Source organism: Juglans regia, chromosome 9, assembly GCF_001411555.2.
Source record: "Juglans regia cultivar Chandler chromosome 9, Walnut 2.0, whole genome shotgun sequence".
Classification (NCBI taxonomy): domain Eukaryota; kingdom Viridiplantae; phylum Streptophyta; class Magnoliopsida; order Fagales; family Juglandaceae; genus Juglans; species Juglans regia.
This window is the reverse complement of record NC_049909.1, coordinates 1,306,514-1,378,602: the sequence shown is the minus strand read 5'-3', so window position 1 is coordinate 1,378,602 and position 72,089 is coordinate 1,306,514. Positions and strand designations below refer to the sequence as shown.

The following is a 72,089-nucleotide window of genomic DNA, read 5'->3' as shown; positions in this document are numbered from 1 at the left end:
CAAGATGATAGAGACTAAAAGGCAGGGCAAGGCATGCATGTTCCTGCAACCTACCTCGAGTCCAATCTGTTGTCTCTCCTCGAGAGAGGGTCTCTCACATGGAGCTAGAGCATACCTCTAGTTTCAAGCAATATGATCTACAGAGTCGTAATATTATTTCGTAGACTCACTCTCGATGTGAGCTTATAGATGGAGTGTCAGTTTCTGCATATGATATTATAGCCTTCTAAGCATTTTCATGTTATCACAAAAGCTCATGCATCCATATCAGTCTTGTCCTTGACTTTTTCTGACCTTAGGCAGGTAACTCTCCTTTCAGTACGAGCCTTTCTTGCCTTCGTACGGCTGGCACATTTTCTCGCTTGATCAGTTTTGGGTGTAAATCTTTTGTTACACCCAACACTAGATGTGTCAGACCTGCTTTCTACATAGCTTTGCTCGCCCTCAAGTTGGACTAGCTGCATTTTGTAGATTTCTACTACCTCATTTTTCACCAAATCGATGGAAGGCTTTCTTCTTTATTTCCACTGGCCATCAACTGGTGGTATATCCCCATGGTCCTCACAATAAGGGCCAAAGAACACAAGTGATTTAACAAACTATAATAAATGCCAAACAATACTATGGAATTATTAGAGGACGTTTCATTAGTGATGCAATAATGTTGTTAAATGTTATTTTTGAGAAAGTGGAAAATTTATTAAGATTTATTCTACTAAAGTTTCATTTTACTTATAGGAGCCTATGTATGTTTTCCTTGGAATAACATCTTTTTTAGACAGTAAAGATATATTATTGAGATTTTATTTTGTTTGGTGTTTACGATGATATTTGATGATTGATTTTTGTGACAGGGACTCACACCGAACCCCTGAGTCTTAGCATGATAATTGGCATACGAGCCAAGCTTCAAGCTCTGCAAGCTTTAAAAATAAGTGAGATACAACTAGGATGGGGTCCAATACGGCTTCAAATTATTTTTAGTTATATTCAAATGTGTATTGATATTTGTGTTTAGTTGTATAAGGTACTGTGTTGAAATTTTTAATCGAGACTAACCTTTAAACCTGCCTCATTCGCATTCATAAAATTGCAAATCTAAATAGACTATACAATGACAGGGAAGCCAATCCAAATACTTGAATAGTTATTTGAGCAATGGCATAGCATGTCGTGGAAGAGATTAATTAGAACCATGGGTTACCTTAGCAACACCAATGTGGAGAGTGGCATTGTCCAAAAGTTTAATTGGATGCATCATCCCTCCTTTGATGGAAAAGGAGGCCCAACTTGAAGATTGGATTTAGGATGTTGAGGAGATTCTTGAGGTCCTCAAAGGCACATATGAACAGAAGGTGTTGTAATCTACCTTCAAGTTGGCCAACAAAACTATTGGTTGGTGGGCTACTGAGAGGATCATCATGTAAGAAGATGGAAGAGAAGTTGCTCTTGGGCCCATTTCAAGCAAATATTCTTTGAGTGTTTCTTCCTGAAGTCAATAAAAGATGTCGAAACCAAGGAACTTTGCTAACCTGGTCTAGAGAAATATGATTGTGCATCAATATGTAGCAAGACTTTTTAAACTATCATACTTCGTCAAGTATGTAATTTCAAACAAGGAAAAGAAGGCCTAAAAGTTTTGTGGAGGGCCTAAACAACATGATTTAGGAGCCAATGGTGGGTTTTTAGATTTAGAACTTATAAAAGTTGGTTGGCAAGGACACTCTGTTTGAGTAGAGCCTAAAGAAAAAAGCCTGTCCCATAGGTGTTTCACTTTGACAAGGATCAAAGACCATGGAAGAAAATGAACAAAGGAAGCCACTCAGGCCAAAGGCAAGTGTAAAGAGATAAGACCAATAAGGGCAATCAATAGAAATGGCATCTTCAATATATGCAACCGAGTGCACCTTGGAGAATGCATGAAGGTTGACTATATTTTCAATTTAGTAGATCATGTCACTTTATCAAAGATCGTCCAATGCAGCCACATAACAACATGAATTTTTACCCATCACTAAGGATTCTCCAGGCCATTCCTATGATATGTTGCCATGAGTTTCATATAGGTGAGAGTGATTCCCCACGATGATCAGGTGGAATGCTTTCATATTGGCCTCACTTGATAGACAGGTTGAGAGATTCCTGAGCATATCCTTTGTGGTGTCTTTGAGTTGGTTGGCCAGGTAGACATTCATTGATATAACATGTATGCTTCGGTGTGTATTGAATGATTTGAAACAGGCAAATCAGCTTGCAGGTTGGCTGGGTGGGAGTGATTCCAAGTGATTTTCCCTGTTTGGCTTTTTATGCATTGAGATTTAGTGATGAGATTCTATATGATGACATATGATAAGTTCTACCTTCTTGAGAAGAAGTTGATTCCTCGCCTCGGTGATTTGTATATATATATATATGTGTGTGTGTGCGTGCGTGCGTGCGTGTGTGTATGTATATTTAAGATCTGCAAAGAAGTTAATTCCTTATTGGGTGATTTCTCGCCATACTGATATATTTGTGTTTTAATCAGAGGGTGACTCCATGCATGACTATGAATGCACATGTTTTGCTTTTCCAGGTGATTCCTCACCATGCACAAATGTGTTCATCGATTCTTTTACATTAAACTGTACATTACATCTTTATAGGCATTGTCTCTCATTAGTGATTTTATCATAGTTATTTAACCTATCTATGATTTCGTTTATCCCAAGCATAATTACATACCAACATTAGTTCATCACCCACATCAAAATATGAAACACCATAAATTGTTTGTTGCCTAAGTATAATAAAAATCTTCAAATTTATAAAGATATTAAACTCAATGGGGATAAGCCCCTGCGTCTATTCCCCATGATGGACTAGTCCTTCTTTCTCAAGATAACCCTCTTGAGCTACATCCGCAGTAAAGTCTATGGTTCCATGGAGTGGAATCGTAGTGGGACTACTACGGTGAGATTTCAATGAAATCTCAATAAGTTAAAATCTATAACAGCACTAACCATAAGAGACAATGTCAATGAATATGAATATGCACAAGTTTCATGTAAATAAGAGTGAAGCCACATATTATAGGTAAGGTGAGAAATCACCCTATGAATGAAACACATAGATCATAAGTATGGCGATGAATCACCTTCTAAGAAAAATATTATAATCATTAATCATCATACATATCACCAAGTACGAGGAATCACTCCAATTCGAATCGAGGAATCTCTTTACCCATTTATCATGTGGAACACCTCTACCAAAATAATATAGGGAATCGCTCCACGTAGTTGGCATGGGAAATCTTTGTACCTGGCCAACAGGTGAAATACTTCCATCAAATGATATGGAGAATCACTCTACCAATTCGACACTAGGAATCTCTCTATCCGGTTAACACGTGAAATACTTCCGCCAGAATAGTAAGGAAACGCTCTACTTGATCAACACAGGGACTCTCTCTACCTATGATATTATGTGGAATAGTACGAAAATACCACATCCCAATCAGCACATGGAATCACCCTACCCAAGCGAAACATGTGGCAACACGCCTCTAGGAATGGTATGGGGAATCATTCAACCCAATTCCACGAGTACTAAGCACTTTGAAATCACATTAGTTTGAGATCACATAATCAAAGTAGTCAATAACCATAATGAGAAAACATGCACTTTCATGAGCGAAAAAGTAGGTGCGATGTAGAATATGAAATCATGAACATAACCATATATATTTATCCAACATTACTAGTGTACTTGTAGGAGTGAACCTACATGAAGCGACTAAATACTAAGGGTTACTTTGGAGTTGTTGGTCTCTTTGTTGACGAAGACTCTGAGCTCTTAACCTCCTGAGAATCTCGAACAAAAGAAGAAGGAAAAAAGTGAATTAAATACTCAACGATCTCGAAGTGAGATGAAGACTAGTGTCCAAATGTATTTTATATGGCAGGACTATTAGTCATGATTATGATAGTTATGACCTTTAGTTGGTTGAAAGAGTGGTCTTGAATCTTGGTTGTCCACATGTACATTGGATTGAAGAATGATAGAGACTAAGTGGATTGATGGGACATGACATGCATGGCTCGGTAGCTTGCCTTGGAGCTAAGCGTGTAGTTTACCTCCTTATGAATATTGCCCACATGCCGTTAGACCTTACTTCTGTGCTTAGACGTATCACCTGTAGGATCATATTCCTCTTTTTCCAAGTAGTAACTATTTTTGACACAGACACAAAATAATGGAATTTGACAGTTCCAAATGCAGGAAAAACTTTTTTATGGAGAGCTAGCCTTCATGCACTTTCCCCCAAGTTAAATATGTTCAAGAAGAAGGTAGTTAACAATCCAAACTACCCTTTTTGTTTACATGAACCTTAAAAAGTTGAGCATGCCTGATAGGAATGTATTTCAGCTAGAGATGCTTGGGGGCAATGCTAAAAAAAACATGATAATTGTTAAGGATAGTTCATCTGATATGGACACATTCAGCAAATCACGTAAAGAATCCTCAATTTAATGCGGCAAGGCTAATGAAAAAGGAAACCAATATTAAATCAATATCTTTGTATATGCCTTTTTGTTTACTTTAGAATATTCTATCATAAAGCCTCTTGATTGTAATCTGTACAACCTATAATATAAATAGTGCTTCGACCCTACAGCCAAACCACGTTGGGGAGAATTTCATCTCGTGTTATTACTTTTATGTACACACCAAGGTCTGCAAACATTGTCATGGTATCGGAGAATACCTAGGACTTGCGTCCTTTTCTTTCTCTCTCCTCACGGACTCCCACCCTTCTCCACTCTCTTTCCCCTTAACATGATAGTTCATATGTTAACCATCAATTTCACTAGTCAATTTCTATTGGGGTTTGTTGATGGTTCTCTCCCTGCTCTGCCATCCACTGTTCTTGATGGCAACGATAAATCCATCCCAAACCCTCAGTATCTTCTTTGGCATCAAACTGATCAACTTATCCTTAGTTTGATTTTTTCATCTCATACTGAACAAGCCATGACTAAAGTCTTAGGTTTAACCTTTGCTTTTGATGTCTGGCAAACGCTTTAAGCTTCATTCTTTGATAAGTCCAAAACTCAAGAGATTCAAATAAAGGATGAACTCCAATTGATAAAGAAAGGCACCCGCAATGTTGGTGAATATTCACAAGCCTTCAAAACTCTATGCAATCAACTTCATGCCATGGGTCAACCCATTGATGATACTGACAAGCTGCACCAATTTCTTCGTTATTTAGGGCCTGACTTCTCTTCATTTTCAACCACCATGATGTCTCAAACACCACTGCCTACGTTCAAGGATCTTGTGCAGAAAGATCAAAGCCATGATTTATTTGTTAAGTCTCTTGAATCTCAAGCAGGACAACTAACTGCTTTCATTGCTCTACGAGGAAGCAAGCACTCCTCTGGTGGTGCTTGATGCGGTCGCAATGATGGCCTCTATAGAGTGGTTGTTGTAACGCCTGTCCATGTGGTGAAATTTTAGAAAATAATTATAGAAAACGAGACAGGAATTACTGAACCTTTTTATAACTTTTTCCTTTCCTCCATAGGATATTAAAGATTCCATAATTAAAACTTAAAACATGTTTTATAAATCTATAGAGAGTTTACAGCGGAATTCATTTAATTAAAATACAAAGTCCTTTTACAAAATGATTTCATATATTACATAAAATGCCTAAGCTTCTATCACCTTCTCCTTGGGTCATGTCCTTTCTGACGCTTCTTAGTTCTCATTTCATTCTTGGGTGAGGCACACATAAAAACAAAATGAGTCGAAATTCTCAATAATCATTACTTCATATTGTAAAAATATATTAACATAGGTTTCATTCATACATTTCTCATTCATCTACATACTTTACATAAAATATTTTCTTTTTTTGAAAACATTAAAATGTGGATTTTGTCTTTAAAAATATTTTCATCTCTCATAAAAACATTTCCCACCTTATATATTCTTTCGTAATGAACTAAAACGTTTCATACATCCAATTACTCTTATCTTCTTTTTTTTTATCGGTACACACTGTTATGCCCCGTGTGTTGGGGTTAGTGGTCTTTTGGACCCTATACCGCCCATGGCCATGGGTTGAGAATCCCTCAGTCAACAGGTAGTAATGGGTGCACTATCAATACTACTTACCCAACATTACAATATACTCCTTATTTGGTACCATCATTCATTCAGTCATGGCCGTTACGTAGTTTCATAAATTAGAACATTCATTCCTTTCAATCTTCTCATTTTCATTCTTTTCATTCATCAGTTCATTTCATTTCATAAAACATCATTTAATAACACAAAGCATAAAAGCTCATCATTTTATTTCATGGAATATAAATACAATAAGTACTACATGTAACATCCCTTCACATTCATACAACTATTCTTTAGGTGCATAAAAAGGGCTTGCCAAAAAAGGCCATTACATATATATACTTTAAAATATTAATACCTTAGTGTGCTTTCATAAAATATCGTTTCATTTCTAAGAAAATATTTTCATTTTGTTTCATTGCACAAGGAGAACATTTTTCTTATAAAATCATTTCATTTCAATTTCAAAAGAAAAACATTTAATTTTCATTTTCATAACATTTAGAAAACTCTAGAAGAGTATGAACATGATACTTACATGGACTCCATGCCATTTTCATTTCATTCAGTCCATCTATGTGTGTGGCATATGGCAACCTACAGTCATACATAACCTTACGTCTTTACATTTTCATTTACATATGAAACTTAAATTTAGAACTTGCATAAAACTACTATTTACTTAAACTTCCTTCACTTACACATATTCTATTATCCAAATCCGTCCTCCATAGTTTCCTTTCATTTCACTTGTACAAGTCACCATTCAATTCTTGAAGCATAACCATTTTCATAAATGTTAAGTCTAACTGTGAACCTAAAAACCTAACTTCATTTCTAACTAATAAAGTGAGCTCCTATGCTTCACTTTAATCTCCAAACCATCACTCAACATGCCTTGCAAAGTAGTCTCACCTCATGAGATCCAAACTACAAACACAATACCCTCACTCCATATCAATCCAACATCAACTCAAGTTCCATTTATTTCCTTACATCTCAATGCATAATACAAACCAACCAAGCATACTGTGACGCCAGCAGATTCCGCTTGGGATCGGACGGACATTTGAAGCGTCGGGACATGCAACACAAGATTACCTGTCCCCGTTCATGACATATAAGATGCAATGTTCCTAACATGCATCTAGCATTATGCAATATTCGCAGCGGATAATTTTTTTTTTTTTTTAAAGCAATACTATGCACCAAACTTATGATATCCCAAATACTTACAACATACTTCATACATAAAGACATACTAAACAACTGAGATTACAACACTAGTCTAAAATGGTTGTGAACAAAAGAGTGCTGGAGATTGAACTCCACAAAATACAATTAGTAACCTATGGCAACTACATCTAAGTCACACCGTCGCTTAGTCGACCGTTTCCAGTTGGTCGTTTTCTGGTGCTCCTTCCGATCCTATAACAAAATCTACCATTCGGGGGGAATGGTAGTTGGGACTACCACAGTGAGATTTGATTACAAATCTCAGCAAGTTAACAAAAAACTTCACATAGGTTAATGATGCATGCATGACAATAAATACATGAATGCACAATCAAGTCAATAGTAAACATAACATAACTTGACATAACATGGCATGAAATAATAAGCATAACATGACTTGACATAACATGGCATGGTATAATAAGCATAACGTGACTTGACATAACATGGCATGAGCTGACATAACTTGAACTGGAACTGAAACTTAGCTTGACGTGACATAAACGTGAAACTTGACATGAACGTAAACTTGAACATAACATAACGTGAAACATGACTTGAACGTGAAATACATGAACTTGGAATCTTTCTCAGTAGACTTAATTAAGTGACCATATGGGTGCTACACAGGTCCCCTTGAGCCGTGTGTCCCTGCCGATTACCGCATCACAACACAGGTGTCTATACCAGCTGTGAGTGCGTTAATACGTACTCCACAGTTGTTGTGGCCCCACGTATCCTACGTGTCACAATTGCTGTGTCTCACGTAGTGTATGCTCCACAGTTGTTGTGGCCCCATACTTCATGCTCCACAGTTGTTGTGGCCCCATGACTTATTTGTTTGTGCCACACTTGTTGTGGACACACGTAACATAATGTGTGGCACCATCGGCGTTAGTGCCTGGCGCTCCGGTGACCAGCTAATTAGGCCCCATTCGCAACCTGTTGACTGTACTTCGTCAACCCAGGGAATTTCACACCTATTTAGACACTCCAGCGTGAACAAAGGAGTTCCACTAGGATATTACCCCATCCTAGCGCTTAGGGTCGTGATTGACATGAATGACTTAACTGGCATACATGACATTTCGTAACGTGACGTAACATGAACGTGACATAAAAGACAAAAGTCCTGACGTAGCATAACATGACATGAACATAAGATGACAGACATGACATACTTCAAGACATAAATGTAACAGAATACATTTCATAACATGGCATACATGTAACATGCAACATTTCGTAACATGGCATACCATATAACAGACAACATTTCTTAACATGGTGTAACATGTGACAGTGAATATTACGTGACATGAAATACATGTAACAGATGGCATACTTAACTTAACATGACATACTTGCAATGTATAGGAATACGTGACAGAATATCTTTTGTAACAGATGAATAATTCATGACAGAATAAATTTGTGTAACAGATAAATATGTAATGACTTGGCATGGCACATATGATAACATGCATACATACAATTTAGTTCCCTTACTTATCACTCATACACATTAAACTGATAGTAAGTTAAAAGCTAACTTACCTCGATCGTCGCGTTCTACTATAATAAAGCGCGAAACACGAGGAACTGTAAAAGGTTATTCTAAAAGTTAGAAATTAATTACTAACAATTAGAAATGTGAAAAGAGACAACTTAGAGTAAAATTACTATTTTACCCTCTACATGTGGGCAAATGACCATTTTACCCCTAACTTAAGGATTTAATATCCTAATTCCAAAAATTACCAAAATTTACATTCCTCATGTAAATTTTGTCCCAAACTCAAATATCAACTCAGAAAAATTTAAGACCAATCACAACTATGAAAAACTTACTATGGCCGAAACCTACATAGGCCATTTGTCTTGATTTTGGTTGCAATTCTTTCAAGTTCTCAAAACTCATGAATAAACCAAAATCTTGTAACAAAGATCTTCCTATCCTAAGTTTAAAAACACCCTTAAAAATATCCATTAAGAAAAAGCTAATTATCAACACCAAACTTTTTGTAAAAAGACCCAAACTTTTTAACAAAAAGTAAACCTTAAATCACAAGTTTTGACCTTAATAAAAACATCTCCAAGAATTCCAAAAAATCAAATCTTACTTCTAACATATTCATAACATCATCCTAAGATCAAACATGCTTTAAATCATCAAACAAAACTCACCAAAAATCACAAAACAACACTTGGAGTTTTTGGTTTTAAACTTAGTCCAAAACAGAAACTGTTTTTCCCAACTAACTATGATCAATCTCTTGATCCATGGCTTAAAGACATGTGATCTTCAAACTAACACATCACATGGTTTAAAAATGTGTCCTAAAGAAGATCCAACCATCAAACTTAAAATCACATGGCTAAAATTTAATAAAACATGGATCTAACTCAAAAACATCAAAGTTTAGGCCTAACCGAAATCCTCTTGCATAGGAAATCATATCTTTAAAAACTAATACTAGATATCTTCGAAATAACATCCTAACATGTATATAAGAGGCTAAGGATCATCATATAAAAATATCAAAGCCTTTGGAATAAGATTAAACCACGAAATATCCAAACTTTCACAAAACAGAAACTGTTTTTCCACTTCCAGTTTTCAAGTCTCTAACTCTAAGAAAATCTATCATCAAAAGCTTTATTCAAGCAACAAAACCTCAATGAACATTCATAAACACATGTTAACAACACTCCATAAAATTTTCGGACCAAGATATGTCCATTAGCTTGGTCAAAACTTCCAAAACATAACATACTCTCCAGTTTCAGGCCCAGAATGACCTTTCCATGGTTAAAAATACGTTTGACCGATCAAATGAGCATGTAATGAGACTAATAAGATATCCACGGAAACTAGACTCAAATACGAACAACTTATATGAAGGAGTAATCGTGAGATAATACTTACAAGGGTTCAAAAACAGCCACGCAAAAAGACCCAGAAATCTGCCCGAGATAGCTCTTTTGGGTTTCTCTCTAAGAACGGAGGAAAGAAGTGATAAAATGGAGAGAAGTGTGTCTTGCACGACTTTAGACTTATGGAGGGGGAAGTTATGGGCTTGAATGACCCTTGATTGGAGGTGGCTATGTGACATAAAGTGGAGAATAGAGAGGGGCAGAGACTGCCTGCAGCAGCTGTGAAAGATGGAAGTTGATGGAGTGGATTTCTCCTTCACATCAAGGCACTATTGGATGCAGCCAATGGCAGTGGATGGTCTGCCATGTGGGGGAGGAAACTTCTCCAAGAAGCTTTGCCAAGGTGGCCAATTTCGTGGGCCTTGGTGGGCCCCACCAAGTGGGCTTCAATTTGGGGTTTAAATGGGGTTTGGTTAGGGTTTGAGATGCTATCAAGCCCAAAATCAATTTTTCTTGGCCCAATCAAATTCCCAAGGTTTAAAAGGTTGAATAATGATGTCATAACAAGGATTTGATTAATTAATAGCATGTGGAAGTGATTTAATCAAGTGATTAAACACAATGCTAGAAATCGGATTAAAAAGGGTTTGGAGGCCAACTTTAGGGTTTGGGAAAACCATTTAGGGTTTTGGTTTCAACCAAGTTTTTGGGGTTTCAATTGGATTCCAACCATTTAGGGTTTTGCTAGGGTTGAAACCCTCTTTGGTCTGGCACAATTTGGTTGAACAGATGAAACACAGCTTTGCTTAGGTGGCATAATCTCACACCTTGATTCCTTCACAAATCTATCTAATGGATCTTCTTTGTACCAAGTGTCTAATACCATTTACTATGTGTGGCTAAGATCTTGCCAAGTGTCCAAATAAAACTTCTCTAACCTAATTTGGACATTCCACACTGTGATTTTGAAAACATTGCAATGGGTGCGCTTATCGAGGTTACCATTCACTCTAAAAAGAAACATAATAAACTTAGGACTAAAAATTTCTAAATATTCATATTAACCTATAGTGAAAATCGTTCACCGAAATTCAACCCCGAAGTGCCCCTAAAAAATAATTGCACAATTTCCAACAGACATTTCGTCCGAAATTATGAAAATAGGCTATTGGGCCATAAAATCCTAAATAATGCACTAAGTCTAATGGCGCAGACCATAACTCATTCGGACACTTCTAACTATCTCAAATAATTAAACCCATAAATCTAGCACCATAAAGAGTGATAACACTGATCATGATGACAGACTAAAACCTAAGCGATTGGTCGATTCGTAAAAACTTATGGGTTTTCACGAGATTCCTAAAATCAATAGAAATTCCACCAACGAATTTCTAGTGGGCTATTACACATACAAATACAACCCACCCAAATACACCTAGATATGGTTTCCCAAATTTCATTCCTACACAATACTTTGAAAGTATACAAATCTGTCTAATACATAAAACCAATCAGCTTACACATGCATCCTATCCTTTTTATCACCTAATATCAACATACAATTCATCCAAAGCATCCACTTGTAAATTACAAGCTTCATGCTCAATACATTTAATATAGGAATTGGTCCAATTAAAAACTAACATCATTATCATGCTTTTCAAACTTCAACTCCGTTATTTAATCACAACACTTGAAGACACATCATCTCAATCCAAACTCTATATATTCATATCCAACATTTCAATACAATTCAATCATGTAGCATAGTCCAAAGTCAAGGATAATTATGCAATTACAAACCATTTACATACTCAAGCATTAAGAACAAGTGAAGCCAAAGATTAAACTAAAAATCTGTCCATTGCATACAATAAACTCCATTGCAATCCCAACTAACACATCCAATATGTAAAATCTGTCCAATATTTAGAAATCAACAAATCACCATTCTTCACCACCATTGTTTGTGCATAATAAACCCAACATATTCAAATTTGTCAAATTCTTGGACCTCAAGTTCCTCATATAATTTCTAGTCCATAATCCATTGTTTTTAAATAAAATCTAACCAGCTCTTAAACTAAGTCAATATACACACATAAACTAAATCCATTATCCATTTAAAGTCAATATACAACAAACTCAAATTATCACATAGCTTCAAAAATCTCAAACCGATATAATCATCAACATATACATGGCTAATCTTCACTAGTTGTTTCAATACATGACACACTTCAATACTTTGCACCCATTCAAATCACTCCACTTCACAGTCTCATATACATTACTCAATTTATAAGGCATATCAACATGCTTGCTGCCCATGTAATCCAATCCAACATAAATATACATATTCTATCCATCTAACACTTGAGTTCAACACAATCCACTAGACAAAATATAATCATATAAACCTCATATTACATTCAATATGCATAAAATCTGTCAAATCAACATTTACAAACACTTAATTGATAAGCCTCTTGACAAAACATACATATTTCCACATTACCATCCAACACAAACGTACATAATCGATAACAAACTCCTAAACAATATATCACTTCCTCATTGTTCATCATAACCAACATATTCAATACAACAAATCTTTCCAAGAGTATCATTGTACAATTTTTTATGTCACTTAATAGCATTCATACATCTCCAAAATGTTACTATATTGCAACTATACATCATATATATCTCAAATAACATAAAATGCAAGAAAACCAATTCAAACAATCTATCCAACCACTTAATCCAACATACAATCGGTCTTTCCAACTTCATACACACACCAACAACAATCCTAATCAACATATCACTTCAACATCTAGTAACAATTTACATTATTCCACTCCATCCTTCCATATACACAACTCAATTTATGAAACATATTACTAACATAATTGTTGTCCATGTACATCAATCCAACGCAATTACAATCCACAAAGATTAATAAGTTTCGTTAATAGCTCCACACAAACTCAACCTTCACAATGACTATATTCAATTAATAAGCTTCTTAACAACACATAAAATCCACATAATCAAATGTCCAGTTAAATTCCACATAGAACAAAACAACACAAACCCATACTTCATTGTCTCCATGCCTCACTTACAACCCCATTTCAATCCCAACCACACCTCACTCCTTCTCAGTCTAACACAATCATTACATTCAATATATACAAACATATCCATATATTCAAACAAAACACCATTTAATCAAGTAAGCTTTTTAAATCTAGGAGCTATGGAAATAGAGGTTACACCAAAATTGAAGGGATAACCAGTGGCGCATGGAGGAGAGGACAACATGTTGTGAATGGGAGTTGCTTGGACGATCTGCAATGCACAAGCAAGAGGGTGGAGGTCCCAGATTACCATGGCTGGAGGAGTTGACAGAGGGGTTGGGTGGTTTTCGATTGAAAGGGGCTTGGTTGTGGTGATGTGTGATGGTGGTTGACTGTGGACGACGTGCTCATGGTGGCTAATGGTGTGGTTGGTGGCTGAGAGATGGGAGAAATAGAGAAACTGAGAAGGAAAGGTGTTGGGGGCTGGCTTCGGTGTTCGGGTCTCGTGGTGTCAAGAACAAGACTACGGTTGTGCTTGTCTTCTTGGCAACTCCATGCCTATTCAGATGTGGATTAAGCTGAATGCCCTAATACTAGATGTTCTACATTTGGCTATGTCATAAACCTAAGTAGGAATTTAATCTCTTGGAGTTTTGAGAAACAACCTACTATCACTCGTAGTGGTTCGGAGTTCGAGTATCACTCTCTTGCTCAGGCTGCCGCTGAAGTCACTTAGCTTACACATTTGCTTCTGTAATACCCGAGTCCTACTACGTAGGTCCTTACGTCATTTTATTAATTCTTTAAGTTAAATATTTTTAGATAAAGATTTTTTTTATTACTTTTAATTATTTTATTTTAAGATGAGTGCTTTATTTTAAAATATGATTTATTAAAATAAATCAAGGGTATGATTTTAAGATTTTGAAATATTTTCCCTTAAACCTTTTAATTTTATTTATTTAAGAAATGGTCCAATTATTCTCTACCATTAGATTGGTAGGTGAAAAGTATCCTTGAGGTGGATAGATCTCCAACATTCATCTCCCAAGCTTATGTGATAAGCTTTGACTAAAGCAATTAAACCTTTTATCCCTTTTCACCCGTAGGATTCTAAGGCAAGCCATTAAGCGCTTTGCACCCATAAGCTTCCTAAGGAAATTATTGAATTCACTTTCTCCTTGCACCCGTCGGTCAAAGCAACACAAAAAGGGGAAAAGTTAAAATTAATTCCCTTTAGTCCCCTTAACCCGTCGGCTACACTTAGGAAAAGAAAGAAAAAGTTTCACCTTCTCCTCCAAGCTAAAGCCAACCCTCTCTTCTTCTCCTCTCTTTTGTTCTTCAAGAAACCAAACTTCTCTCATCTCCTTCAAGCCAAGAATCCATTTTTCCTATTCTCTAGTGGAAAATAGCAAGGTAAGAGTACCCTTAATCCTCCTCCTTTGTGTATTTCAAATTTAGCCATGGTTGATCAAGTGGATTTTCTTTTGATGATTTTTTATGTTCGGTTTTGGGGTTTAAACAGTGATATCGTGTTGCTCTTCATCCACACAGGTATACCTCTATTTGGTCTTCCACTTGTGTATTGAAAAGAGCTAAGAGCTTAAGGTAAAATTCCTAATTTGACTTATTTATTTTTAATGTGATTTTGGAAGCTTACTAAGTTGTTTTAGATTGTGTTTGATGTAGCTAATTTCCTATATTACAAATAAATATGTATGTCCTGTTTTTGGCCCAAACCAAATGGTATTATAGTTGTTTTGCTATATATTTTCCTATATTTTGAAAATACTATGTCATTATTAAAAATACTATGTCGTTATTTCGAAAATACTGTGTTATTATTTTGAAAATACTATGTCGTTATTGGAATAGGACCTATATTGAAGTTGGAAGTATCAAGGAGCATAGAGTAAGTAGCTATGACCATGCTCCTTACACCAAGTTCTCTTTATGAAATAATGTCAAATGTTCTTCTAAAGAAAGAGTAAATATATATAGTATGTACAAGCCCTTTCTTGATAGCCCCTGTTAAGCCCCCTATCAATTATAATTGTGTGTATTTGTATAAGGTAATGCATGTATGTAGGTTCTAAGTCATGAGATTTCCATACATGCTCTCTCAATAAACTTATTGGTAATTCCTATATGTAGTATAGCATGAAAATGTATCCTTTCAATAAAAATGCATCTGTATCGGATTAAGAAAGATGATGAAAATGTTATGATTTCAAAGGTGTTGGTAATGGATAAATCCCATGACCAAGTGGTGTCCACATGGGTGGGAAGTTACTTGTTAACTCTCCACTACTATCACAACTCAAGGGAAGTTATTTAACTCCCACATATTTTGGGAAGTTAATTAACTTCCAGGCATGTCTCTTTTAAGATAAGAGGACGTACATCATTTGGTAGGGTGTGAAAAAGAGTCCTACAAGAAGACAAAAACTCTCCTCTCTCTCTCTTCAATTTTTCCTAGAGAAACTATCTAAATCTCTTGATCTTGAAGCGTTGAATTTTCTAGGAGACTCTAGTAGCCTCCTAAACGACATAGAAGTGCAAACAACGAAGTGACGTGGGCTATAAGACGAGCAAAGATTCGACCTTGTGGAAATTTCGCTCCTTGAGATAATTCAATTTACCCTTATTTAACATTGGTATCAGAGCCTATGTTGCTTGTTTTCATTCATGTGAATAAGATTACATGTTGTTTGATGCTTTGGAATGAGTTTAAAAGCATATTATTATTGATATGCCATGGTCTATTGTGTTTCTGATTTTTCATTAGAGGCTATTGTATGACATGTTTAAGATTGAAGTATTTATAGGAAAATGATCCTTATAATGTCAGAAACATGTCTATTAAATTTGGTGAACTTTCATTGCATATAGAAGAAGAAATCCAGAACTCTAGTTTTAAAACTTCTTGTTTGGATTGTGATTTCGAACCAAGTTTTAGCCAACCTAATCTATGTTTTGGTAATAATTTTTACATGGTTGGAAAGCTGGGTTTATTAGCTTTAATTTGACATATCATATGCTTAATTTGGACTCTGTATGAGTAAGTTATGATCGATTGAACATGGCTGCTTGAAATTGGAAAAAAACCAGTTTTTTGGCTTGAGAAATAAGATGATGAACAGTATTTTATTTTCCAGTCCCACTCTCGATAAGAGAGAGTGTAGTCCACCCTTCTACTTGGCTCCGTTTTTAATCACTTTACTGACACATATACACATTAATATGACTGAATTTTGAGCGTAGAATTCTCAAAACACCATGAGCGGAGGAGGTGATATTCACTCACCATTGCGGCAAGTGAAACAGAGGCAAAACAACCTCTAGAGTAAAAATGAATCCCACACGCGTTGGCGGCACATGTGGGCCCATGCAGAGGATTCCAATGTCATTTTTTGACACTTCCGGTATGTGTAATCATGTGTTGGTGTCTAAAGTTGATTGCTAATTTTTTTTTTATTGAAATAGAGAGCCGAAAATATTATTTTTTTTTTTTAAATATTGATTTGGGACTTTTTTTTTTTTTTGTCATGCTTCCTCAAGCCATATTTTTTTGTGTTGTGTGATATTTATATACATTAGTTGGGGATTCTCTATCCATTAAACCATCATGCACACCAGTATGATTGATTTTTTTTTTTTTTATAAGGGATAGAGTTGACATTGGTAATTTGTTGGGATCATGTATAATGCTTGTATGTATTTTTATGTGAATGGATAAGGTGTAACTTATAAGTATATCGATGATGTGGCATCGCTATTTATTTATTGTTTTTCCTAGAAAATTTGTAGTAGGATTTTCTTTGAAACTGTAATATTGAGAATGTAATTTTATTATTGAGGCCATGTAAAGGGATGTGTTTTACATCTATCGATATACTTTAAGATCACCTTAACATGATGTACCAAATTACCAATATGGCTTCGGATGAAGCCTATGTGCTATGTGTTTAGTGCAATTGTTGTTTTTTTCATATTTGATGAATGGGCTGGGCTATATGTGCATGAATTTTGAGGTTTTAAAAAAAATAAAAAATAAAAAATATCCATAAATTTTATTCAAAATTAATTAGATATGGCATTTGGACTTATATAGTGGGAGATGATTATTAGTTTTTTGCGAAATTTTTCGATCTCACTATATAGGAAGGAATTCCATGGTCTAGTTAGATTTTGGAATAAAATTAAATGTGTGCTAATGTCAATCTCGCACAATGAATGTAGTGATGGCCACTAAGAACGTAGTTTCTGACCTTACTAAAGGGGAGAAATTGGATGGAACCAACTATGACATGTGGTATAGAAAAATTCAATATCTTCTTAATGAACAAGAGGTCCTTGAAAATCTGTCTCACTTGATGATACAACTTGATGAAGGAAATACTTCCCAATATCGTCGTGATATGGAAGCCTATCAGGTTAGGGCAAAGAAAGATCGGTGCGCGCTTTTTACCATGCTTAGCAGCATGCACAATGATCTTATTGAAGAGTTTGAGAACTGCCCAACTGCCCAAGATATATGGAACCAGCTGAAAATCACCTATGAGGGGACATCAGCTACTAGGCTCCATGCTCTCACCTTGAGGTTTGAGTAATATGTCATGGACCCTAAACATACCATGATTGAGCATTTGAGGCCGATGTCTGCCTTGATTCGTGATCTAAAGATTGCTGGCAATAATTTCACTGATGAACAACAAGTTACCGCTGTGATACGATCTTTGCCCGAGTCAACTTGCGGGCAAATGAAGCTTGTTTTGACACACAGTGAGAATATTAATACTTTTGCTGATATATCTCGCCATTTGGAGCTAGAGGTGGAGCGCATAGATGCGCACCGTAATATTCTACTTGTTGCCCAAGCTGGGAAGCACAAGACATTCAGGCCTAAGCGCAAGCAACATGGGAGATCTGCTAGACTGGCAAATAGTCTTGGGCCAAGGGATGGAAAAGTAGCACAGCACCATAGAGGCAAGCGTGCTGGCAAGGACAAGTCCAAAATGAAGTGCTATAACTGTGGAAAAGTGGGACACTATGCTCGTGAGTGCACTAAAGCAAATAAGGTATCCCCTAAACACAACACTCTCATTACTTATGTTTGTTCACATATTTTTGTTGCTCATTCAATCCATGAATGGATTGTAGACACAGGAACAACTAAACATATAGCTCGAGATCAAGTTGGGTTCATAGATTATAGAAGAATACTAGTTGGCAGACAGTACATTATATTGGGTAACGGAACTCAGGAAGAAGTGCTTGAAGTTGGCACCTACCAACTCAAGATGCGTCTAGGGCGCTTATTACTTCTTCATGATGTGATACATGTACCTGGTGTTCAATGTAATCTATTTTCAGTTATTTCTATGTTGGAATTAACTTGGTTTTACTTTTTATTTTGATGGCCCTTAGTTGGACTTTTATTTGGATAAGGCTTTGTATGGACATAGATTTATTTCGAATGGTTTCTTTATATTAGATATAGATAATTCCTCATTTTCTTTTATGGCTTCAAATGATGATGATGTTGTTTCTGATTCATTGAAATGGCATGCTAGACTAGGCCACATAGGAAAAAATAGAATGGCTAGATTAGCTAAAGAAGGTCTTTTGGGGGTCTCTCGCTAATGTCAACCTACCTATATGTGAGCCTTGTTTAGCTGGTAAGGCTTGTAGGAAGCCTTTTTGAAAGGCTTCTAGAGCATCTTATCATTTAGAGCTAGTCCATTCTGATATTTGTGGACCTATGAATGTGAAGGCGCGCCATGGCGCCTCTTATTTTCTCACATTTATAGAAGACTACTCACGTTTCAGTTATGTCTATATGATCTCTCATCGCTTTGAAACATTAGATTGTTTCAAGCGCTTTGTGGCTATGGTTGAGAATCAGAAAGAAAGAAATTTAAGAACTCTACGAATTGATCATGGTCGAGAGTACTTGTTTAAAGAGTTCTAGGGATTATGTGAGAAAAAAGGGATACGCAGGCAATTAACGATTCCTGGCACACCACAACAAAATGGTGTTGCAGAAAGGAGAAATCGTACCTTATTAGAAATGGTTCGATCAATGATGGCATAAGCTAACCTGCCAATATCTTTTTGGGGGGATGTCCTTCAAGCTGCTGCCTACATTTTGATCCATGTGCCTTCTAAATCCGTTCCTTCAACCCCATATGAATTATGGAGTGGTGCAAAACCAAATTTGGAACATTTGCGGCCTTGGGGTTCTACAGGTTATGTTCACACCACTTCCTATAAATGTGGAGAACTTGGCCCTAGAGCAAATAAACATATCTTCATAAGATATTCAGAGACCTCAATGGGTTATGTGATGTTTGGTGAACATCCAAATAGAGGGATGACAGAAATAGAGTTACGTGATGTCACATTTTTCGAGAATTATTTTCCCAATATTGGTGAAGCAAAGAATAATCTTGAACTTTTTGAGTTGTAAGAACTTGAGGGAGTTACAAAATCTTTAGGTGAGGTTGGAGAATTATCACATCCTAGAATCGCAAAAGATAATGGGAGTGACTTGCCTCCAAGTGGGAGTATACCACTAGAATGCAACTCACAAGAGTCTCAGTTACGCCACTTGGAGGCAAGTCACAAGAGTCTCAGTTACGTAGAAGTGAATGTGGAACCATTCCTTGTCGTCTTTTTGAGATTGAAGGGGAATCTTTCATGTGTGCTTTGTGTGACTTTGATGAAACTTCTTCTTATGAGAAAGCACTAAGTTCACCTGTTTCAAATAAATGGCTGGCTGCTATGAGAGATGAGATGAGTTTTATGGCAAATAACCAAGTTTGGGAGTTAGTTGATCTTCCACTTGGGCTCAAATCTATTGGAAACAAATGGGTTTTAAAAATTAAGCGTCGGGCAAATGGATCAATTGACATGTATAAGGCCCGACTCGTGGCGAAGGGCTATACTCAAAGAGATGGTATAGATTATGAAGAAACATTCTCCCCTGTGGTGAGGTTTGCTTCCATTCACCTTATTCTAGCTATAGTTGCACATCTAGATTTGAAACTTTTCGAAATGGATGCGAAAACTGCATTTCTCAATGGAGAACTAGACGAGGAGATCTATATGGATCAACCTGTTGGTTTTGAGGTTGAGGGACAAGAGCGCAAAGTATGTCAGCTGAAACGTTCCATTTATGGCCTTAAACAATCGTCTAGATAATGGTACTTCGAATTTCATGAGGCCATTACTTCAATTAGCTTTGAAATGCTAGAAGAAGATCAAACGTACAGGAAAAAGTTTTTTAATTTTGTCTTTGTACGTGGATGACATCTTATTAGCTGAAAATGATATGGAGATAATTGTCGCCACAAAAGAGTGGCTGTCCTCTACTTTTGAGATGAAGGACATGGGTGAAGCAAATTATGTGCTGGGAGTTAAACTTTCAAGGGATCGATCTAGGAAGCTTCTTAGTTTGTCTCAAGAGGCTTACATTAAGAAAATTCTAGAACAATTTCGTATGCACAACTCCAAACCCATAGACACTCCAATTGAGAAGGGTTATAATTTGAGCCTAGAACATTATCCTAAGAATGATGAGGAAAAGAAAGGAATGACCAGAGTTCCTTATGCAAGTGAAATTGAAAGTCTGATATATGCTATATTGTGTACACGACCTGACATTTGCTTTGCGGTTGGATTGGTTAGTCATTATCAGAGTAACCTAGGACCTATTCATTGGCAAGCAATTAAGAGGATTTTTCGATATCTTCGTGGGACAACAGACCTTGTTCTTTAACTTCCACATTGGAGACATGAGATTGAAGGGTAATAGCGATGCTGATTGGGCTAGTGACAAAGATGAACGAAAATCCACGATGGGTTATGCATTTATGCTTAGTGGGGGAGCTATTTTTTGGTGTAGCAAGAAACAATCATGCATTGCTTTGTCCACAATGGAGTCAGAGTACGTTGTTTGTTCAACAGCTGTATAAGAGGCTGTTTGATCGAGGAGATTTTTCCAGCGCCTAGAGGTTACGGCTCTTGCAGATGAAGCCATTAAGATATACGATGATAGTATGGCAGCTTTGGCATATGCCAAGGATCCCAAATACTATGAATGAACCAAACACATAGATATTCATTTTCATTACATTCGAGATATTGTTGCGCGAGGTGAGGTGATCCTACAACATATCTCTACTAGCAAGGTGGTTGCTGATCCTCTCACTAAGGCTACTAGTAGAAATGTTTTCCAAACTCATGTTAGGAGTTTGAGACTTCATCGGATTTGATATATGTTGTATTAAGGATACCTTAGACTTTATTGTATATTTAACACTATTAGTATCTATTGCAATGAGATTATTGTGTTTATCTCATATTATTAAATAATTGATATTAAGTGAAAAGCACATATTATAAATAAGTCACCAGGCAAAGATCAGTCCACTCACATGGATGATCACCTTGGCGCTTGAGTAGTGAGCAAGATGAGACAAGTTGATTACTTTGGCACTTGGAAAGCGAGCTAGTAAATATCTTAATGCTTTGGAGTATTTAAGATAAATTTAAAGAATGTCGCCTTAGCTTGGCTAAGATGAGACTTACAAGAGTCGTATATGAAGTATTTGCACAAATACAAAAAGCCTGATTAAAGCGGAATATGAGATCTTAAATAGGCACTAGATGAGTGACTGTGCTAAGAAACTCAAGTCAGAGCGCCTTTGTGGTGACTAGACTAAGATTCCTACGACGTTTGAATGTGACAAGCCCAATTAAGTGGGAGTTTCGTCGTAACATATATTTCATATTGTATGTGCTGTAGACGACAATATGAGGGAGTGATTGGATGGGTCCCTACTCCATCACTATGTGAACCCTAATGGATCATTAAATGATCTATTCATATGCCCTTGAACCTGGAACTATGTCATGAAATGAAAACTTGATGTTGCTACTTTAGTATGTTTTTTTAGGGCCATGAATAATATGGTCTCGCGGAACATGTCTAGGAAAGCAGTCAAGGTTAATTGAAATGACATGAGTGCCTAGGGAAGATTGTTTAGATTCTTACTTGTTATTTTATGTCTCATAGCCCGGACGATTGTGTCGTTTTGACTCGATATAATCGTGAGCATATTATATATGTGAGATCAAGAATTACTTTGAGTTATAAACTTGTGAGGGATTATGGACACTTGATCTAGTGAGATCAAATAATCTGGATCATAGACGAGATATAATGAGTGATGTACTATGTTAGTATGATGGTGACTTAATATAGTACTCCTACCCTATGTCTTCTCGTCAGGTCGCACGCTTCATTTTCTGTATGAGGGAAAATTGATTGAGAGAACATGAGGAGATTTTTAATGGACATAGGACCCATAGTGGACAAGTGGGAGATGTTGGTAATGGGTAAATCCCATGACCAAATGGTGTCCACATGGGTGAGGAAGTTATTTTTTAACTCCCCACCACTATCACAACTCAAGGGAAGTTATTTAACTTCCACATATTTAGGGAAGTTAATTAACTTTCAGGCATGTCTCTTTTAAGATAAGAAGACGTGCATCATTTGGTAGGGTGTGAAAAAGAGTCCTACAAGAAGACAAAAACTCTCCTCTCTCTCTCTTCATTTTTTCCTAGAGAAACCATCTAAAACTCTTGATCTTGAAGCGTGAAATTTTCTAAGAGACTCTAGTAGCATCCTAAACGATGTAGAAGTGCAAACAACGAAGTGACGTGGGCTGTAAGACCAGCAAAGATCCGACCTTGTGGAAATTTCACTCCTTGAGGTAATTCGAATTAACCTTATTTACCAAAAGGAAAGATAATGAATGTCTCATGCCTTATGCTTCAAGTGATGCTTTAAATGAGTTTTAAAATGTCCCTATGAACTGATGCTTTAAATGACACGAAGAAAATGTTTTAAAATGTCCCTATGAACTGATGCTTTAAATGACGCGAAGAAAACGTTTTAAGATATCCCTATGAACTGATGTTAAATTGTCCTTAGGAACTGACATTTTATTGATGCCATGAAAAATTATGTTTAAGCTCATGCTTTTAAATGACGTTTCCCATGAATGAACTGTTAAATAAAAAGATGATGTTTAAGTTCATGCTTTTAAATGACGTTTTCTGTGAATGAACTGTTAAATGAAAAGATGATGTTTACGTTCATGCTTTTAAATGACCTTTTCCATGAATGAACTGTTAAATGAAAAGGACTTAAATGACTGAAATGAATTAAAGAAATGACTAAATGAATGAATGTCTTATTGTATAAAAATACGTAACAGCCATATGAATGAAAAGGGTACCAAATGAATGGGCAGATTGCAATGCCGGGTAAGTAGTACTGGTAGTGCACCCAGTGCTGCCCTGACTAAAAGGGATTCCCAAACTGTGGCCACGGGCCGAATCCAGGTCCAAAGGAAGACCGCTAACCCCTACACACGGGGCGTAATAGTGTGTACATGCCAAAGAAAGTGAAACATGAAAAGCATGGTTATTTCTTAAACTGTTATACATGAAGCATAGTATTTCTTAAGATATTTATGCATGAAAGTATGGCTTATTCTTTTAATTGTTATGCATGAAATCATTGTCATGATTAGCAAACGCTTATGTATGCATGTTTTCAAAAGAAAAATAAAATATATGCCTAGTATGTTCACTGCATGGTGTACTACTTACTTAGTATTCGACTCACTTTTATTTTAAATGTTTTAAACATCCAGGTAATGATAAAAAGGTTGGGGAGTAAGGCATTACTACAGAGGGAGAGGCAGAAGCTCATGATCTTCCATAACTAGAACAGTTATGTTTATGGATGATGGGTTATGTTTTTATGAACGTATGGACTCTGAGAGTCTTTTATGGATGTATATTCGAATAGAATGTCTATCAGGTGTTCTCTTTACTAGATCAGAAATTTAGAGTACACATGTGTCATGTTCATGCCGATCGCATGTTACTAGAGAGAAAAGAAAAGAAAATGACAGGTATGTACGTCGTGATCCCACCCTTCCCGGGGCGAGGTTGTGACAACTTCGTGATCTTCGAGTTCCTCTCTAGGCTACCCCTACAGTTCTCTGTGACAATTGCAATGCAATTTCCATGTCTGCCAATCTAGTCTCCCATGCTCGCTCCAAGCACATTGATTTGGATTATCATTTTGTACGTGGGAAGGTGACCGCTGGCCTCCTTTGCATTCAATTTGTTCCCTCTAATCTTCAAATTGTTGATTCTTCACAAAAAGTGTATTTCGGCCTCAATTTCTCTTCTTCCACTCCAAGCTTTCTGTCTCATCTCCCCCCACGGTCAACTTGAGGGGGGAGGTGTTAAGGATAGTTTCATCTGATATGGACACATTCAGCAAATCAAGTAAAGGATCCTCAAGTCAATGCAACAAGGCTAATAAAGAAGGAAATCAATATTGAATCAATATCTTTGTATATGCCTTTTTGGTTACTTTAGAATATTATGTCGAAAAGCCTCTTGATTGTAGTCTTTACAACCTACAATATAAATAATGCATTGACCCTACAGCTAAAGCACGCTGGTGAGAATCCCATCTCTTGTGTTATTACTTTTCTGCACACACCAAGGTCTGCAAACATTGTCAATAATGAATTAGTCTTTTAAGGACACCCTGGGATCTATGGCTTTGAAGCTTGACAAGGATGAATTGGAAGAGATGGTTGTGGTTTTATAGAAGATTTGGAGACATTTTAGACATTAAGCGTTTTACACTTAATAAACGTTTTAGATTTATTAAAGGTTTTACACTTATTAAACATTTTAGACTTATCATTTTAAACTAATTAAACGTTTTAGACTTAAAAATGAGCAGGACGATGATAAGTTATCAACTTATTAGACGTTTTAGACTTATTAAAGTCTAAAACGTTTTAAGTTAATAAGTCTAAAACGTTTAATAAGTAATTGGTAACTTATCATCGTTGTTATAGACGTGTTTTACCACCACCACCTCACGATCACCTGCAACCAAAGAGTAGAGGGCTTGGGGGTTCAAGGGAACGCCTACGATACCTAAGTCAGTGACTGAAGATAATAATAATAATACCAATAAATCTGATCCTTTTTGCGTATCTGGTTTCTCCTCTTATAATGAACTTTTGAACCATTCTATTGCTTAAGTGATAATAGACATATCTATTATTCAAATTCAAACTTGGGGATGAGGGTTCTTGCTTTAATGGATTGCTATAATAATTGTCCTTCCTTTATTGTTGCTAGGTGGTTACTTAGTCGACAATGGGAAGTGGGTTGGGCCCTTCTCGACTTTAATGAGCCCCTTTGGTATTGGGACTCAAACACGAGAAGGTGAAGGTCCAGGCCCGTACTGTATGGGCGAGAGGAATGTCCTCTCCAATCGTCATGCTCGTTTACAGGTAACCTAACTTCAAATGCAAATTCAGTGGATAGGTAGATGTTATCTCAGGCTCGTCAAGGTAAATATGGGCATAAGCGTTTAATAAATGTATTAAATTTATTAAATGTTTTAAAGAATTTTGTGTCTCATCTCACCTCTCAAACCTGCCCTACTTTTAAAAGTTTTAGACTTATTAAACGTTTTACATATATTAAACATTTTAAACTTATCAAACGTTTTAGACTTATTAAACGTACTAGACTTGTTAAACACATGATGAGACAACGCGTGCACGTTCGTGGAACTTTTGTTGGGTCCACTCTCGTAGTCCTTCCCCTAATTAGGATTTAATAATTAATTCAGTCTCTACCATTCTTCAAGTCCAAAGGGCAAATGGATTGTTGATGTAACACCCCGTATTTTAGTGTATTTTTAATTGAAGGATTATTTTTATTCAATTCAAAAATTTCTTGTTTTAAAGTTGTCGGATTTTTAGTTGGTTTATTTTTATGATCTTTTAATTTTATGAAAATGATTTTGATGTGCTTTCTTAATATTAATTATTGTTATGCATTTAAATTGCTTTTCATTTTAAATTAATTTATTGTTGGATTTAATTATTTTATTTTCATTTAATCACTACGTTTGAATTATTTTGTTTAACTCGCTGTTTTGAAATCTTTTTCGTTGGATCATCTTTGTGATCCGAGATGTAAGGATTGGACCTCATTTTTTTCACTTTCTTTTTCTTTTCCCTTTTTCTTTCTTCTCCTTTTCTTTTTCCCCATTTCTTTTTCTTCTTCCTCTCTCCCCGCGCGGCGACCTGCTCTCTCTTCTCCAGTCTGTTTTTCTTCTCCACCCAGCGCCGTGGTGCGCCACCCATTGCCATCACCACCCCTCCCATTCGCTTCCCCACCGGCCGGCGACCCCACCTCCCAAATTCCAGCTCCTCTCGTTCCACCGTTCTCCTCCACACACGACATCAAGCGCGGTACCTCTTGTGTTCGCGCGCTGCCGTCGCACCACCTCCGGCCACCATTTCTTCACCACATCTTCCTCGACCTCTTAGCAACCTAATGCACCCATTCCCAACTCCGATCCGCCATCGGTGAAGCTCCACCAACTCCATTTCCGTTTTGAACATTTTGGCATTCAACCGCACTCTACACCGCCACCCACGGCCAACCACCACCACCATTAGCTTCACCGACATCCCTAAGCCCTTCCCTTGTAATCTTAAGTCTTCGTTTGTCCCCATTCAAAATCTTGCATTTTGAGACCCACGGCCATAGTGCATTTTGCACTGTTACGTTGTTGTACTGCCACCTTTTGCACCTTCGTGATCTTTCGAAAACTATATTATAGCACTATAAGTATTTTTCTAAATAAAATTTGAGATTTAAATGTATTTTTACGCTAACGCATTTATTTACTATGATTAGTTCATTATACTGGATTGAGTCCGAGGTGCAAGGGGGGGTCGGTTGGATTGGAGGATGGAGTTGTTTGTGTGATTGGTTTATATTGGGATTTGTTGGTTGTTGGATATTGATGTCGTGTTTTGTACATTGCATATTTGCACGCATGTTCATGTTTGTAAATGAAAACTGTGTTTTCGTGTAATTGCATTCATGTTCATGTATTTATTGAAAACTAGGTTTTCATGTGAGAAATGATTTGTGGGTGCGTGTGTATCACGACCCCAAGCCGAGATGGGGCATTTTCTCGGTGGAGTTCCTCTGGTCACTCAGGAGCAGAATATACTGAGTGACGTCCCCTAGGTTGTCGCTGGGGACAACGAGATGGTAACGCTTTCATGCCGACTCTGTGGCCCCTCTGCTGGCAGGGGCTAGATGATGCTTGGCCATATACGCGCTAGGCGCGGAACTGGACATCGCTCGTTACTTCGCATGGAGAAGGGAGCCAGGGTGTGCGGATGGTCTCTAAGGGAGATCATGGTGCATATGGTAAAATAGATTATTGGACTATTTTCTGGAAAAATAGCGTGTGTTGGATAAGGATTTTGTGTGAATCATTTTCTAGGAAAAATGATGGATTATTGTTTTTGGATAAGGATTTTGTGTGAATCATTTTCTAGGAAAAATGATGGATTATTGTTTTGGAACATTTTCTGAGAAAATGTTTTACGGATATGTTTGGGCCAAAATGGGATTTTGGCATGCGTTGAAAAGTATTCATTTTCAGGGAAAATGATGTTTTGGGTATAATACATATTTCATCATATGCATGCATTATTGTTGGTTGCATTAATGCATTTTTATTCTCGTGAGTTGTTTGGATTATACTTACCTGTGGTACCGTTTTATAGTAACGCAGATTTTGATGTAGATGAAGTTGAGGGTGAGTCTGAGGATTTGGCTCCGCCCGATGAGTGATTTGGGATCACTCGTATTTGTATTTGGTCTTGTATTATATTTTTATCTTGGGATAACTGTATAACTCTTTTTAATCGTTTTACTTATGTTAATTTGTATTAAACAATTTTGGTACTTAGTTGACTACTTTTAAATTATCCGTTGCGTTGTTTATTGTACACTGTTGCATGTACACACACTTGGCACTATCGTTGAGATGCATGACCGTGTTGTCATCATCCGGGTGTCTCGATTCCTGTGTTCCAGTACATGGGGGTTGGGGGCGCCACATCGAAGATCTCTCATTCAATCATATTTGGAGTCAGATGGACATCAGGTCTGTGAATGACAGGCCCATCGTATAAAAGACATTAGATAAAAGTCAAAATCTTTCTTGTGAGGTTCGTAAATTGTTTACTCTTTCTTCTCTCAAGAGTCTTCAAGAAAGCAAGTGACTTCAAAGCTTCACGACGGAGCAGTTGACACTATTATCTCACCGGTTTCTTACATTAAAAGTGCATATTCTCTCCATTATATTTATCAGACCTTACATTATGTCCTTACTTTATCCCATTTTTGTTATCATGGCATATAACGTTATCCAATGTATCATAAACCTAAGAAGAAACTAGTTATCAACTGCCATTATCGATGGCATGATATAAACAAACATAATAGACACTATGCTCCCTTAGAAGGAATTAGTGCAAAGGAAGTGTATTTGGAGACATACATCCTTTCCATCAGGAAAACAACGCCGAAAGAAGTTTGGCCAAGGTCGACCAACATCATTTTTTTATAACATCTGTAATAACTACAGTGACTATAACAGAGACTGCACATAACAAATAATATCCAAGCAGAGCTCTTCGGATTCAAGCAAGAGATAGATTTTGTATCGAGATATTGGACAAGTTTTCAAACAGCTAGCCCCTTTCTTTATTATTATTATAATTATTTATTGGTTAGTCATCACAATCAACATTTGATTTCTTTAGCAGCATTTCTGATATCAATATTTGTGAAAGGCATTGAAATACGATTAGTCTTATGCATGATGTGAGGCCTAATAATTCATCTTTGCGGTGGGCTTGATAGTTATGGGAAGACTACGTACGATTGTGTTGAAGATCAATGGAGAGGACACCAGCATAATCAGTCCCTAAGGGAAGCTTGCCGGAGGAAGATTTACAAGGATGAGCCTTTCCGTGGTCATGATTCCCTTTCTTCAACTTTCAATCCCTTCAGCACACTACCTATTAAATCCAACTCTAGTTTAGGTAAAACCCTCTCTCAACTTTTTTCTCTCCCCTCTTTTAGAATAGAATATATCTCTCTAGCTACCTCTCTCTCTTCTCCCTTGGGTTTTGAAATGAGGTTCAAATTATAGTTTTTTCACAATCCCTTGAATTGAGGGAGATCGAAATCTTAAGAGGAAATTTCAGAAAGCAAATGTTCTTCCTTTAATTTTTATTTTATTTTTAAGGAGTAAGGCCGCACCTCCATTTATTAATAAAGCCCTCACTAAGGTGGAGCAATAACCTAAAATACAACTTCACCCAAAAAAAGTAAGAAAACATCCCCCAAATAAAAAAGTTACCGACCAATATAAAGAATACCCCATCTAGCCATGCGGACAAGCCCACGAAATCTTCCGGACTAAAAACATCTCTTAAAAAATCCATAACCTGACCCTTAACTCCTTTAGCCAGAAAATTGGTAACCATATTAGCCTCTCCAAAAATATGACACACTCGAGCGTTGAGAGAAGTAATGAGCCCCATAAAAATATGTTTTTAATTCCTTTAAATTAATGGTATTATCCACAGGTACCTTCACATCTATAATTATAATAGGGTTTTTCCAATTTATAAAAAAGAATTACAAAGGTTTTTGTAGACGATTTTCCTATCTCCATAGCAAAATTTAAGGTCTACGCTGTGAGCTATAAAAAAACATTGAGTATTGATGGTGTCTAATTTTATGAAGGTGTATATATATATTGGATGATTTAACTCCTTGATCGTTTTCAAAGGTAAGGCAATAATTGTGTTAATTACAAACTTATCAAGAGCCAGCCAAAAGTACTCTTTATTAGGTACCTTCCTCAAACTCCAATTAGTTTCTATAGATATATTTATACCATGTGATTGTGGGGTATTGATGCCATGCCATGCCTCAAACAATTAAAAGTTGACACGTAATATTAATGAAAAATTTTATTCATTATTCTCACACAGAACACACTATAATTTTTTTTATTTTTTCTCTTACAAAATGTGCAGTATATAGATGATGAGTAAAAGAATTTAATAAGTTTAAGAAGAATAAAACAAAAAAATAAATTAAAAAAAATATAGTATTTAATGTGTGAAAATGATGAGCAACAAAACTCAATATTAATATCATAGTTTTTAATTTTATTCCGTTTCGTCTATTTTGGCCAGAACCTTCCATTGTTGTGTAATAATAGTATTTAATTTTTTTTTGTATATTTCGATTCAAGTATGTGAATATTTTTATATTATCTTTTAATATCAATATTTTTTTATATTATGATATATATATATATAATAAACAACATTTGGAGAATTTATCCATTCGAAATTCGAAATTACAAGCAAAAGCATGACTCCCAACATAAAAAGTAAAAACAGAGAAAATCCCAACAAAACAAAACAAGCTGGTTTACACATCATGATGGCAAGAGCATTATATAAATAGAATCAGCAACTGATTCATGCTTGATATTTATGCCAAACACACCTAATTTAATTTAAACACAGACAATAACTATTTAATTACCTAGTTTGAAGGGAAGATGGATGCAAGGAACTCCTCGTCCTCCTTGAAAATCTGCATGTTCTTGGACTTCATTACAAACCCCACTGCTTCCTCATTAAACTCAAGGATGAAACACAACTTTATCAGCTCAAATAGTGCACCAATATGATCGTTGTTTTCCCACAACAAACCCTCTGATATTGCTTCAGAGAAATATGTTGCATACTCAATCATCTTCTTATATCCACTGGATCTGTCCAACTTTTGTGCAAACAACTTTGAGGCCTCCCTATCCCAACGTATCATCCGGCTCGCTTTCAATTCCACGATTTCCCCTGAAGAAAGTGAAAAAGTATACTTTACAGTGATGGGTCCGACTGTCTCCAGGAAAGTCATATTCAGAAGCCCTTTCACAGCTTCATGTCGCCTCTCTGCTTCCATCTTCAACACAGGATCTGCTAGAAAACCGAGGATGAGCCTAACCAACCCTTTCTTAATCAAAATATCCTTTGGATTCACCTGATTGAGTTGAGCAACATCCACCATTGATGCTTCTTCCTTCTTTACCGATTCAGATATGGTCCGGACCCCGATTTTCCTGAACATTTCAAGCAACTTTGTCCGAGGTAATGAAGGCGAGCTTCGCTCAGGATACCAGACAAATATGGGTCGAGGAGAAACCTTTTCAAAATGATCCTTCAGTAGAAGATCATCGGCAACGAAAACATCAAGCTTGTCGGACAGCAAAATTCCATCTGAATCTGAAGCAACCGGTAATTTCTCCACCATAGCAGTGAGAGTTTTCTCAGTTTTTCCACTCCAGTGCTTAGAAATATAGACCCAGAACTTGAAACAGTCTTCATGTGACACTTGGGGTCTTGAACTTTCCCAAACCTTCCAAAGCTGGCAGTAATCATCAACAGAGGGATTGAACTAAAGAGATCATAGTATTTTTCCAAAACTTGCAGGCGTGAACTAAAGAGATCATCCTTGTCATGCAAAACACACTCTTCGGGGCTGACCCACTTTCCATTCTCAGTTCCATTTGGGATCCAAATCCTTTTGGCTGCTTCAGTGTCCGGCTCCCAATTAAATTTACTCAAGTAGTTATAAATTCGAACTATAGTGGAAAACTCGTGATGGGAATCAAGGTGACTGGCAATCAATGGGCATCCTTCATTTACATCCACGGTAACATGAATATGTTTAAGCTCATCTTTGTATGATCTAATGTTAGAACCATAAAAACCTTCATCAAGAAAAGGTCCATCCGTATGCTTCAAATGAGAGCCCCAAGTAGAATCTAACAACAAGCACTGATCTGGAGGCCTATAACCATAATTCGTCTTCAACCATTTTTGAAAGATTATTTCGCAGAAGGTGTCTGGAAATTTGTAACCACATGGCAACCACATTTGCAGGAGTTATGATGGAAGGGTCCTGTGGGAAAAAAAGACCATCACCAATTAACTTTACACCATCTTTGAATTCTGTGACAACCCCTATACTTTTCAGCTCTTTCTTGTATTCGTGAATGTCCTTGCCATAATAATTGTCACTATCATCTATGAAAGGGAGCAGAGTAATTGGGGCAATGGATTGCCAATCTGGACCATACAGAATGCAATTGCTTGGAGATCTGTGATCAACAAGCCTAGTTCGCAGCCACTTCACTTCACGGACAAGTTTCCTAAGATCTGGAGGAAACTTATGTGGAGTATCCTTTAGCAGTCTGTAACACGACAAAAAGGACAACATTTTTTTTCTTCATGGAAGCCGCTTGATGCTTGAAACTCTGGGCAAATACTTTGATTGCCTCCTCAAAAACCACCTTTACGCCTATTTGCCGCAACTCGTTTTTGTACAAGAAGATGCTGTCTCCATAAAAATCATGATCAATGAGTGGGAAACCGCTGAAAACGTCTAGGATGCAAGCCCACTGAGAGTCAAACAAGAAACATTCTTCTGGAGACTTGTAACCAATATTTGTCTTGAAGCATTTCACACCACTCAATGTCCTGATGAGTTTGTCGGATTGTCCTGGATGACAACGCATACATTCCAGTATCAATATAACAGCCTCAGCTGTCAGAGAAGAGAATGATGAAGGTGATTTTAAATTGTCTACAACAAGCTTGTAACTTCCACTGAAGCCAATTAACACGCCAAGGGACCTGAGTTCCTCTTTATAAGAAAGGATTTCATCCCCAAAGTAACCTGTATCGATGAAGGGGAGGTAACTGATTTGAGATGCAACTTTCCATTCCTGATCAAACAAAACAGATCCAACTGGAGACATGTTACCGCTGGATGTCCTCAGCCATCTCCTTTCTTTGATAGTATTGATGAATTTTTCTGGTGCAAGATAATGTTCCTTCAAAAACCTGATGAAACTCAAAACAGAGATCACCTGGCTTCTAGTTAAAATGTAGGAATCAGCAAGAGACATGAGATGCTTCCCAATAAATTCACATGCTTCTCCATACTCAAACATGACGCCAATTGTCTTTAGCTCCTCCTTATATTTATTTATTTGATCACCACAGAAACTTTCATTAATCAATGGAATATCAGCAAGCACTAATCCATTCTGCAAAATGTTTCCTAGTGAAGAAGTAAGCATGAACGAACGAGATGGTGGCCTGTAACCCGAGCAGCCATTGGTAGTAATCTTCAGCCAGCTACCTTCCTTTATGCTTGCCAAGAATCTCTCTGGAATGTGAGTTCTCCTACATTTCAGGTTTTGAATCCAATCCAAAAGCAAGAACGCATTTTGCTTGGTGAGAGGTGCAGAAACAGCAGGAATTGCGACATTGGGAGGAGCTATATGAGGGATATCAGAAGCAGAAACATGAGTTTTAAGGAACTCTAAGAGCTGTTCTCCAGAACAAGATTCACCTACAAAAGAATCCGGACGCGAGTATTCTTCTCCTAACTCAACATAGCCTTCACCTCTCCATGGATTTGAACCAATCAATCCCGCCCATTTGCTTCCTTTGGCAGGGACCAGAACCCCTTTCCTTTGCCTGATTAGATCCCCATAGTTATCTACGAGGGGCATAATACCACATAAATAATCTACTTCAACTTTTGACAGATGACTCTTTGCGAAAGAGTGATATAAGAAGTGAACAAAGGCAATGGCGAGCTTCCGGTTATTAGTGATACAGTTATTAATGTGAACTGCATAGTCATTTACATCCACAGCACCAACCTTGACATGTTCTCGAAGCCATTGTTGTAAAGTCATCTTCTTAGGAAATAATCGAATAGCTTCTTGTGTGTTTTGTGGCATAAAAAAATGACTGGCGAGACAATTGAATTTCGAGTTCCAATTAATTAGCCACCGAGAATGATAAGAATGCTTGGATGACGACACGACCTTATAAGGGTTTCTGCATTCATCTATGCTGCACAAAGATACATGCCCATCAACACCCAAATATTTTATGATTGGTATGCTTTTCATCTTGGTGCTGTCAAATTCTGACTTCCAATTCTCGGCAACAAATAGTAAAATCTCCAAATACACGTCTTCAGCTACTCCTGAAACAAGGTTAGAACTTTGGATGCACTTGGCATACCATTCATTGTCGACTGGTTTCACTCCTAAGAAACTCAATATGTGATCATACTCCCCTATATCAAGCGAAGAACTCAGTATATACTTTCCATGGGATGAGAGATTAAGCAAGCTCACCCCCTGCTTCCTTGCCTTTTCCAAAATGTTCCAAAAAACAGGCATAAGCCTACTGACTTCGGATGGTTTATGAAAGAACTTCTGCTGCGTGTACGACTGACTTGGGACAATATTTTCTTTAACAAGCTTTTCCTTGATTGAATCCCTCACTTTGTTCAATTCTTGATAAGAAGAGCTGTTGACAGGAATGAAACTGAACATGGAAGCCAAACTTGATGGTGGAGCATTCTCAGAAGTTCGAACTAGGGAGACAAAAGAATCAATAAAAGTGGAAGATACACAGTCAAGAATCCCTTGGTTCCACTTGCTGTCCAAGAGAATTGTTTCTCGTGATGATACAAGAAGAAAATCTGCCTGAATTATAAAAGGAAAGTTAGTAACCATCTCTGTGGGAAGAAATGCATAGATCCCAGGTGAACTGGTCCCTCTGTTGAGACGCTCTCCAAGAGGAAAAGCCAATGTGATCACTAGCTCTTCTACTTCCATTCTTCTTTCCACTCTATTTTCATGTCTTACAGGGAACTTTTGCTTCCACATATAGTAGCTGCATTCTGCGTCAGACCCATTATTCTTTCTCTCAGCAGAGAGATGGAATGTGCAGGACTCAGCATCAATGTTCTTCCTCATCACATAGTTAGTCTCGCTTCGAATAGAAATTGCACTAACGGTATTGAGCTTAGGATCCTTATTATGTCCCCTGACTGAGAGCAGCTTCAACTTTGTTAGGAATAAAAGAACTTCAGGATGAACACTCGAGAGCTGCTGCTCCACAGGGTTGACCTTATCAGGCTTCAAAGGTAAGACAATTGTTGTTGTAGGGAGAGATGTTTTGGAACCATATATCTGTTGTATATCAGAAAGAGTTGGGTTCTCCTCCACCCATTCTGGAACTATGTACCCAAGGTTGCAATGTGGGCAAGGCTCTTCGTTGAATCGTATCTGATAACCATTGCTGAATATGTAGGGCTGAGCAGTAATGAGAAATACACTCTTGAACCCAATTCCTGCATTTTTAACCATATGGTAAATTAATTAGAAATAAAAGAACATATATATCCTTCCCATTCTCAGAGCCAAAAAAGAAAATAAAATAAAAATACATGAGTGATGGAAACTCTAGAATTAAAGCTGGGATCCATACTTCCAACAGCTTCCTTTAGCGTTGTTCAATTTTCAGATTAATTAAAGTTTATCTTCTCTTTCAGTTTTTTCATTACAGTGAAGAATATAGCTCATAATTAATTCATAGTAATCGAGGTTTATATCTTATGGTTGCACAGATCAAGTAATATTTTGAGCATTGAGAGAGAGAGAGGGTATAAGCTTGTAATTTCTAGAAGTTACACTTATTGTAATCATCTTTCATATGAGTTTCAAGGAGATGTTACTAAGTAGTTCCCAACGATATTAACTTTCATGTAAACATTTATCGGTTACAAAACAATATGTAAAAGTTGTTGCTTTTGTGTATCAAATTAAAGGCTTGGAGATGTCAATATAAATCTAACAAGTGCATGCATTATAGCAAAATCATAGTGTCAGAGGCAGGGCAAGATTGCGATAACTTGTCAGCTATGTTTTTATTTATCAAAAACAAAATCCCATCAAAGTAAACACCACATTCTCAAAGGCATGACAACTTATGAATCTTGACGACTCATCACCCCAAAACAACTTTTCGTAGCAATTTTCACCATTGTTGTTTACTTGTCTATACATATGCATGCTCATTCTGAATCAATGATCTTTCTTTTTTACTATACATTTTCATGACGTGGCAAGTAACTTTTTTTTTCTCAACTTAGAGGGCGATTAGGGTGTGCTTCTTGCACCGTTATGGCCACGACCACTGGGCCTTCAGTGCCGGCGGTGGGGCAAGGTGGCGCCATTCATTTGGGGGGGAGATGAAGCGGTCGGTACCATCTGGTCCCATGGCAGTCTCTTTTGGGAAATTGTTTGCGGATTTGGTGGGAGATCGGCCGCAGGTCCTTCCTAAGGTGGATATTCCATTGAAGGAGCCTAGATTTTGTGATGGGGAGATGTTTTTCTTATTGTCTAAAACGGAAATCAAACAATCAACTGAACCATTTCGGTTCTCAATTGTTCTGAAATTCTTACGACGCATACCGTCTTTGGACCATGTGCGTGGGTACATCAAGAACAGATGGGGGTTATCGTCAATGCCGATAGTGGGACAGCTCCGTAACCCACGAAATGTCCTAGTACGTATGGTGAATGAAGAGGATTTTGTTGGAGCCATGGCGAGAGGGAATGCTGATATATCGGGAGTTCCTTATCGAATTTTCCATTGGACACCGGATTTTGTTGAGGAGGAGGATTTCCCGCTCGTTCCAGTTTGGTTGACCCAGCTGGGGTTACCCCCAAATTTTTTTCATGTCTCGATGTTGAAAAGTATAGGTGGAGGATTTGGGAGATTTTTGAAAAGGGACAACGCCACAGCGTGTGTGTCTCATCCTGAGGCAGCAAGGATTTGTGTCGAGTTGGATGTGTCGAAGCCGTTGAGACATTCTTTTTGGTTGGGAACTCCAGGACTTCCAAATAGTCATTTGCAAGAGGTCATCTTCGAGTCGGTGCCAAAGTTTTGTGGTGTGTGTCGCAAACAGGGACATCTAGATAATCACTGTGGGCGACAAAAGAAACAAATGGCATAGGGGAAAATAGATTTGGGTTTGGAAGATCATGGGCGCTCAAAGAAGGTTTGGAAAGTAATTAATAAGAAGGATGCACAGCATTCGGTTTTGTCTGGGGACGATACCTCTGCTCCTCGCTGTGCAGAACTGCTGGAATTTATTTCTAAGCGGAAGAGTGAAGTGGAATCGAAGAGGTTAGCAATTTTATTTGTGGATTCGAAGGGGAGGATAGTCGATAAGGATAAATTTCAATCCAAATTCCTTGAACAAAACTTGCCCGCTTGCGTGGATCAGAGGCAGAGTGTTGAAAGTGAGAAGTTAGTGTCAAGATCTTCAAATAAAGATACGAGGTCTTGGTTTGAGATAACTGAGGAGGATTTTGAGGAGGAGGCAGAGGAGGTGAAAGTGGTGGGGGTGGGATGCTCCCCAAGGAGTTCGCTCAAACTTGTGGATGAAGCCTTGGAGTATGAACTGAGTAGCATGGCTGAAGCAAGGTTCGGAATGTCTCTACGAGGTTGTTCATTGTCGGAGGGTGAATCAGAGGGTGATTTGGAAGAATTAGCCAATAAATGTTTTGACTCTGATTCAGAGCTGCGTGCCACTGACACGGTTGAGGGGTGTCAAAAAGAAAGGTTTGTTGGTTGGTTTGGGAAGGAGGTTGACTCATTCCAGAAAGGTTATTTAGTTTTATGAAGATTCTAATTTGGAATATTAGGGGTATTCTTTCGTCGAGGAGTAGACTTCGACATTTGATGAATAAAAGCCGTCTGTATGTGGTGGCAATTTTAGAACCATTTTCTAATTTGAATAAATGTAGTCGATGGGCTAGGTGGTTGCGTCGGCCAAAGTACATAAATAATGGTGATGCAGGTGGTAAAATATGGTTGTTTTGGGTTGAGGATTTGGAGTTTAATTTGATTTCGATGTTAGACCAAGCCTTGGCTGGGTGGTTTGTTTGTGGAAATGTTAGGGTCTTGGCTGTATTTGTTTATGTGAGTTGTTTTCGTAGGAAAAGGTTGGAGTTGTGGGATTTTTTACGCGCGCTTGAGGCGGGGGATGACTGTCCATTCTTTGTTAGGGGTGATTTTAATATTGTTCGTAGTAATGATGAAAAAGTGGGGGGTATTTTGAGGCCTTCTCGTCCCAAGTTGGAGTTTAATCACTATATCCATGATTGTGGATTGATAGAAATCCCTTCGGATGGTAATAAATTTTCTTGGTGAAATGGTAAGCAGGGAGGTAGGCGTATTTGGGCAAAGTTGGACCACATTTTGGTATCTTCATCGTTCATGAATTCCTTTGGGGAAGCTTGGATGGAGTTTCTTCCGCCAACTTCTTCCGATCATTGTCCTATGTTGTTAGTTCTTAAGAGGGAGAGAAGAGGGGGTATTAGATATTTCAAATTTCAACGGATGTGGGGAACACATGAGGGGTTTCGTCCTTTGGTTCGGGAAGTGTGGAATCAGAGTTTGGAAGGTTCGCCTATGGTGAAATTAGCTAAGAGGTTAAAGTTGTTAAAAGCCAAGTTACGGAAGTGGAACTTTGAGACGTTTGGATGGGTGGATTTGGAGTTGGTGTAGGTGGGTAATCGATTGGTAGAGCTTGAGGATTTGTTAGCTGCTGATGTAACAGCCCGCTAGAAATTTATTGGCGGAATTTCTATTGACTTTAGGAATCTCGTGAAAATCCCATAAGTTTTTACGAATCGACCTATTGCATAGGTTTTAGTCTGTCAACATAGTCAGTGTTATCACTCACTATGCTGCTAGAAATATGAGTTTTATTTATTTGAGGTGGTTAGAAGTGTCAGAATGCATTATGGTCTACGCCATTACACTCAGTGGATTATTTAGGATTTTATGCACAATATCCTATTTTCATAATTCCGGACGAAACGTCTGTTGGAAATTGTGAAATTATTTTTAGGGGCACTTCGAGGTTAAATTTCGGTAAAAGATTTTCACTAAAGGTTAATATGAATATTTAGGAATTTTTAGTACTAAGTTTATGATTCACTTTTTCGAAGTGAATAGTAACCTCGATAAGCGCACCAATTGCAGTGTTTCGAAATCACAGTGTGGAATGTCCAAATTGGATTAGAGAAGTTTTATTTGGACACTTGGCAAGATCTTAGCCACACTTAGTGAATAATTTTAGACACTTGGCACCATAAGGAACGTTTGTTGGATTTGAAGGAATCAAGGTGTGAGATCATGTCGCTTAAGCAAAACTTTGTTTCATCTGCTCAACCAAATTGTGCCAGATCAAAGAGGTTTTCAATCCTAGTGAAATTCTAAATGGTGGGAATCCAATCGAAAGCCCAAAAGCTTTGTTGAAATCGAAACCCTAAATGGTTTCCCCAAAACCCTAAAGTTGGCCTCTAAATCCTTTCTAATCCGATTTCTAGCATTGTGTTTAATCACTTGATTAAATCACTTCCACATGCTATTAATCCTTCAAATTTGTGTTAGAACATCATTATCCAACCTTGTTAACCTTGAAAAATTGATTGGGCCAAGTGATATTGGATTTGGGCTTGATAGCAACCCAAACCCTCTTTAAACCCCAAATTTTAGGCCCATTCGGTTTAGGCCCTTTAAGGCCCACGAATTTGGTCACCATAGGATTGCTTCATGGCTAAGTTTTGTACCCCCACTTGGCTGGCCAGATCTGTACAAGAAGAGCCTAGAAGGTTCTTGAAAGACATAGCAAAAGGGCCACCTCACTCATTCACTCTTACACTCCACCTTAAGAAAAGATCTTGGACTGATTTTTATGAGAAGAAAAGGCCAACACTACACCTTCACTTCAGTCCTATCACTCTCCATAACTTGTGTAAGAGCCTATCCAGTCCACTTCCCACGAAAAAGCAACTCTCCTTTACACTTTTCCTTCATAGAACACAAAAGACACTCTCGGACAGTTTTTCGTACCTCTTTTGAATGCCTGTTTCGAAGCTTTTGTAAGTGTTTCCTCGCAACGTTTCCTTCATGAAAGTTTTTTCTTTTGGAGTCTAGTTTACGTGGATATCTTATTTGTTCCATTTGGAGATCATTTGATTGGTAAAAAGTTGTTTAGACCCCAGAAAGGTCATTCTGGGCGATAAACTGGAGAGTGTGTTATATTTTGGAGTTTTTGACCAAGCTAATGAATAGATCTTGGTCCGAAATTTTTATGGAGTACTGTTAACATGTGTATATGATTATTGGTTGAGGATTTGTTGCATGATTAAAAGTTTTGGTGAAATATTTTCTTAGGTCTAGAAACTTAGAAACTGGAAGAGGAAAAACAGTTTCTGTTTTGAGAAAGTTTAAATCTTTTATGGTTTAATCTTATTCCAATGGCTTTGATATTTTTATTGGAAGATCCTAAGCATCTTATATACATGTTAGAATGTTATTTTGAAGATATTTGATGTTAGTTTCGAACATATGAAATTTTATGGAAGGAGATATTCGGTTAGGCCAAAGTGATGATGTTCTTGGCTAAATTTATGTTTTGGTTGATGTTTACCCATGTGATCTTGAGTTTGAAGCTTGGATCTGTTTTAGGACACCTTTTTGAACCATGTGATGTTTTGGTTTGAAGATCACTTCTTTATAAGTCATGGATCAAGAGGTTGATCAAAACAAGTTAGAAACAAAATTCTGTTTTGAACTTAGAAGAGAAACCAAAAAGTTCAAGTATGGTTTTAGTGATTTTGATGACTTTTGTTCATGATTCAAAACATGATTATTCTTAAGAATATGTTATGAGTGTAGTAGAAGAAAAATTTTGGTTTAATCATGAGTTTTGAGATTTGAAAGAATTACAACAAAAAGCAAAGGAAATAGCCTTTGTAAGTTTCGGCCATATAGAGTTTTGATGGTTGTGTTTAGTTTTAAATTTTTATGAATTGATATTTGAGTTTAGGACAAAATTTACATAAGGTATGTAAATTTTGGTGATTTTTGGAGTTATGATGCAAAATCCTTAAGTTAGGGGTAAAATGGTCATTTTCCCACATGTAGAGGGTAAAATGGTAATTTTACTCTAAGTTGATATTTTTCCATATTCCTAATTGTTAGTGATTAAGTTCTAATTTTTAGAAATCACTACTTTCAGTTTCCCGTGATCGCACTTGAGTTTTGTCTCGAAGCGCGAAGATCGAGGTAAGTTAGCTTTTAACTTACTATCAATTTAATGTGTATGTGTGATAAGTAAGGGAACTAAATTGTATGTATGCATGTTATCATATGTGCCATGCCAAGTCATTACATATTTATCTGTTACACAGAATTTATTCTGTCATGAATTATTCATCTGTTACACAAGATATTCTGTCACGTATTGCTATACATGCTATACATTGCAAGTATGTCATGTTAAGTTAAGTATGCCATCTGTTACATGTATTTCTTGTCATGTAATATTCATTGTCACATGTTACGCCACGTTAAGAAATGTTGTCTGTTATATGGTATGCCATGTTACGAAATGTTGCATGTTACATGTATGACATGTTATGAAATGTTCTCTGTTACATTTATGTCTCGAAGTATGTCATGTCTGTCGTCCTACGTTCATGTCACGTTATGTTACGTCAAGATTTCTGTCTTTTATGTCACGTTCATGTTACGTCACGTTACGAAATGTCATGTCTGCCAGTTAAGTCATTCATGTCAATCACGACCCTAAGCGCTAGGATGGGGTAATATCCTAGTGGAACTCCTTTGTTCACGCTGGAGTGTCTAAATAGGTGTGAAATTCCCTGGGTTGACGAAGTACAGTCAACAGGTTGCGAATGGGGCCTAATTAGCTGGTCACCGGAGCGCGCCAGGCACTAACGCCGATGGTGCCACACATTATGTTATGTGTGTCCACAGCAAGTGTGGCACAAACAGATAAGTCATGGGGCCACAACAACTGTGGAGCATGAAGTATGGGGCCACAACAACTGTGGAGCATACACTACGTGAGACACAGCAATTGTGACACGTAGAATACGTGGGGCCACAACAACTGTGGAGTACGTATTAACGCACTCACAGCTGGTATAGAAACCTGTGATGTGATGCGGTAATCGGCAGGGACACACGGCTCAAGGGGACCTGTGTAGCACCCATATGGTCATGTTAATGATTAAGTCTATTGAATAAGATTCCAAGTTCAAGTCATGTTTCACGTTATGTTATATTCAAGTTTACGTTCACGCAATCATGGTAATCCCATGAGACAAGAATATGTTCCAAGTTCATGTTATGTTATGTTCACGTTTACGTTATGTTCCAAGTTCACATTTATGTTATGTCATGCTCAAGTTCAAGTTCAAATTATGCATGTTCACGTTCATGTTATGTTTCAAGTCCATGTTATGTTTCAAGTCACGTTCATGCTAAGCTTCAGTTTCAGTTTAAGTTATGCCAGTTATGTTATGTTGTATGTCAAGTTATGCTATGATTACTTACGATTTGATTATGCATTCATGCTTTTACTGCCATGCATGCATCATTAACCTGTGTGGAAGTTTCCTGTTAACTTGCTGAGATTTGTAATCAAATCTCACTGTGGTAGTCCCAACTACCATTCCCCCCCCGAATGGTAGATTTTGTTACAGGATCTGAAGGAGAATCGGGAATCGACCAACTGGAAATGGTCGACTAAGCGACGATGCGATGTAGGTGTTAGTACAGTAGTTACCTCGATTACTACTTGTATTTGTAGAGTTCAATCTCCATCACTCTTTTGATCACAACCATTTTGGACTAATGTTGTGATATCAGTTTTTGAGTATGTCATTATGTATGAAGTATGTTTTAAGTATTTGGGATATTTCAGTTTGGTGCATAGTATTGCTGAAGAAAAAATTATCCGCTGCGAATATTGCATAATGCTAGATGCATGTAAGGAATATTGCATCTTATATGTCATGAACGGGGGCAGGTAACCTTGTGTTGCATGTCTCGACGCTTCAAATGTCCGTCCGATCCCAAGCGGAATTTGCGGGCGTCACAGCTGATTTCTCACATGAGCGTGAAGTGGATGTTTTAGCTTGTAAGCAACAACATCTCCAATGGTTGAACAGAGAAGAAATGCTCAGACGTCAACAGTCTCGCATTAAATGGCTCAAGGAGGGGGATTCCATTTCGGGTTTTTTCCATTCTTCTATGCGGGTGAAGAAAAATAATTTATTGGTGGAACATATGGTTTTGGAGGACGGGCGTGAGCTGGACTCAGCATGATGAAGCAGTCCGGTTCTATTAGGAATTGTTGTCGACATCAGCGGTAGCCTTTGTTGAAGAGCAGCTCTGTTTGTTGATGTCAATTGTTTCGATGCAGGAGAATGAAATGCTATGTACACCGCCAACAATGGAGGAAGTGAAGAAGGCACTATGGTCTATTCCTCAGGATGGGAGCCCAGGCCCGGATGGATACTTGGCAAGTTTCTTCAAAATAGCATGGGAGGTGGTAAAGCTGGACATTCTGGAATTGGCAAGAGAATTTTTTGAGGGGATTCCGTGGACTACTTTTTTTGGTGCAACAAATATTGTTTTGATCTCTAAGGTGGATGCCCCGGCAAATTTTGGACAATTTAGGTCGATCAGCCTATGCTCGGTGACGTATAAAATTGTGAAGAAGATTATGGTGCTCAGGTTGGCGCCAGTTCTTGGGGGTTTAATTTCTTCGGAACAAGCTGCTTTTATTCATGGTAGAAGTATCTTTGAAAACATGGCACTAGCACAGGAACTTGTTCATGGTATGAATCGGAAAATAAATGGTGGAAATGTAATGCTGAAGATAGATATGGCGAAAGCATATGACCGTGTAAACTGGAAATTTTTGTTGGAGGTGATGTGGAGGCTGGGTTTCTCGGATAGGTGGCGGTCTTTGATTTTTAACGCAATTTCTTCACCTGTTTTCTCAGTAATGTTGAATGGTAAGTGCAAAGGTTTTTTTAAGCCTTCTCGTGGGTTACGACAAAGGGATCCACTCTCGCCATATCTTTTTATTTTATTGGAGGAACTTCTATCTAGGATGCTGAATAGAGCTTTTGCTCAGGGCCAAGTGAAGTATTTTAATCCTTGTGGAGGGGTGCGGATTACTCATCTATTATATGCTGATGATTTGTTGATTTTTGCTAATTGTGATAAAACATCGGTTCGGAGCTTGAGAAGGGTGATAAAAAATTATGAAGAAATGTCGAGGCAGCTGGTAAATTCTTAAAAGTCTTCAATTTATTTTTCTTTTATTATTTCAGTAGCTCGGAAAGTGGTCTTGAAGAGTATTTCGAAGTTCAGTGAAGGGGCATGGCCTTGCTCTTATTTGGGATTGCCACTTCATGTTGGGCATTTGACTTTGAATCTGTTTGAACCGTTATTGGCTAAGGTGCAAAAAAAATTAGCAGGATGGAAGAGCAAATTGTTATCTTTTGGTGGAAAAATTATTCTTGTCAAACATGTACTGAATAGTATGCCCATTCATCTTGTTTCGGTGATGAATCTGCCAAAAGGTATTTTTGGGAAGCTGAAATCGATTTTTTCACATTTTCTTTGGGGCTCTAGTGAGGAAGCTAGGAAGCGGCCAAGGGTTTCTTGGATTTTCCAGTTGAGGAGGGGGGTCTTAGTATTCGAGACCTGTTGGAGGTGCAAAAATCGTTATTTATGAGATTTGCTTGAAAGTTGCAAAAAGGTGGATCATTATGGGCTGAATTTTTTTGTTCAAAATATATGGGACATGGGTCAATCTCTGATGCTGGTGAGGGAGGTAGAGGTTCTCGCTTTTGGAAAGGGGTGGTTCAGGCCATTCCTATTGTTCTAAATAACTCTAGATGGCTAGTTCGTGAGGGGTCTTTGAGATTCTGGGGTGATAAATGGTTGGGCGATGGACCTATTGTTGATTGGCAACCAATGGTTGGTGATAGGGATGTGCAGGTTCGGCAGCTCCTTAATGGTTCAGAGTGGGATGTCAATTGGTTAGCATAACTAGTAGATGAGGAGTTGGTTAATCGTATTTTGATGTCACAGGTTTGGGTTCGTGAAGGCCATGACATCCTGATTTGGAAGCACACTATGGATGGGGAATTTACAACTAAGTCAACATGGAACATTGTAAGACAACATGGTATCTTGTGTCCATAGAAGAAATGGCTTTGGCAAAAATATGTTCCGAAGAAAATGTCTTTTTTATGCTGGCGTGCCCGTCGGTTGGCTATCCCAGTAGATGAGGTAATTAAAAAAATGGGAATTCCTATAACTTCAAAATGTCAGTGTTGTATTTCCCCCCAAGTTGAGTCAGTGGATCATATTCTTCGTGATGGGGAGGGACCAAGGAAGGTGTGGGATTGTTTTGCACCAACATTTGGCGTCCATTTACCAGAGACTTGGGTTTGGGCGGATGCAATGAATATTTGGTGGTGTAGAGCTTCAAATTACACTCAGGTACATTGTTTACATGGTGTCATTCCTATTTTTATCTCTTGGGCTTTGTGGAAAGCTAGGTGTGGTGCTCGTATGGAGGGGTTGGGATTCGATTGGAGGAATGTGGTTCATGCGGTTAAGGGGTGTATTGTAGAGGCTACGTTGTTGATGACCAAGTTCCAGAAATTGGATTCACGTGATGCAATGATCCTGTGTGAGCTTAATTGCCCAATGGTGAAGTTGGGGCGTCGATTACCAAGATTGATTTCGTGGAAATTGCCGGGGGCGGGTGGGGTGAAGCTAAATGTTGATGGCGGTTCTTGTGGTAATCCCGGGGTGTCCAGTGGTGGGGGGGTTGTTCGAAATGATAAGGGGAAGGTATTGGGGGGTTTTTCGCAATGTTATGGGCAAGCTACCAATACTATTGCGGAATGTCACGTGGTTCTGGATGGACTTTGAATGTGCAATCAACTCGGGTTGAGAAATTTTATAGTGGAGTCGGATTCAAGCGTTATTGTGGGTTGGTCTGTTTTAGGTTGTTGCAATTATTGGTATCTTTGAGATTTTTGGAAGGAGGCTCAAAGTCTTGTTAGTGCTCTTAATGTTCAGTTTAAGCATATTTTTAGAGAGCGCAAATATGGTAGCAGATTTTTTGGCTAAGCATGGGGCGGAGGGGGGGAAATATGGAATTTTCAGGTGTAGACATTGGTTCAGGAAGGCTTAGGGGGGTTTTACGTACGGATAGATTAGGCATTCCTAACATTAGACATTAGCTTTGTTGGGTTGCATCTTTTTCTTTTAATTCTTTGTTGTCAATATGGTTTTCCAATGCCTTACATGAGGGTTTTAATAAATGGAGATTTTTAATTGGAGTGAAAAAGTAGCATATAGGCTGGCAGGTACCTTTCTCTCCAATATAACCTCGTTTCCTGTTGCCTTTCTTGGTGGACCGACCAACACTGCAAATGGAGTCTATGTTTTTAGAAGAGAAACCTTTCTCGTTGTTGAAAATAAGTAATGTTGATGGAGCTCCCGTGCCCGTAATGTCCTCCGAGGTTATCAGGAACTCAAGAGATGGACCCACCCCCTCCATGTATTCGTTATCTTCCGCATTCTGACACACATACATACACTATTTAGTATTCACCAATATCATGTATCTCTAATTTGAATATATATATATATATATATATATATATATTTGGTTACTTCGTAAGCTGGAAAGACACAATTTTCAATATATTATTAGAAAAATATTAGTATGCTGTCTGAATTTGTCCACTCACTTATCGTTTATTGTTTATGTATTTAATTTTTTTTTTTTTACTTAATAATTAAATAAGTGACTTTTAATATATTAATATATTTTTTTTAACTATTTAAATATATTAAAAAAGTATGAAAATAAAAATACAAATTTGTGCTGGGGGTACGCCCAGCGTTCTTATTATCTGGCCTCTATATCATGCATCCATGGTGTTCCGTTTCATTATCCAACAACCTTTTAGAAAATGAAAACTAGAGTTTATTGACGATGCTGGACTGGTGAAAATGAAGGTGTTAATTATTAAACATGATTTGAATCTCTGGAAATGAAATCTCAAAATCTCATTTTTCTCGGAAGTCAATAAATCAAGGTGACTTTTAAGTCAAGTACTAGCATATACATCGATCATGATCATGATCATCACGAAGATCAAACACACACACAAAGCAAATTAACCATGCATATATATGATCAGAGAGAATGAGTGAGGAACCTGAATGAGTTCCATGAGAAAGTGGACATCCTTGGCGTAAAGTTCAGCAGAGAGGTTCCTGACGGCCTGGTGAAGATCCTCCGTCAATGGGTTCGGTTCTCCTCCGATTGAAAACTTTTTTCTACGTATCTCTTTTATGTGTTCTCTCGCCGTCATTTCCATACCTTCCCAAAACACACGCACAATCACACAATTACCACCAGATCTTAGATTATAGCCAGAGAGTAGTACTGAAAGTAGTCAGAGATAGTGTGAAGCACGTATTTATGTGCCGAGCAGGAACCTTAACGAAGAAGGCTTACTTCCCAAACAAGGAAAAAAAAAAGTATTTTTTTTCTTTCTCTTTATTGACGAAGAAAGCAAAAAAGGTGTACGAAAACTGCCTTTGCGGAACTTTGGAACGCAATTCGACGACCACTAGATACCTTTGGTCGCTCCTTTTCGCTTTCGAAGGAATAGGCTAGGAGGAATCCGCCGGTGGAAGAACTAAGAGCACTCAATGAATAATTCATCTTATCTTTTAAAATATATCATAAGAATTTATTTTTTCTATTTTATATATTGACTTTTATAATATATCATACATCAGTTTATCTATTTTTTCTTAATATCATTTAAATATTATACTTTTTAATATTTTTTATTCATTTAAAATATTTTCTCTAACTATCAATAATATCTTCATATCTTTTAATATTTATAATATCTCCTCACATACAATCTCATATCATTATATTGTATTTTAAATCAAACTAAACATTGATTCAAAATATAACAAAAAAAAAAAATAAGAGAAAAAATTATGTCTTATTTTAAATTACTTATAAAACAACATAGAAAAAATTGAGAAATCTAGTTCCAGTTTTCAATACACTTTAGTGGATTCTCTAGCAGATAAATCCAAATAGATAAGCAACTATGACTGGCCAATACCACGCAGAGGCTGAAACAAAATTAGAATAAAGGGAAAAAGGAAATTCAGAGGAGAGAGAAATAATTTAAAATGTTTTACATGGATGAACAGTAATCTATAAATGTAGCGGGGTTACTGTACCTAGTTGGAAAATAAAGATGATTTATAACATCCATTGGATCCTTATTTTGACCAATATTCTTCATATTTTAAAGAAGATTGTATTTTAAAACATCTATTGGGAGTGCTCTAAAGTCGTTTAAACTTAGAGCACTATTAAAAAAACTCTAAAAACAAAATAATTTATATAACTTTGAAAAAAATTGAATTAACAAACAAAAATTCAAAAAATAATTATACCAAACCAAAAAGATCAATAAGTTTTCTCACACAAAAAATTAAAAATAAATAAATAAAGAAGTGAAAGAATTTTAGAGATAATGAAATATTTCTAGGTACGCCATTTTGAGGATATATAATTTTATATTTGGGTGATTGAGTTTGAGCAGATCATTAATTAGCAGAGATGGAGAGATCATCATACGGAGAACAAATATGGATGGATGGATCATGCATGGGTTTGAGTTTATAGTGCCGCTTTTATCCAAATGAGATACTATATATATTTATACACACTGCCGGCCAACTGCTATAAAAATGATATATATATTTATACACACTAGCAGTTGGGCAGTGTGCGAGGCACATTTGTCGTTGATCTTGCACATGTTATTGTTGATCTCAAGTAAAAGCTCTGGCTCTCAGCGTCTCCCAAACCTCCATGTCGCACTCCTCCTCGACTTTGTCATCAACCATCGATCTCATTCTCTTCACGTTTTGTCAAGGGGATGGCGGCTCCGAAACTCTTTACGGTGGCAGTGTCGTCCATAGTCAAGTCTACCGAAGATTCCGATTCAAGCCTCGTCCTACATGCATATAATAAAATACATAAACAATTGAATATATGTGTAATATCTCACATTTTAGCGTATTTATTTTTGTGAACGATTATTTTTAATTAATTTAAATATTGCTTTTCTTTTTTAAAAATTTATCAGATTTTTTTTCGTTGGTTTTATTTTATAATTCTTAAGTTGTGAAATTTACTTTGATGTGTTTTTTTTTTATATTAATTAGTTTTTACTTTTAAATTACTCTTTGTTTTAATTAATAATTTTATTGTTAGACTTAAATTTTTATTATTTTATTTTATTTTTCCCACGCACACGTCTTTCTCTTTTCAAACTTTAGGATTTTCTTATCACTCATATAAATATACGTTTCATCTTATATTTTGAAAACTGTCTTGTATCATCACTACAACCACCTTCCAGAGACCACCATCGTGCAGCCCCTCCTAGTTCGACGCCAACCTCCATCTCCATTCATGTAAAACTGATGCCCCGTAAACGGCCATCACCTAGGCTCAAAACACCACCGTGCACTTCTGGAGTGCATCACCCACGACCAGCAGAGGAGGATCATCACCACGGGTAGCACCACGTGAGACGCTGAACACGCAGATCGCACGGCAAGAGACTCGCCTGCGCACGGCCAAAAGCCAACCTGCATCTTCACAGTTTTACCCAACCGTCTCATGGAAAACGCAGCCTCCCAAGGAGGTCAAGTCGCTGCATGATCCTCCTCAACGCTGCCATACGCCGCCACCGTGAAGCAGCCGTGAACCCACCAGTGTAGCCTTCGATAGCCATCCCGCAAGCCTCTGTTCTTCACTCCCGAAACAGAGGATGTTTTTCCTCCTAACTTGAGCCATTACAACCACTAACCACCGAGAGCTCCTTCACGTTGCGGCTCCAGAAATTGCCGGTGAAGTTTTCCGTCACCCGCAGCATGGTAATCTTCCTCTCTGTTTTCTCTCTCACGTTCGGCTTGCTCATCCCGTAAGCTCTCTCTCTTCGTTATCTCTCTTACCGTGCATCTCTCTCTCTTTCTCGTCCAGTACATAGCCACCGAGTGCATCACCTCCCACCGCAGACTGTGCCGTCGCACTTTACCATCTCGGTGAGTCCCTGCCGCCGCATTTTTCTTTTATTCTTGTGTATGTTTATCTTTTGCTTTTATGTATATGGTGTATTTATATATATATATATATATGGAAAGTTCCCGATTTTAGTTTTCTGGTGAGAAGTTTTTTTTTTGTTGAGTTTATATTTAAATAGGATTTTGCTTTAAGTTTCAATAAATATTATATTGTATTTTGATAATATTGTTAGTTAAAGGAAGTAAATCTATTTTTCTTAACATATGAGTTTTTCATAACTTATTTTAGGAAAATTTTAGTAACCAAGGTATTCCTTTTATTTATAAAATATTGTTGGTATTTTAGATATTTTGAATATTAATTTTTTATTAAGTTCTAAAATTATCATAATACTTATTCGATAAATTTTCTTCTTCAATATGAATTTGATTAAGTATATTGATGGTATTAGAAAATGATGGTATTTTGAGAATTTTGAGAATTTTAGATTTTGAGGAATTAAATAGGTTATTTTAGAAGTTTAGGATTAAATATCGAAATATGTGATTACTTGGAAATTTACGAGAATTACGTGATTATTTTTATAGGTGACGATTAATTATTATTCGACATTTTGAGGAAAATTTTGAAAAAGCTAAGAAGTCCAGGTAAGCAGGGTTCCTATACTAGACTTTGCATTAAATAAAATGAACTGGGATCCTTTTTGGAAAATGTGCATGTTTTGCTATGAAAAGAAATTTGAAAACAACCTTAGATATTTGTTCTACATTACTCATGAGATTCTGTTTAAGAAGAAAATATTTTCTGTCATGACTGGTGTAGATATGAGCTTATTTTTTACATTCTGTTTCTAAACTTTGAAAAAGAGAGCGAATATGAAATTTTGTGCATAAAGTATGCTTTGTGATCTGATTCTGTTATGTTCTGTTCTGAACATATTCTCTACTCTGTTATGATGTGGCATTTGAAAAACCTTTGGCATGACTTTCTGATTCTGTTTTATTCTGATATGTGGCCCTGTCACGGGATATAATAGTAACTCTGAGACTTTGCATTAAAATGAACTGGGGTTCCTATGGAAAATTTCGTCCCAAAAACCTTTTTACGTTTTAGTGATAATTGTGCCCAATATGTATATTACTCAATTTTAATGGTTCAAGTTTTTAACTCAAATCTATTGTTTCATTTTTTCTTTTTTAATGTTTTTAATTTGAACTTATTTTTTTAAAATTATTTTATTTTGTTGATTTGTTATTTCTATCAAGAACATTTATACCAAATTCTTAATAATGGTAAATTATTATTATTATTAGATTATTTACGAAGTGATTTGGAAAATTGATTGTCCTAGGGGTTTGTGTTATTTTTTCAGGAAAAAAAAGTAAAAAGTAACCTATAGGTCATCCGTCGGGATTCCACCATCCTTTGGAAAACGAAAATGCGCGACGATATATAGGCATAAAAGAGGAAAAGACTCGGTAGTCGAATTGCGTTCCAAAGTTAATGCAAAGTGAAATGCTTGTTCCCTATTTTGGGTCTCGAGCTTTTATCGAGATCTATATATATATATATATATATATATATATATATATATATATTTTAATAATTAAATAAATATTTTTTAATAATATTGTCATATTTTTAAAATATAAAAAAATATATATATATAAAAAATATCTATTTCATTTTAAGCTGTTTTCACTTCAGACTTCGTGGGACCTACATTCTCTCTATTTCTCTTCAAAAATAACCGAAATATCTCTTCATTTCTCTTTCCTCTCAAAAAGTAACGAGACCCACTGACACTCTCTTTCTATTTATCTCTCTTTCTCTTTAATTTGTGGGATCCACTGACACTCTCTCTCTATTTCTCTCTCCTTTTTCTCTTTATTTACCCGACACTCTCTCTATTTCTCTTTAATTTGTGGGACCCTTGACCCATTGACTTTCTCTCTCTCAAGTGCTGTGTTTGACGCCGGAAGAGAATTGTTTTTATTGTCAGGTGAACAATAGCCGAACAATAGTGGAATCCATTTCTTTTACAACTTCTCATAAATATATCTAAACTCATCTTAACATCTAAATATATTTTAAACTCATCTTAAGTGGATCCCACCAAACTCATTCAACAATCTCAACTCATTACTATTTATAAAAAATTCAATCCATCTTAACTTATCTCAATATCTAAACGCAACTTTAACATTATCGAAACCCTTCCTCGTGAATGAGTCTAGCACGAATCTAATGCAAAAGCAGTTTTCGTACATTCCCCCTTTTATTTATTTATTTATTTTTTTTGCTTTCACTTTCTTTCTTACAATCCCAAGACACTTTTTTGCTGTATCTCTGTTTCTGATCTCTACGATTTTCACATTAGTTCGCTTACCTTGTTTGTGAAGGAAACCCTCTTCCTTAAGGTTCATGCATGTTCAGTATACACGTGTGTACTACTCGATCGATTGGTCTACTTTCACCCTCTGTCCGTTATAAGCTATGATATATATATATATATAGACCATATATATGGTAACAGTTCTTCTACGTACAACCGCGGTGAGAAACCGCGGTGTAATCATCAATTTATTTTTATGCCACGTCAGACGATTTAAAAAAAAAAAAAACAACAGACTTTGTTTTCCCTCTACTCCATCGCACCTTGTTTCTCCTTCTCTCCTAAACTTCTCTTACTTTCTTCCACAAAGACAGCTCCAAAAACTCAGATGACTCCAACCAGACGACATGAAAACTTTATCATCCCTTGATTAGTTTTTAGTCTCCGTAAAAGCTGTGAATACTCAAGATAGTATTGTGGGGGCTGATCAAAGTGGGTTTCTGAAACACAATAGAGGGAGGGAGAGAGCAAACTTGCCGCGGGGGGTGGGGAGAGCACAGATTCTTTCTACCAGGATCTTGGTTTAGATTGCAGAGAAAACAAATAAAAAATTCCAGTACCCCAAAAGAACACAAATTTTGAAAAAAAAAAAAAGGAACCAAAACAAATCAATCTCTCAAAACAGCAAATTAACTTCAGTGAACACTCAAAGTGAGAGTACGCAAGCTAATCAGTCAGGTAGAGAGAGAGAAGAGTCAATCATCTAATTTCGTTTAGCTTTTTTTGCTTGCGTTTAGCTTTTCTTGCTTGCCTCGGAAGCGATGACCTCCATTGAAGGACAAAAGCACTTTACCACAGTCTTTTTCTAGAAAGAGAAGAAGAGTAAAATAATTCTTGATTTGGGTAGGACAGTAGGGGAGAAATGATTTGCGTGCATTTTTATTTCTTTTCCACATGAGACGCGGTTACTCCGCAATTCCCCTGCACGGTTGTATACATCATTTTTCATATGGTAATTGTGTCATTGCGCGAGTGTTTTGGGAAGGAATGGAAATGGCGAGAGAACGTGACTGGATTGAACGGATACGCAGAATAAAATTTTCAATCGGAGGGGAACATATGAACACTTTGAACGTGGAACTTCATAAGGCTGTCAAGAATCTCTCTGCTGAACTTGACGCCAACGATGTCCACTTTCTCATGGAACTCATTCAAGTTCATCACTGATCACTCACTCTCTCTCTCACTACTTTAGCCACAAAGTTGGGATTATACAAGGGTAAATTTATAAAGTACTGGCGTGTCTTGATGCAGTACGTAAGATTGTAAAGTTACTTTTAATATAAAGCAGACCTAACGCAACACGTGAAGTCACGTCAATTTATAAGTTTATTTTTGTGTAATCTTTTTGTATCTGTAACAGTTCTCAATTTTTAATTTCAATTGTACCTTTTCAATTTAATTGAGAAAAAAAAAATTACGGAACAAAGCATGCACATATATAGGACATTAATAAACCAAATTAATATAGAATTGTGCTTTTAGTTTTAGTTTATCACTGATCATATGTTAGTCTGACACTAATTAGAGAGAGTACGTGAATTTTGTGTGTCAGAATGCGGAAGATGAGGAATACATGATGGATCCATCTCTGGAGTTGGTTATTACTTGGGAGGACATGATGATCACGCCCACGGGAACTCCTCCAATGCTTATTTTCAACAACGACGAAGTTCTTTCTTCTGAAAACATGATAGACTCCATTTGCAGTTTTGGTCGGCCCATCAAGAAAGTAGGAAAGAGAAAACGCGTTTATATTGGGGAGAAAGGTACTTCCACGTACTCTCACCGCATGTATCTAATTTTTTCATTTAACCTTTACTTTTGATGTCTGGCAGATGCTTGAAGCTTCATTCTTTGATAAGTCCAAAACTCGAGAGATCAAATAAAGGATGAACTCCAACTGATGAAGAAAGGCACCCGTAGTGTTGGTGAATATTCACAAGCCTTCAAAACTTTATGCGATCAACTTCATGCCATGGGTCGACCCGTTGATGATACTGACAAGGTGCACCGGTTTCTTCATTATTTAGGGCATGACTTCTCTTCATTTTCAACCACCATTATGTCTCAAACACCACTGCTTATGTTCAAGGATCTTGTGCCGAAAGATCAAAGCCATGATTTATTTGTTAAGTCTTTTGAATCTTAAGCAGGACAACCGACTGCTTTCATTGCTCAACGAGGAAGCAGGCACTCCTCTCGTGGTGCTTGATGTGGTCGCTATGATGGCCTCTATAGAGTGGTTGTTGTAACGCCCGTCTATGTGGTGGAACTTTAGAAAATAATTTTAGAAAACAAGACAGGAATTACTGAACCTTTTTAAAACTTTTTCCTTTCCTCCCTAAGATATAAAAAATTCTATAGTTAAAATTTAAAACATGTTTTATAAATCTAAAGAGAGTTTACAGTGGAATTCATTTAATTAAAATACAAAGTCCTTTTACAAAATGATTTCATATATTACATAAAATGTCTAGGCTTCTATCACCTTCTCCTTAGGTCATGTCATTCCTGACTCTTCTTATTTCTCATTTCATTCTTGAGTGAGGCACATATAAAAATAAAATGAGTCGAAATTATCAGTAATCATTACTTCATATTGTAAAAATATACTAACATAGGTTTTATTTATGCATTTCTCATTAATCTACATACTTTACATAAAACATTTTCTTTTTTTGAAAACATTAAAGTGTGCAGTTTTTCTTTAAAAAGATTGTCATCAATCATAGAAACATTTCCCACCCTATACATTTTTTTCATAATGAACTAAAATGTTCCATACATCCAATTACTCTTATCACTTTTCCTTTGGTCGGTATATACTGTTATGCCCCGTGTGTTGGGGTTAGCGGTCTTTTGGACCCTATATCGCTCGTGGCCACTAGTTGAGAATCCCCCAATCAACAGGTAGTAATGGGTGTACTACCAGTACTACTTACCCAGTATTGCAATATGCCCCTTATTTGGTACCATCATTCATTCAGTCATGGCCGTTACATAGTTTAAATTAAAACATTCATTCCTTTTAGTCTTTTCATTTTCATTCTTTTCATTCATCAGTTCATTTCACTTCATAAAATATCATTTAATAACATAAAGCATAAAAGCTCATCATTTCATTTCATGGAATATAAATACAATAAGTACTACATGTAACATCCATTCACATGCATACAACTATTCTTTGGGTGCATAAAAAGGGTCTGCCAAAGAAGGCCATTACATATATATACTTTAAAACATTAATACCTTAGTGTGCTTTCATAAAACATCGTTTCATTTCTAAGAAAATATTTTCATTTTTGTTTCATTGCACAAAGAGAACATTTTTCTTATAAAATCATTTAATTTCAATTTCAAAAGAAAAACATTTCATTTTCATTTTCATAACATTTAGAAAAATATAGAAGAGTATGAACACGATAATTAACTAGACTTCATGCCATTTTCATTTCATTCAGTCCATTTATGTGCGTGGCATATGGCAACCTACATTCATACATAACTTTACGTTATTGCATAAAACTACTATTTACTTAAACTTCCTTCACTTACACATATTCTATTATCCAAATCCATCCTCCATACTTTCCTTTCATTTCACTTGTACAAGTCACCATTCAGTTCTTGAAGCATAACCATTTTCATAAATGTTAAGCCTAATTGTGAACCTAAAAACCTAACTTCATTTCTAACTAATAAAGTGAGCTCCTATGCTTCACTTTAATCTCCAAACCATCACTCAACATGCCTTGCAAAGTAGTCTCACCTCATGAGATCCAAACTACTAACACAATGCCCTCACTCCATATCAATCCAACATCAACTCAAGTTCCATTTATTTCCTTACATCTCAATGCATAACACAAACCAACCAAGCATACAAATACAACCCACCCAAATACACCTAGATATGGTTTCCGAAATTTCATTCCAACACAATACTTTGAAAGTATACAAATCTGTCCAATACATAAAACCAATCACTTTACACATGCATCCTATCCTTTTTATCAATTAATATCAACATACAATTCATCCAAAACATCCAACTAGTAAATTACAAGCTTCATACTCAATACATTTAATATAGGAATCTGTCCAATTAAAAACTAACATCATTATCATGCTTTTCAAACTTCACTACAACTCCGTCATTTAATCCCAACACTTTAAGACAAATCATCTCAATCCAAACTCTATATATTCATATTCAACATTTCAATACAATTCAATCATGTAGCATAGTCCAAAGTCAAGGATAATTATGCAATTACAAACCATTTACATACTCAAACATTGAGTACAAGTGAATCCAAAGATTAAACTAAAAATCTGTCCATTGCATACAATAAACTCCATAGCAATCCCAACTAACACATCCAATATATAAAATCTGTCCAATGTTTTGAAATCAACAAATCACCATTCTTCACCACCATTGTTCATGCATAATAAACTCAACATATTCAAATCTGTCAAATTCTTGGACCTCAAGTTCCTCATATAATTTCTAACCCATAATCCATTGTTTTTGAGTAAAATCTAACCAACTCTTAAACGAAGTCAAAATACACACATAAACTAAATCCATTATCCATTTAAAGTCAATATACAACAAACCCAAATTATCACATAGCTTCAAAAATCTCAAACCGATATAATCATCAACATATACATGGCCAATCTTCACTAGTCGATTCAATACATGACACACTTCAATACTTAGCACCCATTCAAATCACTCCACTTCACACTCTCATATACATAACTCAATTTATAAGGCATATCAGCATGTTGCCCATGTAATCCAATCCAACATAAATATACATATTCTATCCATCTAACACTTGAGTTCAACACAATCCATTAGACAAAATATAATCATATAAATCCCATATTACATTCAATATGCATAAAATCTGTCCAATTAACATTTACAAACACTTAATTGATAAACCTCTTGACAGTACATACATATTCCCAAATTACCATCCAACACAAATATACATAATCTATAACAAACTCCTAAACAATATATCACTTCCTTATAGTTCATCATAACCAACATGTTCAATACAACAAATCTGTCCAATTCTTCCAAGAGTATCCTCGTACAATTTTTTAAGCCACTTAATAGCATTCATACATCTCCAAAATGTTACCATCTTGCAACTATACATCATATATTTCTCAAATAACATAAAATGCAAGAAAACCGATTCAAACAGTCTATCCAGCCACTTAATCCAACAAACAATTGGTCTTTCCAGCTCCATACTAACACCAACAACAATCCTAATCAACATATCACTTCAAAATCTAATATCAATTTACATTAGTCCACTCCACCCTTCCATATACACAACTCAATTTATAAAACATATTACTAACATAATTGATGTCCATGTACATCAATCCAACACAATTACAATCCACAAAGATTAATAAGCTTCGGTCATGGCTCCACACAAACTCAACCTTCACAATGACTATATTCAATTAATAAGCTTCTTAACAACACATAAACCCACATAATCAAAAGTCCAATTAAACTCTACATAGAACAAACCAACACAAACCCATACTTCACAATCTCCGTGCCTCACTTACAACCCCATTTCAATCCCAACCACACCTCACTCCTTCTCAGTCTAACACAATCATTACATTCAATATATATAAACATGTCCATATATTCAAACAAAACACCATTTAATCAAGTAAGCTTATTAAATCTAGGAGTTGAGGAGATAGAGGTTACACAAAAATTGAAGGGATAACCAGTGGCGCACGGAGGAGAGGACAACGTGTTGTGAATGGGAGTTGCTTGGACGATCTTCAATGCACAAGCAAGAGGGTGGAGGTATCAGATTGCCATGGCTAGAGGCTTTGATAGAGGGGCTGGGTGGTTTTCGACGCAATGGGGCTTGGTTTTGGTGTTGTGTGATGGTGGTTGACCGTGGACGACGTGCTCATGGTGGCTAATGCATGGTTGGTGGCTGAGAGATGGGAGAAATAGAGAAACAGAGAAGGAGAGGTGTTGGGGGTTGGCTTCGGTGTTCGGGTCTCATGGCATCAAGAACAGGACTACGGTTGTGCTTGTCTTCTCGACAACTCCATGCCTATTTAGATGTGGATTGAGCCAGATGCCCTAACACTAGATGTTCTACATCTGGCTATGTCATAAATCTTAGCAGGAATTTAATCTCTTGGAGTGCTGAGAAACAGCCTACTGTCTCTCGTAGTGGTTCGGAGTTCGAGTATCGCTCTCTTACTCTGGCTGCAGCTGAAGTCACTTAGCTTACACATTTGTTTCGATCTTCGAGTTCCTTTCTCGGCTACCCGTACAATTCTCTGCGACAATCGCAATGCAATCTCCATGTCTGCCAATCCAGTCTCCCATGCTTGCTCCAAGCACATTGATCTGAATTATCATTTTGTACGTGAGAAGGTGACCGTTGGCCTCCTTTGCATTCAATTCGTTCCCTCTAATCTTCAAATTGCTGATTTCTTCACAAAAAGTGTATCTCGGCCTCAATATCTCTTCTTCCACTCCAAGCTTTCCATATCATCTCCCCCCCACGGTCAACTTGAGGGGGGAGGTGTTAAGGATAGTTTCATCTGATATGGACACATTCAGCAAATCAGGTAAAGAATCCTCAAGTCAATGCAGCAAGGCTAATAAAGAAGGAAATCAATATTGAATCAATATCTTTGTATATGCCTTTTTGGTTACTTTAGAATATTATGTCAAAAAGCCTCTTGATTGTAGTTTGTACAACCTACAATATAAATAGTGCATTGACCCTACAGCTAAAGCAAGCTGGGGAGAATCTCATCTCTTGTGTTATTACTTTTCTGCACACACCAAGGTCTGCAAACATTGTCAATAATGAATCAGTCTTTTAAGGACACCCTGGGATCTATGGCTGAGAAGCTTGACAAGGAGGAATTGGACGAGATGGTAGTGGTTTTATGGAAGATTTGGAGACATTTTAGACATTAAGCGTTTTACACTTAATAAACGTTTTAGACTTTAATGTTTTATACTTATTAAACATTTTAGACTTATTGTTTTAAACTAATTAAATGTTTTAGACTTAATGAGCTGGGTGATGATAAGTTATCAACTTATTAAATGTTTTAGACTTATTAAAGTCTAAAACGTTTTAAGTTAATAAGTCTAAAACATTTAATAAGTAATTGGTAACTTATCATCGTTGTTATGGACGTTTTTCACTGCCACCACCTCACGATCACGTGCAACCAAAGAGTAAAGGGCTTGGGGGTTTGAGTTCTAAAGAACGCCTCCGATGCCTAAGTCAGTGACTGAAGATAATAATAATAATACCAATAAATTCGATCTTTTTTACGTATCTGGGTTCTCCTCTTATATAGAGTTTATGAACCATTCTATTGCTTAAGTGATAATAGACATATCTATTATTCAAATTCAAACTTGGGGATGAGAGTTGTTGCTCTAATGGATTGTTATAATAATTGTCCTTCCTTTATTGCCGCTGGGTGGTTACTTAGTCGGCAATGGGAAGTGGGTTGGGCCCTTCTCAGCTTCAAGGAGCCCCTTCGGTTTTGGGACTCAAATCATGAGTAGGTGAAGGTCCAGGCTCGTATTGTATGGGTGAGAGGAATGTCCTCTCCAGTTACCCCGCGAAGTTTCATTACATCTGGTGTGATGGGACTTGAGTCATGAGTAGGCGAAGGCCCAAGCCCGTATTATATGGGCGAGAGGAATGTCCTCTCCAATCGTCTTGCTCGTTTACAGGGTAGCCTAACTTCAAATGCAAATTCAGTGGATAGATAGATGTTATCTCAGGCTCTCAAGGTAAATATGGGCATAAGCATTTAATAAATATATTAAATTTAATAAATGTTTTAATTTTTTTTTTAACTTTTTAAACATTTTATACTTTTAAAAGTTTCAGACTTATGAAACGTTTTACATTTATTAAACATTTTAAACTTATTAAACGTTTTAGACTTATTAAGCGTACTAGACTTATTAAACACATGATGAGACAAGGCTTGCACGTTCTTGGAACTTTTGTTGGGTCCACTCTTGTAGTCCTTCCCCTAATTAGGATTTAATAAGTAATTCAGTCTCTACCATTCCTCAAGTCCAGAGGGCAAATGGATGGTTGACATCGAAGATTTCTCATTCAATCATATTTGGATTCAGATGGACATCAAGTCTATGAATGACAGTCCCGTCGTATAAAAGACATTAGATAAAAGTCAAAATCTTACTTGTGAGTTCGTAAAGTGTTTACTCTTTCTTCTCTCCAGAGTCTTCAAGAAAGCAAGTGACTTCAAAACTTCACGACGGAGCAGTTGACACTATTATCTCACAGCTTTCTTACATTAAAAGTGCATATTCTCTCCATTATATTTATCAGATCTTACATTATGTCCTTCCTTTATCACATTTTTGTTACCATTGTTGTGAAAAACGATGACAACAAAGTAAATTTAAACATGGGAAATCAAGCTATCACACACGACACAATATTTACGTGGTTCGGCAAATTGCCTACGTCCACGGGAGATGCAGATGATTTTTATTTCTTGAGGAATCACAATATAATTGTTTGGATGGCTACTGTTCACGCTACACAGTACAAGCCAGAAAACAAAAGCCTCTTATATGACATGCGGCGGAAACCCTAATCAAAACAGAATTAATGATGTTCGCTCGAGCGGCGTGTCGAGCCCGCGTCGAGTGAACATGTTTCCCGCAATCACTCGAGCTGTGTGTCGAGTGGCTCTTCAAGCGAAGCTCTCTGACTTCCCTCCGCTCGAGCTGTGTGTCGAGCGGTGTCGAGCGAAACTCTCTGACTTGCTTTTGCAAGAGCGGTTTGTCGAGCTCTCTTCAAGCGAAGCTCTCTAACTTGTATTCGCTCGAGCGGCTAGACGCTCCGCTCGAGCAGTGCAACCAGACTCCATATACTCAACAATTCTCCTACTTGGAGACTGGTACACCCACAGTATCGTCCTCTGCCTCAAACATGATATCCTCCACCTCTGCAACTCACTGCTCCTGTCTTCATGCTAGAAGACCAACTGAAGTTGCGCACAACTTCAGTTTCTCAAGTGTAACGCCCTTTGTCAACATATCAGCAGGGTTCTTACTTCCAAAAATTATCTCAAGTAGCAACTATCCATCATCTAACAATGACCGTATAAAGTGATACCTGATCTGAATGTGCTTGGTTCTGGAATGCAACGCTGGGTTCTTGGCAAGGAATATGGCACTCTGACTGTCACTGTAGAGGGTGCCCTTCTGATTCTTTTTACCCAATTCCTCCAAGAAGCCCTGTATCCAAACCATCTCCTTTGTAGCTTCTGAAACTGCAATATACTCAGCTTCTGTAGTAGACATAGAAACTGTCTTCTGTAAATTAGAACCCCATGAAACTACAGTACCACCCAGACTGTAAACAAACCCTGTGGTACTTTTTCTACTATCAGTGTCTCCAGCTAAATCAGCATCAACATAGCCCTGCACCTCTAAGCCCTCTCCTGAGAAACATAAGCACGTTTCTGAGAAGCCTTTTAGGTACCTCAAAATCCACTTCACTGCTTTCCAATGTTGTTTTCCAAGGTTACTCATGTATCTACTCACAACTCCCACTGCATGGGCAATATCTGGTCTAGTGCATACCATAGCATACATAAGTGAACCAATAGCTAAGGCATAAGGAACCTTACTCATATAGTCTTGTTCCTCTTCTAACTTTGGTGCCTGATCCTTGCTGAGTCTGAAATGACTACCCAAGGGTGTGCCAACTGGCTTGGCCTTGTCCATATTGAACCTACTGAGTACCTTTTTCACATACTCAGCCTGTGAGAGTCTCAACGTGCCTCTGACTCTGTTTCTGACAATTCTCATGCCAAGGATTTGCTTTGCAGCTCCCAAATCCTTCATTGCAAAGTGCTCTGACATCTACTTCTTCAGATTATTGATCTCATCAATACTAGCCCCTGCAATAAGTATGTCATCAACATATAACAACAAAATAATATAAGAATTATCAAACTGCCTGACATAGTAGTAGTGATCTGCCTAACATCTGATGTACCCTACACTGAACATAAAGTTTTCAAATTTCTTGTACCACTGTCTGGGAGCTTGTTTCAGACCATACAAGCTCTTCTTCAATCTGCAAACTAGGCCTTCATTTCCCTATACCACAAACCCCTCAGGTTGGTGCATGTAGATGTTTTCTTCAAGATCTTCATGAAGAAAAGTTGTCTTCACATCTAACTGCTCAAGAAATAGATCTCCAGTGGCAACCATAGCCAAAACTAGCCTGATGGTTGAGATCTTTACCACAGGTGAAAAGATCTAAGAATAATCAATACCCTGTTTCTGCTGAAAGCCTTTTACAACAAGCCTGGCCTTGTACCTCTTGCTGCCATCATGCTCAGTTTTTACCCGGTACACCCACTTGTTATGTAATGCTTTCTTCCCTGATGGAAGTTCTGTCAACTCCCATGTCTGATTCCCTAGCAAAGAATCCATCTCATCCTTCATGGCCAACTCCCACTTGCTAGAATTTTCATCTTGCAAGGTTTCTTGGTAACTCTATGGTTCTCCACCATCTGTCAACAAAATATAATTCAAAGAAGGTGAGAAACGCTGTAGAGGATGAATAGTCCTAACTGACTTGCGAATTGCAGCTATAGGAGTGGACGGCTCTGGATCTGACTGCGGAATAATGGGAATGGGAATGCAGGACCCACTCTCCCCGTCACTCACATCTTTGCACTACACTGTGACTTCTGGTAGATCATCCAAACTCACAAACTCAAACTCCTGAGGAGTTGCTTCAGCAACTATACTAGACTTGTCTTTGTACACAATCTTCTCATTGAAGATCACATTCCTGCTTCTTATAATCTTCCGTCCCTGGTCATCCCATAAACGATAGCCAAATGCCTCGTCTCCATAGCCAATGAAATAACATTTCCTTGACTTAGCCTCAAGTTTATTACGAGCATCAGAATCAATAAGAACATAAGAAAGACAGCAAAAAATTTTAAGATGAGAAAATTTGACCTCTTTCCCGCTCCAAGCCTCCTCAGGCAATCCACAATCCAACGGAACTGATGGCCCTCTGTTTATCAAGTATACTGCAGTGCTTACTCCATCTACCCAGAAAGTAGGTGGTAGCCCAGCGTGTAGCCTCATGCTTCTAGCACGCTCATTTATGGTTCTGTTCATGCATTCAGCAACTCCATTTTGCTGTGGTGTCCCAGGAATGGTCTTCTCCATTCTGATACCCTGAGTTGCACAATACTGCTTGAACCCACCATCAATATACTCACCACCATTATCAGACCTCAAGCATTTCAACTTCAAGTCTGTCTCAGTCTCAACCATGGCTTTCCAAATTTTGAACACATTAAATACATCAGATTTATGTTTCAAACGATCTTACACTCATGGAAGAGGAGATTTCTCATCTTTGTAAGGGCCTCAAGCTTACGGAAGAGGAAAAACAAGAATACTACCTAACGGAGGAGGAATTCACATTTTCTCAAGACATTAGCAACCTCATCCCTTGTTGCACTGGTAGCTGCAGACAAAGAAGTGAATAAAGGAGCCTTCAAAGCAACAATGACTAGGCTATGGAATGGTGAAGGTGGGATTTCTTTCAAAGATTTAGGAAGAAACAAGTTCCTTCTTGAATTTCATAACCCCACCGTGAGAACCAGGGTGTTAACTGGTCGACCTTGATCTTTCGACAGAAACTTAATCTGTATTCAGGAGTGTAAAGGTAGGTTAGCCTTAAAAGATATCGATTTTTCTCTGGAACCGTTTTGGCTCCAACTCCAGGATCTCCCATTTGCTGTGATGAACAAAAGAACGGGTGAGAAACTCGAGACCAGTGCAGGTAAGGTCATCATGGTGGATGTTGATGAAAAAGGAAGAGCATGGGGGGGATTCCTACGTGTGAAGGTGATGATTGACCTCTCTAAACCTTTGACAAGGGGTTGTGTTATTAATGTAGGAGATGGTCGCTCCTGGATACCTTTCAAATACGAAAGACTACCTTCATTTTGCTACTACTGTGGGATAGTTTTGCACACACAGCTCAAATGTTCAAGACATATCTCAGATGGTAGTAGTCATACTGAGTCACCACTTCAATATGGCCCCTGGCTTAGAGCTGATCCATCTAAAAAGCCAAATCACTACAAAACACGTTCTAACAGCCAGACGGGAAGGCCACCGGCAGTGGTCGACAGGCCAGCTCCGATGATCAAGAGTCTGATTTTGGCGAGAATAATTTATCTCAAAAGTCAGCTGATTTCTCGCCATTAGACCCGTGTGTTCCTATACAACCAGACTCTGCATTGGAAAAGGAAAGGGAAGGTGAAGACCTTTTGTTAAAAAAGGACAGTGTCAGTTGTCAACAGTAAAAAAAAACAACCCCAACTTGTCTCGAGGGGTCACCAGTTGGAGATGTCGGACCTCACTATCCAGCAGGCAGTCAGACTCGTTGTGTATGGATACCAATATGACCCTCGTAGTAGACACTTACCAAGTAGGTCCTTCTCTTCTGTACTCCCAGTTAAACCAAAAGTTACAAACAAAATCTCCCTTTTTGTCAAACTGGAAAAGAAGAGCACGTGGAAAGACTGGCTTGAATGCTGTGTCAAGCTTTTCCAACCCCTATGTTGGACAAGCAACCACCAAAAGGAAAAAAATAATCAATGGCTTGATAGTTAAACCCACGAGATCTTCAAAAAGACTCAAACACACTTTGGCAGTGGTTGTTCAACAGCACTGCCCATCTCCATGATCACCTTATGCTGGAACTGCTGAGGGCTTGGGAACCCTCGAACAGTTAGAGAACTCCACCTTTTGGTGAGAGTTAAGTCCTCATCATTGGTTTTTTTAATAGAAACAAAATGTAAAAGAGAAAAAATGGAGTTCATAAGAAACAAGCTAGGATTTGAGTGCAGTTTCATAATGGATTGCATAGGCCGAAGTGGTGGCGTAGCTTTTTTCTGGAAGCAAGAAACTTCTGCCAATCTGTTGTCTTCTTCCTTTAGCCATATATCTCTCCAAGTTCAAATGGAAAATGCTGGAAAATCTTTCATTATCACTGGCTTTTATGGTCAATCTATTACTGCAAAAAGAAAAGAAAGTTGGAACCTTCTAAGACTATTAAAAGTGAACCCAGATACTCCATGGCTGTGCATGGGAGACTTTAATGAACTTACTTCTCATGGTGAAAAAAGAGGTGGCCCTCCCAAACCTTTTAATGAGATGGAAGCATTTAGACAGACCCTTGCCTATTGTGGACTTGGTGATCTGGGCTTTGAGGGCTCCCTTTTTACCTGGTGCAATAACTGTGAGGGTCCTAACTTCACCATAGAAAGATTGGATAGGGGACTAGCAAACTGTGCATGGCAGGACCTTTTTTACTCTAATTCAGTTTCCATCTTACCTACCATTTGTTCTGATCACAACCCTCTTCTCATATCTAGTTCCTCATTTACTCCCTCTTTTATCAAAAATAAAAGAGTTTTTAGATATGAAGCTTCGTGGGCCAAGCAGGAGGGTTGTGAGTTTGTGATTAAAAGGGCTTGGCAAGGCTCACTACAATCGGGTTCCAAGGCAGATGTCACTAGAAGGGGACTTGAGAGATGCAGATTCCAATTGAGAGAGTGGTATAATTTGATTAGAAATTCTCATCAACAAGACCTAAATACTAAAACTGAACTGTTGAGATCTTTGCAAGCTTCCAACTCTGGGTTGGATAATGACCGGATTCGAATTGTTCAGAAGGAATTGGATGTGTCTTTAGAGGCAATGGACCTGAAATGGAGGCAAAGAGCCAAACAGAGATGGCTCAAACATGGTGATAGGAACACCAAATTTTTTCACAAATGTGCATCGGTTAGAAAACAGAAAAATTTGATACAGAAACTCCAAACTGATCTGGGACAGACCTTGACAAATCCAGATGATATTGGGAGTGAATTCCAATCAGCTTTTAGAGATCTCTTTACTACCTCCAACCCTACAGCCCTTGATTCTCTATTGGAAAACTTCAGACCAACGGTCACGCAAGAGATGAATTCTTCCCTAACAAAAGCTTACTTTAGAGAGGAGATTGAGCTAGCCATCTTTCATATGAATCCTCTGGGTTCCCCGGGACCAGATGGATTCCCTGCTATTTTCTTCCAAAACCACTGGCATATTATTGGTGATGATGTGGTTGCTGCTGTTCTAGAATTCCTTAATACCAAGTCAAATTTCCAATCAATCAACCACACTTTTATCACCCTTATCCCCAAGAAGAAACTCCCTTTGCTTGTTTCAGACTATAGGCCCATAAGCCTTTGCAATGTTTTCTACAAACTCATTGCAAAGGTTATGGCAAATCGGCTTAAATCCATTCTGCCTCTTCTAATCTCAGACACCCAAAGTGCGTTTGTTCTAGGAAGGATGATCTCTGATAACACAATCGTGGCATATGAACTAATGCATTCAATGCAGAACAGAAGAAAGAATCACAAAGAAGGTTTTATGGCACTCAAGCTAGATATGAGCAAGGCATATGATAGGCTAGAGTGGTCTTTTGTACCGCATGTGCTTCAAAGGATGGGGTCTGTCAAGGAGTGGATTGAGCTGGTTATGCAATGCATTAGTACGGTTTCTTATTCTATTCTTCTTAATGGTTCACCTCAATCTTCCTTCAAGCCCTCGAGGGGTATTCGTCAAGGAGATACACTCTCACTCTACCTGTTCAAATTATACTCAGAAGTTCTCTCTTATGCACTGAATCAATTTGAACAAAAGGGCCTAATATTTGGCTTCCCAATTTCTAGAGGCTCTCTGTCTGTTAACCACCTCTTTTTTGCAAATGATAGTCTGATTTTTTGTAAAGTACAGTTGCAGGAATGGAACAGGCTACATAACATCATCTCTTTGTATGAATCAGCTTCAGTTCAAAGGCTAAACCTTGAGAAGTCTTCAATCTTTTTTAGTAAAAACACAAAAGCAAGAGACCCTAAATTCTATACTATCTACTGCTGGAATTAAAGCCTCGGGGCCTTTTGAAAGATACTTGGGATTGCCTTCTTACATAGGAAGGAGTAAATCAAGGGCTTTCTTTCCAATCCTTGACATAATCAAAGCTCAAATGAGCAGCTGGAAAACTAACCTGCTTTCCCCAGCAGGTAAAGAAGTCTTACTGAAATCAGTCATTCAATCCATACCCACATATTGCATGGGCATCTTTCTAATTCCAAAAGGCATATTGAGGAACATTAATAAACTGATACAGTCCTTTTGGTGGGGCATTAAAATCTAGAACTCTAAGATGCATTGGCTAAATTGGAAAGGTCTTGTCAAAGGCAAACAGGTTGGGGGTTTGAGATTTTGAAGACTTCAATAAGGCTCTTTTAGCTAAGCAAGGGTGGAGGATCATCATTAATACTCAATCACTGGCCTCTCGAGTTCTAAAAGCTAAATATTTTCCATCTACTGACTTCTCCTCAGCTAGAGTCAGAAGGGGTGACTCCTTTGTGTGGAAGAGTATCACAGCAGGTAGACATTTACTCTATGAGGGCCTTATATGGAAGATTGGTAATGGAAACAAAGTGAAATTTGGTCAGATAGATGGCTGCCTATTCCAACATCTCACAAGTCTCACTCTCCTCCCAAGGTACTGTGTCCTGAAGCTACTGTTAACTCTCTCATTGACCAAGATACCCACTCGTGGAACTTGCATCTTGTTCAAAATGTTTTCACTCCTGAAGAGGCTGCTATTATTTCTAGAATTCATGTTAGTCCTTGCAACAGCAATGACAAGCAGGTTTGGAGGTGCATTAAGAACGGGATCTTCACAGTTAAATCAGCTTACCATCTCCAAGTTTCTATGAATGATCTCAGTAAGGGACAAGCTTCAGATACTTCCAAACATGAGGTACTCTTGAATCTACTATGGAAGCTTAAAGTGCCTAACAAAGTTAAAATGTTTCTCTGGAGATCAGCCAAGGAAATCCTTCCCACCAGAGTTAACTTGCACAAAAGGAAGATCATTGACTCACCATTGTGTCCCATATGTTTACTTCATCCAGAAACCGTATCCCATGTTCTATGGATGTGTAAAGCAGCTCAGGATGTTTGGAGTACTCAAGAAGAATACAGAAAAGTAAAACTGAGGAGGCACCTTTTTATGATTTACTTTCAAACCTCCTATCCACACTTCCACCAGAGGAACATACTAAATTAGCTATCACAGCTAAGGAAATTTGGTTCAGAAGGAACAAGTTTATTTTTTAATCCAAATTTGCCTCACCCAGCAGGTCTTGAAACTGGTCTCCACTAGCATTACAGACTTGGAAGAGCTTGAAAGGAACTAGCAGAAGACATCTCTTCAGACTCAATGTACAGCCAAGTGGTGCAAGCCTCCAAACAATTTCTACAAATTAAACTGGAATGCAGCCATTGACAAGGCTAATTGCAAGGTGGGTATCGGGGTGTCAATTAGAGATTGGTTGGGTCTTGTGACAGCAACTCTCAGAAGCCCTTGTAACTCCTTTCCTGATCCACTCTTGGGAAAAGCATTAGCTGCCTTGCGAGCAGTACAGTTTGGTATTGAACTTGGTCTAAAATATGTCATTTTCGAAGGGGACTCAAAACAAGTGGTACATGGCATAAATGGCGCAGCTGAAGACTGGAGCATGGTGGGGTTGATTTATTAAGATATCAAGAAACTTTTAGGCACATACATTTCTTGGTCTGTTAGCTATGTTCCTAGACAAGCCAACACAGTGGCACATTGTTTGGCAAAAAGTTCTCTAGATTTATCTGAGGACTCAATTCATGTAGAGGATTATCCTCAATGTATTCACAGTTATCTCTCTTGATATTTTAATATGAAGTAGCTTTTCTCTGAAAAAAAAAATCACATTCCAAATAAAAAAAAAAATAGACCCATACCTTCCTGCTGTGGTCATCAATGAATGTAACATAGTAGCGAGAACCTCCAAGGGATGCCACTGGGAAGGTCCCCACAGATCAGTGTGCACAAGATCTAGTCTCTCTGACTTCAGTGTTATGCCACTCTTCAAGAAACTGACCTTCTTCTGTTTCCCCATAATGCAACTCTCACACGTACTGAGATCAACTGACTTCAGTTCTGGTAGCTTGCCTCTAGACAGAAGTTCTTTCATGCCCTTCTGACTCATATGGCCAAGCCTGCAATGCCACAAGTCTACTGTGCTCTCTGCAACGGTAGTGGCAATAGTGTTATTCAAACCAGTAGTCATATAAAGTGTACCAGTTTTCTTACCCCGAGCCAGTACCAATGCCCCTTTGGTGACCTTCCAGGTGCTATCTGAGAACACCACTGAATGGCCACAATTATCAAGCTGCCCAACAAATATGAGGTTCTTCTTCAACTCAGGAATGTGTTTGACCTTTTGCAAGGTCCATTTGTTCTTGTTAGGGAGTACAATGTCAATGTCTCTCATCCCTATTACATTCAAAGCCTCTCCATTAGCCAAATACACCTTTCCAAAATCACCTGCAACATAATTTTGCATTATCTCCTAATGGGAAGATGTATGGAAAGATGCCCCTGAATCAAGTATCCAGTCATCAACTGCACTATGAACTGCAAGCAATAGTGCATCCTGTAATTCTTCAGTTACCACATTAGCATTATCATTCTCTGTCTTCTTGGGATTTCTGCAATTCTTCTTTATGTGGCCAGCTTTGCCACAATTCCAGCAAGTTGCCTGCTGACCAGGTCTTGACTTACTCTTGCCCCTAATCTTTGATTTTGATCTGCCTCTATTTGAGTTCCTGTCTTGTGCTATCCCCCGAGAGTCAACATTCAGTGCTGAACTCGAACCTGAGGTCTCACCTGAATCTCTCCTGCGCACCTTCTCAACCAAAATCAAATCACGGATGTCATCATATTTCAACTTTGACTTACCAGCAGAATTGCTAACAGCGATCATCATGGCTTCCCAACTATTTGGCAGTGATGCCAATAATATCAGTGCACATATCTCATCATCAAATTCAATTTCAACAGACGACAATTGATTTGTGATAGTATTAAAATCATTCAGATATTGTGCAACAGACGTACCATCCGACATCTTCAAATTAAATAACTTTTTCATCAAATGTACCTTATTATTTGCTGACAGCTTTTCATACATACCTGACAAAGCCGCTATGAGATCCGCAGTCGTCTTCTCCTTGATAACGTTGTGTGCAACGGATCTTAACAGGGTTAGACGAATAACCCCCAAAACCTGCCGATCCAACAAGGTCCAATCAGCAACTGACATGCTGTCAGGCTTCTTCCCCAACAATGGAAGATGGAGTTTCTTCCCATAGTGGTAATCCTCTATCTGCATCCTCCAATACCTATAATCCGTGCCATCAAACCTCTCGATCCCCGATACCTTCACTTCTTCTCCAGCTATCGTTTTTTCTCAGACCTGAACATTGGCTCTTGATACCAATTGTTGTGAAAAACGATGACAATAAAGTAAATTTAAACACAGGAAATCAAGCTATCACATACGACACAGTATTTACGTGGTTCGGCAAATTGCCTACGTCCACGGGAGCTGTAGATGATTTTTATTTCTTGAGGAATCACAATACAATTGTTTGGACGGCTACTATTCACGCTACACAGTACAAGCCAGAAAACAAAAGCCTCTTATATGACATGCGGCGGAAACCCTAATCAAAATAGAATTAGTGATGTTTGCTCAAGCGGCGTGTCGAGCCTGCGTCGAGCGAACATGTTTCCCGCAATCGCTCGAGCTGTGTGTCGAGCGGCTCTTCAAGCAAAACTCTCTGACTTCCCTCCGCTCGAGCTGTGTGTCCAGCGGTGTCGAGCGAAACTCTCTGACTTGCTTTTGCTCGAGCAGTCTGTCGAGCTCTTCAATCAAAGCTCTCTAACTTGTATTCGCTCGAGCGGGTAGACGCTCCGCTCAAGCGGTGCAACCAGACTCTATATACTCAACAACCATGGCATATAGCGTTATCCAATGTATCATAAACCTGAGAAGAAACTAGTTATCAACTGCCATTATCGATGGCATGATATAAACAAACATAATAGACACCATGCTCCCTTAGAAGGAATTAGTGCAAAGGAAGTGTATTTGGAGACATACATCTTTTCCATCAAGAAAACAACGCCAAAAGAAGTCTGGCCGAGGTCGACCAACATCATTTTTTTATAACATCTGTAATACCTACAGTGACTAGAACAGAGACTGCACATAACAAATAATCAGGGCCGGCTCTTCCATTAGGCAAGTTAGGCAATTGCCTAAGGCCCCTAATGGAAGAAGGCCTCCCAAAAAAATAT

The 72,089-nt window shown here is 37.7% G+C and overlaps 1 pseudogene; it reads right to left on the bottom strand.

The window, feature by feature from the left end:
* Positions 1 to 30,692: 30,692 nt before the first annotated feature.
* LOC108986285 lies at positions 30,693 to 47,645 on the bottom strand (annotated as a pseudogene).
* Positions 47,646 to 72,089: the final 24,444 nt, after the last annotated feature.